Source organism: Moschus berezovskii, chromosome 3, assembly GCF_049115385.1.
Source record: "Moschus berezovskii isolate FMDL1 chromosome 3, NW_MosBer_1.0, whole genome shotgun sequence".
Lineage (NCBI taxonomy): Eukaryota > Metazoa > Chordata > Mammalia > Artiodactyla > Moschidae > Moschus > Moschus berezovskii.
The window spans coordinates 4685699-4757787 of NC_142462.1; positions in this window are offsets into that span (position 1 = coordinate 4685699).

Consider the following 72089-nt stretch of genomic DNA (forward strand, 5'->3'; position numbering starts at 1 on the left):
CTGGAGAGGGAGCCCAAGCTTCTCGCCGCATCTCAAAAAAACCACAGCATTCTGCCCTCAAGGCGAGATGAGGAACATTTCCTTTGAGATTCGCAAGTGAAATTCCACATTAACTCTTGAATCTCAACAGGTTACTTAACATACTTTATGCGACTCAAAAATTAAACTGATATACACAGTACCAATTTAAAGGAACCCCGAGTTTCCTGCCACACTGACAAACTGCCCCGTTTTCCAGTCCTCTTTTCCAGATGAGAGTCGATTCCTCTGCTTTCTGTGGAATGGAATCCGGACTATCCAGTCACAAAGTTAGAGGAAGCATGTACCACGCTGAAACTCGGGAGGATCCCCAGGTTTTCAAAACACAAATGGAAAAGGTACGGATGTCACCAGCCACTCGAGATATTGTCTGATTCTCCTGAACAGATTCACATGTGTCCTCGATTATCAACTCACAAGACGAGTGGAGACCTGACACGCCGAGCATACAATTTCCAGGTACACATTCAACTCTAACGTGGCCTAACACCCGTTTTACAACTCGAGAAAAGCGTAGTCACATGTCTGAATAAAAGACGAGGCCTGACTCCCCAGGTGAATTTTGAAATCAACCGGGAGATCCCTGTCACCTCTGTCAAGGAACACACAATTGTCCGACCTAAAGCTAGATGAGGACCTATTCCTCTGCTGCGCCTCAAGAGGAATCCCGGGGTTCCCTTTCCGACAGGATAGGAGACCTGACTTCCGTGGGGGAACACAAGCGAGTTCCTGAGTTCGCAACTCGAGAAGAACCCCAAGCTTCCCGCCACAAATCGAGAAATACCACAAAATTTCCCCTCAATGTGAGATGAAGATCTTTTCCGCTGCAGAGTGTCAAGAGAAATCCCACATTCCGCTTGAAACTCGAACGGGTACTAGACACACTTTATGAGACCCAGAAACTTCCCTGACATAGCTGTCCACATTGAAATGGAGCACACAATTTACATACACAACACTATATGCCGCCCTATTCCTCTCCGGCGCCTCATGAGGAATCCTGAGGTTCCCCTCCCAACAGTAAAGGACAGCTAACTTCCCTGGGACAACGTGAGCGAGTTACTAAGGTCCCCATCGCAACTCGAGACGAACCCCAAGCTTTCTGCCGCCTCTTGATGAAAGCGAGAAATACCCCATCAATTGGAGATGAGGAACATTTCTGCTGCAGAATCTGAAGAGAAATTACACATTCCCGCTTGAAACTCGAACGGGTACTTGACACCCTTTATGCGACTCAAAAAGTTCCCTAACATAAATGTCCCCACTGGAGAGGAGCACACAGTTTATGGATTCAAAGCGAGATGAGGTCTTATTCCCATTTAAGGGCCCAAGAGTAATCCTGAAGTTCCCCTTCCAACACAAAGGAGACCTCTCATCCCTGAAGCAACAGGAGTGAGTTCCAGACGTCCATGGCCCAACGCGAGTTGGAACCCAAGCTTCCCGCAGCAACTGAAGAAAAACCACAAGATTCTGCCCTCAAGGCGAGATGAAGAACATTTCTGTTACAGATTCGCAAGAGAAATTCCACATTCCCGCTTGAAACTCAACAGGTTACTACTTAACATCCTTTATGCGACTCAAAAATTAAACCGACATGCACAGCCCAATCGAGAGGAACACCGAGTTACCTGCCACACTGACAACTTGTCCTGTTTTTCAGTCCTCATTTCCAGATGAGAGTCGATTCCTCTGCTTTCTATGGAATGGAATTCAGATGTTCCAGTCACAGAGTACGAGGAGGCGTTTACCACGTTGAAACTGAGGAGGATCCCCAGGTTTTCAAAACAGAAATGGAAAAGTTATGTATGTCAACACCCACTCGAGATATTGTCTGATTCTGCTGCACAGATTCAATGTATCCTCGAGTATCAATTCATAGGATGAGTGGACACCTGACTCGCAGAGCATAGACGATAAAATCTCCAGGTAAAAATTCAAATCTAATGTGACCTAACACCCGTTTTACTACTCGAGAAGAAAGCGCAGTTCGATATCTTAACATGAGATGAGGCCTGATATCCCAGGTGAATTTTGAGACCAACCCCGAGATCCCTGTCGTCACAAACAAGGAACACACAGTTGACCGACTCAACACTAGATGCGGCCCTATTCCCCTGCTGTGCCTCGAGAGGAATCCCGAGGTTCCCCTTCCAACATGACAGGAGACCTGACTTACCTGGGGCAACACGAGCGAGTTCCTGAGGTCCCCGTCGCAACGTGAGAAGAACACCAAGCTTCCCACCAGAAATCGAGAAACACGAAAAATTATCCCATCAATGGGAGATGAGGAATTTTCCACTGCAGAGTCTCAAGAGAAATCCCACATTCTCGCTTGAAACTCAAACGGGAATTTCACACCCTTTAGGCGACTCAAGACATTCCCTGACACATCTCTCCCCACTTGAGAGGAGAACACAATTTATGGACTCAACTTTAGATGGGGCCCAATTCCCATTCCACGCCTCGAGAGTAATCCCGGTGACCCCTACCAAAACGAAAGGAAACGACTTCCCAGGGACTACCCGAGTGAGTTCCTGAGGTCCCTGTCGCAATTCGAGAAGGACCCCAAGCTTCCCGCCGCAATTCGAGAAAAACCACAAGATTCTGCACTCAAGGTGGGATGACGAATATTTCGCCCACAGAGTCTCAGGAGAAATCCTACATTAACGCTTGAAACTCGAATGCGTACTGAACACCCTTTATGCGACTCAAGATTTTCCCTGACATAGCTCTCCCCACTTGAGAGGAGAACACAATTTATGGACTCAACGTTAGATGAGGTCCTATTCCCATTCCATGCCTCAAGGGAACTCCCGCTGCTCCCCTAACAAAACGAAAGTAATCCTGACTTCCCAGGGACTACACGAGCGAATTCGTGATGTACCTGTCCAACTCGAGAATGACCCCAAGCTTCCCGCTGTAACTCGAGAAAAACCACAAGATTCTGCACTCAAGGTGTGATGACGAATATTTCCCCTGCAGAGTCTCAAGAGAAGTCCCAAACTGACGCATGAAACTCGAATGCATACTGAACACCCTTTATGCGACTCAAGACATTCCCTGACATAGCTCTCCCCATTGGAGAGGAGAAAACACTTTATGGACTCAATTTAAGATGAAACCCTATTCCCATTCCACGCATCGAGAGTAATCCCGATGTTGCTCTAACAAAACGAAAGGAGACCTGACTTACCAGGGAGTACACAAGCGAGTTCCTGAGGACTCTATGGCAACTCGAGAAGGACCCCAAGCTTACCGCCACAACTCGTTTAAAACCACAAGATTCTGCACTCAAGGTGAGATGAGGAAAATTTCCCCTGCAGAAACTCAAGAGAATTCCCACATTCATGCTTGAAACTCGAAAGCGTACTTGACAGCCTTTATGCAACTCAAGACATTCCCTGACATACCTGTCCCCACTTCAGTGGAGAACACAATTTATGGACTCAAATTTAGATGAGGCCTATTCCCATTCCACTTCTCAAGAATAATCCTGATGTTCCCATATTAAATCGAAAGGAGACCTGACTACACTGGGAATACAGGAGCGATTTCCTGAGGTCCCTGACGCAACTCGGGAAGGACCCCATTCTTCCCGCCGCAACTCGAGAAAAATCACAAGATTCTGCACTCAAGGTGAGATGACGAATATTTCCCCTGCAGAGTCTCAAGAGAAATCCCACATTCCCGCTTGAAACTTGAACGGGTACATCACACCCTTTATGTGACTCAAGACTTTCACTGACATAGCTCTCCCCAATTGAGAGGAGAACACAATTTATGGACTCAACTTTAGATGAGGACCTATTCCCATTCCACACCTCGAGAGTAATCCCGATGTTCCCCTACCAAAACGAAAGGAGACCTGACTTCCCAGGAACTACTTGAGCGAGTTCCTGAGGTCTCTGCAGCAACTTGAGAAGGACCCCAAGCTTTCTGCAGCAACTCGAGGAAAACCACAAGATTCTGCACTCAAGGTGAGATGAGGAAAAATTTCCCTGGATAGTCTCATGAGAATTCCAACATTCCAGCTTAAAACTCGAACGGATAATTGACACCCTTTATGCGACTCAAGACATTCCCTGACATAGCTGTCCCAACTTGAGAGGAGAACACACTTTATGGACTTAACTTTAGATGATTCCCTATTCCCATTTTACGCCTCGAGAGTAAACCTGATGTTCCACTACCAAAACGAAAGTTGACCTGACTTCCAAGGGACTACACGAGCGAGTTCCTGAGGTCCTGTCGCAACTCGAGAAAGACCCCAAGCTTCCCGCCGCAATTCGACAAAAACCACAAGATTCGTCACACAAGGTGAGATGAGGAAAATTTCCGCTGCACAGTCTCAAGAGAAATCCCACATTTCCGCTTGAAACTCGAACACATACTTTACACCCTTTATACGACACAAGACATTCCCTGACATAGCTCTCCCCACTTGAGAGGAGAAAATACTTTATGGACTCAAGATGAAACCCTATTCTCATTCCACGACTCGAGAGTAATCCCGATGTTCCATTACCAAAATGAAAGGAGACCTGACGTACCAGGGACTACACAAGCGAGTTCCTGAGGACACTGTTCCAACTAGAGAAGGATCCCAAGCTTAACGCCAAAACTCGTGAAAAACCACAAGATTCTGCACTCAAGGTGAGATGACGAATATTTACCCTGCAGAGTCTCAAGAGAAACCCCACATTCCCGCTTGAAACCCGAACGCGAACTTCACACTCTTGATGCGATTCAAGACATTCCCTCACATAGCTGTCCCCAATTGAGAGGAGAACACAATTTATGGACTCAACTTTAGATGAGGCCCTATTCACATTCCACGCCTAGAGAGTAATCCCGAAGTTCCCCTACCAAAACGAAAGGAGACCTGACTTCCCAGGGAATACATGAGTGAGTTCCTGAGGTCCCTGTCGCAACTCGAGAAGGACCCCAAGCTTCCTGCCGCAACTCGAGAAAAACCATAAAATTCTGCACTGAAGGTGAGATGAGGAAAATTTCCCCTGCGGAGTCTCAAGGGAAATCCCACATTCCCTCTTGAAACTCTAACGGGTAATTCACACCCTTTATACGACTCAAGACATTCCCTGACATAACTGTCCTGACATCAGAGGAGAACACAATTTATGGACTCAACTTTAGATGAGGCCCTATTACTGCTCATCGCCTCAACAGTAATCCTGAGGTTCCCCTACCAAAACGAAAGGAGACCTGATATCCCAATAGACTACACGTGCGAGTTCCTGAGTTCCCTGTCACAACTCGAGATGGACCCCAAACTTTCCGCCTCAACTCGAGAAAAACCACAAAATTCAGCACTCAATGTGAGATGAGGAAACTTTCCCCTGCATAGTATCAAGAGAAATCCCACATTTCCACTTGAAACGCGAACTGCTACTTGACACCCTTTATGCCAATCAAGAAATGCCCTGACATAGCTGTCCCCACTTGAGAGGAGAACACAATTAATGGACTCAACTTTAGATGAGGCCCTATTCACATTCCACGCCTAGAGAGTAAAGCCGATGTTCCCGTACCAAAAGGAAAGGAGACCTGACTTCCCTGGTACTACAAGAGTGAGTTCCTGAGGTCCCTATCGCAACTCGAGAAGGACCAGAAGTTTCGAGCTGCAACTCGAGAAAAACCACAAGTTTTGCACTGAAGGTAGATGAGGAAAATTTCTCCTGCAGAGTTTCAAGGGAAATCCCACATTCCCCCTTGAAACGCGAACGGGTACTTGACACCCTTTTGGCGATTAAGACATTCCCTGACATAGCTGTCCCCACTTGAGAGGAGAACACAATTTATGGACTCCAATTACATGAGGCCCTATTCCTACACCACGCCTCGAGAGTAATCCCGATGTTCCCCTACCAAAATGAACGGAGATCTGACTTCCCAGGGACTACACAAGAGAGTTCCTGCGGTCCCTATAGCAGCTCGAGAAGGACTCCAAGTTTACCGCCACAACTCGTGAAATAGCACAAGATTCTGCACTCAAGGTGAGATGAGGAAAATTTCCCCTGCAGAGTCTCAAGAGAAATCCCACATTCCCGCTTGAAACTCGAAAGGGTACTTGACTCCCTTTATACCACTCAAGACATTCCCTGACATAGCTGTCTCCACTTGAGAGGAGAACACAATTTATGCACACAACTTTAGATATGGCCCTATACCCATTCGATGCCTCGAGAGTAATCCCGATGTTCCCCTGATAAAAACGAAAGGAGACCTGACTTCACAGCACTAAACGAGCGAGTTCCTTAGGTCCCTGTCAGAACTCGAGGAGGACCCCAATCTTCCCGCTGCAACCCGAGAAAAACCACAGGATTCTGCACTCAAGGTGAGATGAAGAAAATTTCCCCTGCAGAGTCTCAAGAGAAATCCCGCATTCCAGCTTGAAACTCGAAAGGGTACTTGACACCGTTTATGCGACTCAAGACATTCCCTGGCATAGCTCTCCCCACTTGAGAGGAGAACAGAATTTATGGACTCAACTTTAGAGGAATCCCTATTAACATTCCTCGCCTTGAGAGTAATCCCTATGTTCCCCTACAATAAAGAAAGGAGACCTGACTTCCCAGGGACTACACTAGCGAGTTCCTGATTTCCCTGTCGCAACTCGAGAACGACCCCAAGCTTCCCGCCGCTACTCGAAAAAATCCACAAGATTGTGCACTCAAGGTGAGATGAGGAAAATTTCCTCTGTAGAGTCTCAAGAGAAACCCCACATTCCCGCTTGAAACTTGAACGGGTACAGAAACCCTTTATGAGACTCAAGACATTCCCTGACAAGCTGTCACCACTGGACAGGAGAACAGACTTTAGCTCTCAAATTTAGATGAGGCCTTATTCCCACTCCACACCTCAAGAGTAATCCTGATGTTCCCGTACCAAAATGAAAGGAGACCTGACTTCCCAGGGACTACACTAGCGATTAACTTAGGTCGCTGTTGCCACTGGAGAAGGACCCCAAGCTTCCCGCTGCAACTCAAGAGAAACCAGAAGATTCTGCACTCAAGGTGTGATGAGGAAAATATCCCCTGCAGAGACTCAAGAAAAATCGCACATTCCCGCTTGAAACTCGAACGGGTACTTCACACCCTTTTTGCGACTCAAGACATTCCCTGACATATTTGTCCCCACTTGAGAGGAGAACACAATTAATGGGGTCACCTTTAGATGAGGCCCTATTCACATTGCAGGCCTCGAGAGTTATCCCAATGTTCCCTACCAAAAAGAAATGAGACTGACTTTCAAGGGACTACATGAGCGAGTTCCTGAGGTCCCTGTAGTATCTCGAGAAGGACATCAAACTTCCCACCGCAACTCTAGAAAAAGCACAAGATTTTGCACTCAAGGTGAGATGAAGAAATTTTCAACTGCAGAGTCTCAAGGGAAATCCCACATTCCCTCTTGAAACTCGAATGGGTAATTCACACCCTTTATACGACTCAAGACATTCCCTTACATAGCTGTCCCGACTTCAGAGGAGAACACAATTTATGGACAAAATTTTAGATGAGGCCCTATTCCCATTCATGCCTCGAGAAAAATCCTGATGTTCCCATACAAAAACGAAAGGAGACCTGACTACCCAGGGAATACAGGAGCGATTTCCTCAGGTCCCTGCCCCAACTCGAGAAGGACCCCAAGCTTCCCGCCGCAACTATAAAAAAATCACAAAATTGTGCACTTAAGGTGAGATGAGGAAAATTTCCCCTGCCGAGTCTCAAGAGAAATCCCACATTCACCCTTGAAACTCGGACGGGTACTTCACACTCTTTATGCGATTCATGACATTCCCTGACATAACTCTCCCCACTTGAGAGGAGAACACACTTTATGGATTCAAATGGAGAAGAGGCCACTTCCCATTTAACGTCTCGAGAGTAATCCCAAAGCTCCCCTTCCAAAACAAAGAGGACCTGACTTCCCTGAAGTAACGAAAGCGAGTTACTGAGGTCCCCGTCGCAACTCGAGAAGTACCCCCAGCTTCCCGCCGCAACTCGAGAAACACCACAAAATAATCCCTTCAATGCGAGATGAGGAAAATTTCCGCTGCAGAATCTCAAGAGATAACCCACATTGACTCTTCAAAGGCAAAAGGGTACTTGACACCCTTTATGTGACACAGAAATTTCCCTCAAACAGCCATCCCCATTGGAGACGAGAACAAACTTTATGGACTCAATTCAAAAGGCCCTATTCCCATTTAAAAGCTCAACAGTAATTTGGAAGTTCCCCTTCCAACACAAAAGGGGACCTGACTTCCTTGAAGAAACCTGAGCGAGCTCCTGAGGTTCCCGTCGCAACTCAAGAAGTACTCTCAGCTTACCGCTGTAATACGAGACTCACCACAAAATTTTCTCGTCAATTCGAGATGAGGAATTTTGCAATGCAGAATTTCAAGAGTAATGCCACATTCCCTCTGGAAAGGCAAAAGTGTACTTGATACTCTCTATGTGACTCAGAAAGTCCCCTCAAACTGCCGTCCCCATTGGAGAGGAGAACACACTTTATGCACTCAACTCGAGAAGGGGCCCATTAAACGGCTCGAGAGTAATCCTGAAGATCCCCTTCCAACACAAAAGGGATCCTGACTTTCCTGAAGCCACCCGAGCGAGTTCCTGAGGTCTCCATGTCGACTCGAGATGTATTCCCAGCTTCCCGTCGCAACTCGAGAAACAACAAAAATTATACCTTCAATACAAGATGAGGAAAATTTCCGCTGCAGAATCTCAAGAGAAATCCCACATTCACTCTCCCAGACAAAAGGGTAGTAGACACCCTTTATGCGACTCAGAAGTTCCCTCACCCAGCCGTCCCCATTGGAGAGGAGAACACACTTTATGGACTCAAATCGAGAAGAGGCCCTATTCTTATTTAACGACTCGAGAGTAATCCCGGAGTTCCCATTCCAACACAAAAGGGGACCTGACTTCTCTGAAGCAACCCAAGCGAGTTACTGAGATCCCCGTTGTAACTCGAGAAGTACACCGAGCTTCCCGTCGCAACTCGAGAAACACCACAAAATTATCCAATCAATCCGAGATGAGGAAATTTGTGCTGCAGAATCTCAAGAGAAATCCCACATTCCCATCTGAAAGGCAAAAGGGTACTTGACATATTTATGCGACTCAGAAAGATCCCTAACAGCCGTCCCCATTGGAGAGGAGAACAAACTTTAAGGACTCAACTCGAGAAGAATCCATATTCCTATTTAACGGCTCGAGAGTGTTCCAAAAGTTCCCCTTCCAGCACAAAAGGGTACCTGACTTCGCTGAAGCAACCCGACCGAGTTCCTGAGGTCCCCGTTGCAACTTGAGAAGTGCCCCCAACTTCCTACCGCAACTCGAGAAACACCAAAAAATTATCCACTCAATGCGAGACGAGGAAATATTTGGGCTGCAGAATCTCAAGATAAAATCAACATTCTCGCTTGAAAGGCAAAAGGGTACTTGACACATTTATGCGACTCAGAAAGTTCCCTAACGGCCGTCCCCATTGAAGAGCAGACCACATTTTATGGACTCAACTCGAGAGGAGTCCCTTTTCCCATTTAAGGGCTTGAAGGTAACCCGGAAGTACCCCTTCAAACACAAAGGGGAACTGACGTCCCTGAAGCAACCTGAACGAGTTCCTGAAGTCCCTGTCGCAACTCGAGAAGTACCCCCAGCTTCCCACTGCAACTCGAGAAACACCACAAAATTATCCGCTCAATGCTAAGAAGAGGAAATTTTGCGCTGCAGAATCTCAACAGAAATCCCACATTCACTCTTGAAATGCAAAAGGGTACTTGAAACCCTTTATGCGACTCAGAATGTTCCCTCCACCTGCCGTCCCCATTGGAGAGGAGAACACAATTTATTGACTCAAATCAAGAAGAGGCCAATTCCCATTTAACGTTTCGAATTTAATTCCGAAGCTCGTCTTCCAACACAAAGAGGACCTGACTTCCCTGAAGTAACGAAAGTGAGTTACTGAGGTCCCCATCGCAACTCGAGAAGTACCCCCAGCTTCCCGCCGCAACTCGAGAAACACCACAAAATAATCCCTTCAATGCGAGATGAGGAAAATTTTCACTGCAGAATCTTAAGGGATAACCCACATTGACTCTTCAAAGGCAAAAGGGTACTTGACACCCTTTATGTGAAACAGAAATTTCCCTCAAACAGCCATCCCCATTGGAGACGAGAACACACTTTATGGACTCAATTCGAGAAGAGGCCCTATTCCCATTTAACAGCTCAAGAGTATTTCGGAAGTTCCCCTTCCAACACAAAAGGGGACCTGACTTCCTTGAAGAAACCTGAGCGAGTTCCTGAGGTTCCCGTCGCAACTCAAGAAGTACTCTAAGCTTACCGCTGTAACTCGAAACTCACCACAAAATTATCTCGTCAATTCGAGATGAAGAATTTTGTAATGCAGAATCTCAAGAGTAATCCCACATTCCCTCTGGAAAGGCAAAAGTGTACTTGACACTCTCTATGCGACTCAGAAAGTCCCCTCAAACTGCCGTCCCCATTGGAGAGGAGAACACACTTTATGCACTCAACTCGAGAAGAGGCCGATTCCCATTAAACGGCTCGAGAGTAATCCCAAAGATCCCCTTACAACACAAAAGGAATCCTGACTTCCCTGAAGCCACCCGAGCCAGTTTCTGAGGTCTCCATCGCGACTCGAAATATATCCCCAGTTTCCCGATGCAACTCAAGAAACAACACAAAATTATATCTTCAATACGAAATGAAAATTTCTGCTGCAGAATCTCAAGAGAAATCCCACATTCACTCTTCAAAGGCAAAAGGGTAGTAGACACCCTTTATGCGACTCAGAAAGTTCCCTCAAACAACCTTCCCCATTAGAGAAGAGAATACAATTTATGGACTCAACTCGAGAAGAGGCCAATTCCCATTTATCGGCTCGGGAGCAATCCCGATGTTCCCCTTCCAACACAAAAGGGGACCTAACTTCCTGAAAGCAACCTGAGCGAGTTGCAGAGGTACCAATCGCAACTCGAGAAGAACCTGCAGCTTCCCCCCGCAACTCGAGAAACACCAAAAAATTAACCTTTCAATGCCAGATGAGGAATATTTCCGCTGCAGAACCTCAAGAGATATCCCACATTCCCGCTTGAAAGGCAAAAGTGTACTTGACACCCTTTATGTGGCTCAGAAAGTTCCCTCATACTGTCGTCACCATTGGAGAGGAGTACACACTTTATGGACTCAACTCGAGAAGAGGGCCTATTCCCATTTAAGGGCTCGAAAGTAATCCGGAAGTTCCCCTTCAAACACAAAGGGGACCTGACTTCCCTGAAGAAACCCGAGCGAGTTCCCGAGGTCCCAGATGCAACTCGAGAACTACCCCCAGCTTCCAACCGCAACTCGAGAAACACCAAAAAATTATCCCCTCAATGCGAGATAAGGAAATTTTGCGCTGCAGAATCTCAAGAGAAAACCCACATTCAATCTTCAAAAGCAAAAGTGTCCTTGACACCCTTTATGCTACAGAGTAAGTTCCCTAATATCGGTCAGATTGGAGTGGAGAACACACTTTATGGACTGAACCCGAGAAGAGACCCTATTCAAATTTAAGGGCTGGAGAGTAATCCGGAAGTTCCTCTTCCAACACAAAAGTGGACCTGATTTCCCTGAAGCAACCCAAGCAAGTTACTGAGGTCCCCGTCGCAACTTGAGTAGTACCCCCAGCTTCCCGCCTCTTCTCGAGAAACAAGACAAAATTATCCCCTCAATGCAAGATGAGGAAATTTTGCTCTGCAGAGTCACAAGAGAAATCCCACATTCCTGCTTGAAAGGCAAAAGGGTACTTTATGCGACTCAGAAAGTTCCCTCACAGAGCCGTCCTCATTGGCGAGGAGAACACATTTATGGACTCAACCCGAGAAGAGACCCTATTCCCATTTAATGGCTCGAGAGTAATCAGGAAGTTCCCCTTCCAAAACAAAAGTAGACCTGACTTCCCTCAAGCAATGCGAGCAGGTTCCTGAGGTACCTTTTGCAACCCGAAAAGTACCCCCAGCTTCCTGGTGCAACTCGAGAAACAGCACAAAATTATCCCCTCAATGCGAGATGAGGAAATTTTGCACTGCAGGTTCTGAAGAGAAATCCCACATTCCTGCTTGAAAGGCAAAAGGGTACTTGAAAATCTTTATGCGACTCAGAAATTTCCCTAACATCCGTCCCCATTGGAGAGGAGAACACACTTTAAAGACTCAACAGGAGAAGAGGCCTTATTCCCATTTAAGGGGTGGAGAGTAATCCCGAAGTTCCCCTTCCTTCTCAAAAGGGGAACTTACATCCCTGAAGGAACCTGGGCGAGTTCCTGAGGTCCCCATCGCAATCCGAGAAGTACCCCCAGCTTCCCTCCAAAACTCGAGAAACACCACCAAATTAACCACTCAATGCGAGATGAGGAAATTTTGTGCTGCAGATTCTCACAAGGAATCCCACATTCACTCTTGAAAGGCAAATGTTACTTGACACCCTTTATGCGACTCAGAAAGTTCCCTCACACAGCCATCCCCATTGGAGAGGAGAACACACTTTATGGATTCAACTCAAGAAGAGGCACTATTCCCATTTAAGGGCTCCAGAGTAATCCCGAAGTTCCCCTTCTTTCACAAAAGAGGAACTTATTTCCCTTAAGTAAACCGAGCGAGTTCCTGAGGTCCCCTTCTCAACTCGAGAAATACCCCTAACTTCCCGCCTAAACTCGAGAAACACCACAAAATTATCCCCTTAATGCGAGATGAGGAAATTTTGCGCTGCAGAATCTCAAGAGAAATCCCACCTTCCCCCTTGAAAGGCAAAAGGGTACTTAACACTCTTTGTGTGACTCGGAAAGTTCTCTAATAGCCGTCCAAATTGGAGAGGAGAAGTCACTTTATGGACTCAACACGAGCAGAGGCCCTATTCCCACTTAATGGCTGAGAGTAATCAGTAAGTTCCCCTTCCAACAAAAAGGAGACATGACTTCCCTGAAGCAACCAAAGCGAGTTCCTGAGGTCTACGTCGCAAATTGAGATGAACCCCTAGCTTCCCACCACAACTCGAGAAACACCACAAAATTATCCCTTCATGCGAGATGAGGAAATTTTTCGCTGCAGAATCTCAAGAGAAATCCCACAACCGCTTGAAAGGCAAAATGGTACTTGACACCCTTTATGCGACTCAGAAAATTCCCTAACATCCTTACCCTTTGGAGAGAAGAACACACTTTATGGACTCAACTCGAGAAGAGGCCGTATTCCAATTTAACGGCTTGAGAGTAATCCGGAAGTTCCCTTTCCAACAAAAAAAGGGACCTGACTTCCCTGAAGCAACCCGAGCGAGTTCCTGAGGTCCCTGTCACAACTCAAGAAGTATCCCCAGCTTCCTGCCGCAACTAGAGAAACAACACAAAATTATCTGCTCAATGCGACATGAGGAAATTTTGGGCAGCAGAATCTCAAGAGAAATCCCACATTCCCGCTTGAAAGGAAAGAGTTACTTGACACCCTTTTTGCGACTCAGAAAGTTCCCTCACACAGCGTCCCCATTGAAGAGGAGAACACACTTTATTCACTCAACTCGAGAAGAGGCCCTATTCCCATTTAATGGCTCGAGAGTAATCCCGAAGTTCCCCTTCCAACACAAAGGGGAACTGACTTCCCTGAAACAACTCGAGCTGGTTCCTGAGGTCCCGTCACAACTCGAGAAGTACCCCTAGCTTACCGCCGAAATTCGAGAAACACCAGAAAAATATCCCTTAAATGCGAGATGAGGATATTTTGCACTGCAGAATCTTAAGAGACAGCCCACATTCCCGCTTGAAAGGCAAAAGTGTACTTGACACCTTTCATGCCACTCAGAAGGTTCCCTCACACAGCCGTCCCCATTGGAGAGGAGAACACACTTTATGGACTCAATAGAAAAGAGGCACTATTCCCATTTAACATCAGGACAGTAATCTGAAGTGCCCCTTCCAACACAAAAGGGGACCCGACTTCTCTGAAACAACCCAAGCAAATTCCTCTGGTCCTAGTCGAGTCGAGAAGTACCAACAGTGTCCTGGCGAAACTCGAGCAACACCCCAAAATCATTCCCTCAATGCGAGATGAGGATATTTTGCACTCCAGAATCTCAAGAAAAATCCCACATTCCCGCTTGAAAGACAAAAGGGTACTTGACACCCTTTATGCGACACAGAAAGTTCCCTAACAGACATCCACATTGGATAGGAGAACGCACTTTATGGCCTCAATTCGAGAAGAAGCCCTATTCCCATTTAAAGGCTCAAGAGTAATCCCGAAGTTCCCCTTACAGCACAAAAGGGGATCTGACTTTCCTGAAGCAACCCGAGGGAGTTCCTGACATCCCCGTCACAACTTGAAAAGTACAACAAGCTTCCCATCGCAACTCGAGACACACCACAAAGTTCAGTTCAGTTCAGTTCAGTCGCTCAGTCGTGTCCGACTCCCCGGAACCCCATGAATCACAGCACGCCAGGCTTCCCTGTCCATCACCAGCTCCCGGAGTACACTCAAACTCATGATCACAGAGTCTGTGATGCCATCCAGCCATCCCATTCTCTGTCGTCCCCTTCTCCTCCCGCCCCCAACCTTTCCCAGCATCAGAGTCTTTTCCAGTGAGTCAACTCGTCGCATGAGGTGGCCAACGTATTGCAGTTTCAGCTTTAGCATCAGTCCTTCCAATGAACACCCATGATTGATATCCTTTTTGTGATGCAGTATCTCAACAGAAAGCCCACATTCCCCTTTCAAAGGCAAAAGTGTACTAGACACCCTTTATGCGACTCAGAAAATTCCCTAACATCTGTCCCTATTTTAGAGGAGAACACACTTTATGGACTCAACTGGAGAAGAGGCCCTATTCCGATTTAACGGCTCGAGAGTAATCCGGAAGTTTCCCTTCCAACACAAAAGGGGACCTGACTTCACTGAAGCAACCCGAGCGAGTTCCTGAGGGCCCCGTCACTACTCGAGAAATACCCTCAGCTTCCCGCCGCAACTCGAGAAACACCACAAAATTATCCCCTCAATAGGAGATGATGAAAATTTTCACTGTAGAAATACAAGAGAAATCCCACATTCTCGGTTGAAACACAAAAGGGTACATGACACCATTTATGTGACTCAGGAAGTTCCCTAATATCCGTCCCCATTGTAGAGGAGAACATTCTTTATGGACTCAACTCGAGAAGAGGCACTATTCCAATTTAACGGATCATGAGTAGTCATGAAGTTGCCCTTCCAAAACAAAAGGGGACCTGAGTTCCCCGTTGCAACTCGAAAAGGACCCCCAGCTTCTGCCAAAACTCGAGAAACACCACAAAATTATCCCCTTATTGCCAGTTGAGGAAATTTTGCATTGCAGAATCTCAAGAGAAATCCCACATTCCCGCTTGAGTGAAAAAGGGTACTTGACACAGTTTATGCGATCCAGAAAGTTCCCTAATAGCCGTCCCAATTGGAGAGGAGAAGACACTTCATGGACTCAACACGCGCAGAGGCCCTATTCCCATTTAATGGCTGGAGAGTAATCATAAGTTCCCATTCCAACACGAAAGGGGACCTGACTTCCCTGAAGCAACCCGAGCGAGTGCCTGAGGTCTACGTCACAACTTGAGATGTAGCCCCAGTTTCCTGACGCAACTCGAGAAAAACCAAAAAATTATCCCCTCAATGCGAGATGAGGAAATTTTGCCCTGGAGATTCTCAGGAGAAATCGCACAACCCGCTTGAAAGGCAAAATTGTACTTGACTCCCTTTTTGCGACTCAGAAAGTTCCCTAACATCCGACCCATTGGAGAGAAGAACACACTTTATGGACTCACTCGAGAAGAAGACCTATTCTCATTTAACATCCCGAGACTAATCTCGAAGTACCCCTTCCAACACAAAAGGGACCTGACTTTCCTGAAGCAACTAGAGCGAGTTCCTGAGGTGACTGTCATAACACGAGAATTACCCACAGCTTCCCACGGAAACTCGAGAGACACCACAAAAATATCCCCTCAATGCGAGATGAGGAAATTTTTGCTGCAGAATCTCAAGAGAATTTCGACATTCGCTCTTGAAAGGCAAAATGGTACTTGAAACTTTATGAGACTCAGAAAGTTCCATCACACAGCTGTCCCCATTGGACAGGAGAAGAAGCTTTGTGGACTCCATTCGAGATGAGCCTGTATAATTATTTAACGACTCGAGAGTAAACCGTAAGTTCCCCTTCCCACACCATAGGGGAACTTACTTCTGTGAAGCAACCCGAGCGAGTTCTGAGGTCCCCGTCGCACCTCGAGAAGTACCCCCAGCTTCCCGCCGCAACTCGACAAACACCACAAATTATTCCACTCAAAGCGAGATGAGGAAATTTTGCGCTTCAGAATCTCAAGAGAAATTCCACATTCCCTCTTGAAAGGCAAAAGGATACTTGACACCCTTGATGCGACTCAGAAAGTTCCCTCACACAGATGTTCCCAATGGAGGAGAACCCACTTTATGGACTCAATTCGAGATGAGCCCCAATTGCCATTTAACGGCTCGAGAGTATACCAGAAGTTCCCAATCCAACAAAAAAGGGGACCTGACTTCCCTGAAGCAATCCGAGGGAGATCCTGAGGTCCCCGACGCAACTCAAAAAACAAAAAAAAATTATCCCTCAATGCGAGATGAGGAAATTTTGCGCTGCAGAATTTCAAGAGAAATACCACATTCCCTCTTAAAAGGCAAAAGGGTTCTTGACAACCTTTATGCGACTCAGAAAGTTTACTCACACAGTCGTCCCCTGGGAGGAAAACACACTTTATGGACTCAATTCGAGATGAGACTCTATTACCATTTAACGGCTAGAGACTACACCGGAAGTTCCCAATCCAACAACAAAGGGGACTTGAATTCCCTGAAGCTACCAGAGAGAGTTGCTGAGGTCCCAGTCGCAACTCGAGAAGTAGCCCCAGCTTCCCTCCGCTACTGGAGAAACACTAAAAAATTATCCCTCAATGCGAGATGAGGAAATTTTGCGCTGCAGAATTTCAAGAGAAATACCACATTCCCTCTCAAAAGTCAAAAGGGTACTTGACACCCTTTATGCGACTCAGAAAGTTCCCTCACACAGCCGTCCCCATTGGACAGGAAAACACACTTTATGGATTCAATTCGAGATGAGACCCTAGTCCTATTTAACGGTTCAAGAGTAAACCGGAAGTTCCTCTTCCAACCCAAAGAAGAACTGACTCCCCTGAAGCAACCCGAGCGAGTTCCTGAGGTTCCCGTCGCAACTCGAGAAGTACCCCCAGCTTCACGCCGCAACTCGAGAAACACCAAAAAATTATCCCCTCAATGCGAGATGAGGAAATTTTGCGATGCAGAATCTCAAGAGAAATACCACATTCCCACTTGAAAGGCAAAAGGGTACATGAAACACTTTATGCGACTCAGAAAGTTCCCTCACACAGCTGTTCCAATTGGAGAGGAGAGCACACTTTATGGACTCAATTCGAGCTGAGCCCCTATTGACATTTAATGGCTCGAGGGTAAACTGGAAGTTCTCCTTCCAACACCAAAGGGGACCTGACTTCACTTAAGCAACGCCTGCGAGTTCCTGAGGTCCCCGTCGAAACTCGAGAAGTACCCAAGGCATCCCGCCGCAACTCGAAAAACACCACAAAATTATCCCCTCAATGCGAGATGAAATTTTGCGCTGCAGAATCTCAAGAGAAATACCACATTCCCTCTTGAAAGGGAAAAGGGGTCTTGACACACTTTATGCGACTCAGAATGTTCCCTCAACCAGCCATTCCCATTGGAGAGTAGAACACACTTTATGGAATCAATTTGAGATGACCCCTAATTTCTTTTGACTCCTCGAGAGTAAACCGGAAGTTCCTCTTCCAACGAAAAGGGGACTTGACATCCCTGAAGCAACCCGAACGAGGGCCTGAATTCCCCGTCACAATTTAAGAAGTACACCCAGCTTCCCGCCGCAACTCGAGAAACACCACAAAATTATTCCCTGAATGCCTAATGAGGAAATTTTGCGCGGCAGAATCTCAAGAGAAATACCACACTCCCTCTTGAAAGGCAAAAGGGTACTTGACAGGCTTTATGCGACTCAGAAATTTCCCTCATACAGCCGTTCCCAATGGACAGGAAAACACACTTTATGGATTCAATTCGCGATGAGACCCTATTCCCGTTTAACGGCTCGAGAGTAAACAGGAAGTTCCCCTTCCAAAACCAAAGGAGACCTTACTCCCCTGAAGCAACCCGAGCGAGTTCTTGAGGTCCCAGTCGCAACTCCAGAAGTACACCCAGCTTCCCACCGCAACTCGAGAAACACCAGAAAATTATCTTCTCAATGCGAAATGAGGAAAATGTCAAGAGAAATACCACATTGCCTCTTGAAAGGCAAAAGGGTACTTGACACCCTTTATGCGACTCAGAATGTTCCCTCACACAGCCATCCCCACTGGAGAAGAGAGCACAGTTTAGCGACTCAATTCAAGATGAACCCCTATTCACATTTAACGGCTCTAGAGTAAACCGGAAGTTCCCCTTCCAACACAAATGGCGACCTGATTTCCCTGAAGCAACCCGAGGGAGTTCTTGAGTTCCCCGTCGAAACTCGAGAAGTACCCCCAGCTTCCAGCCACAACACGAGAAAAACCACAAATTTATCCCCTCAATGCGAGATGAGGAAATTTGTGGCTGCAGAATCTCAAGAGAAATATCACATTCCCTCTTGAAAGACAAAACGGTACTTGAAACCCTTTATGCGACTCAGAAATTTCACTAATATAAGTCACCATTTGTGAGGAGAACACACTTTATGGACTCAATTCAAGATGAGCACCTATTCCAATTTAACGGCTCGAGATTAAACCGGAAGTAAAAATTCCAACAACAAAGGGCAAAGCGAGCAGTACCCCGAGATTCCCGCCTCAACTCGAGAAACAGTAAAAAATTATCCCCATAATGCGAGATGAGGAAATTTTGCGCTGCAGAATCTCAAGTGAAATACCACATTTTGACTTGAAAGGCAAAGGTGTACTTCAAACCCTTTCCGTGACTCATAAAGTTCCCTCACACAGCCATTGGAGTGGAGAACACACTTTATTGACTCAATTCGAGAAGAGGCCCTATTACTATTTAATGGCTTTATTTTAAATCGGAAGTTCCTCTTCCAACACGAAAGGGTACCTGACTTCCCTGATGCAACCTGAGCGAGTTTCTGAGCTCCCCGTCGCAACGAGTGAAGTACCCCCATTTTCCCGCCGAAATTCGAGAAACACAGACAAATTATCCCCTCAATGCGAGATGAGGAAATTTTCGCTGCAGAATCTCAGAAGAAATTCCACACTCCTTCATGAAAGGCAAAAGGTTGCTTGACCCCCGTTATACGACTCAGAATGTTCCCTCACACAGCCGTCCCCATTGGAAAGGAGAACAACTTTTATGGACTCAATTCGAGATGAGCCCCTATTCCCATTTAATGGCTCCAGAGGAAACCTGAAGTTCCCCTTACAACAGAAAAGGGGACCTGACTTCCCTGAAGCAACCTTAGCGAGTTCCTGAGGTCCCCTCGCAACTCGAGAAGTGCCCCAGCTTCCCGGCGCAACTAAAGAAACACCACAAAATTATCCCCTCAATGCGAGATGAAGAAACTGTGCGCTGCAGAATCTCAAGAGAAATTCGACATTCCCTCTTGAAAGGCAAAAGGGTAATTGACACCCTTTATGTGACTCAGAATGTTCCCTCACACAGCCGTCCCTATTGGATAAGAGAGCACAATTTATGGACTCAATTCGAGATGAGCCACTATTCCCATTTAACGGCTCGAGAGTCAACCCGACGTTCTCATTCCAACACAAAAGGGAATATGATTTTCTTGAAGCAACCCGAGTGAGATCCTGAGGTCCACGTCACAACTTGAGAAGTACCCCCTGCTTCCCGCCGCAACTCAGGAAAAACCGCAACATTATCCCCTCAATGCGAGATGAGGAAATTTTGGGCTGCAGAATCTCAAGAGAAATACCACATTCCCTCTTGAAAGACAAAAGGGTATTTCACACCCTTTATGCGACTCAGAATGTTCCCTCACACAGCCATCCCCACTGGAGAAGAGAGCACAGTTTAGGGACTCAATTCAAGATGAGCCCCTATTCCCATTTAACGGCTCTAGAGTAAACCGGAAGTTCCCCTTCCAACACAAATGGGGACCTGATTTCCCTGAAGCAACCCGAGGGAGTTCTTGAGTTCCCCGTCGAAACTCGAGAAGTACCCCCAGCTTCCAGCCACAACACGAGAAAAACCACAAATTTATCCCCTCAATGCCAAATGAGGAAATGTTTGGCTGCAGAATCTCAAGAGAAATATCACATTCCCTCTTGAAAGACAAAACGGTACTTGAAACCCTTTATGCGACTCAGAAATTTCACTAATATCAGTCAACATTTGTGAGGAGAACACACTTTATGGACTCAATTCGAGATGAGCACCTATTTCATTTTAACGGCTCGAGATTAAACCGGAAGTAAAAATTCCTACACCAAAGGGGAACTGACTTCCCTGAAGCAATCTGAGCGAGTTCCTGAAGTCCCCGTCGCAACGCGAGCAGTACCCTGAGGTTCCCGCCTCAACTCGAGAAACACTAAAAAATTATCCCAATAATGCGAAATGAGGAAATTTTGCGCTTCAGAATCTCCAGAGAAATACCACGGTCCCTCTTGAAAGGCAAAAGTGTACTTGACATTCTTTATGAGACTCAGAAAATTTCCTCACACAGCCGTCCCCATTGGAGAGGAGAACACACTTTATGGACTCAATTCGAGATGACGCTATATTGCCATTTAACGGCTCGAGAGTAAAACGGAAGTTCCCCTTCCAACACAAAAGGGGACCTGACTTCCCTGAAGCAATGCGAGCGAGTTCCTGAGGTCCCCGTCGCAACTCGAGAAGTTCCCCAGCTTCCCACAGCAACTCGAGAAACACCACAAAATAATCCCCTCAATGCGAAATGAGGAAATTTTGCGCTGCAGATTCTCCAGAGAAATACCACGATCCCTCTTGAAAGGCAAAAGGGTACTTGACACCCTTTATGCGTCTCAGAGTTTTCACTAAAATCAGTCCCCATTGGAGAGGAGAGCACACGTTATGGACTCAATTCGAGATGAGGCCCTTTTCCCATTTAACGGCTCCAGAGTAAACCAGAAGTTCCCCTTCCAACACAAAACGGGAACTGACTTCCCTGAAGAAACACGAGCGAGTTCCTCAGGTGCCCGTCACAACTCGAGAAGTACCCCCAGCTTCCTGCCGCAACTCAGAAACACCAGAAAATTATCCCCTCAATGCGAGATGAGGAAATTTTGCGCTGCAGAATCTCAAGTGAAATACCACATTTTGACTTGAAAGGCAAAGGTGTACTTCAAACCCTTTCTGTGACTCATAAAGTTCCCTCACACAGCCATCCCCATTGGAGAGGAGAACACACTTTATTGACTCAATGCGAGATGAGGCCCTATTACCATTTAATGGCTATATTTTAAACCAGAAGTTCGTATTACAACACCAAAGGGGACCTGACTTCCCTGAAGCAACCCGATCGAGTTCCTGAGGTCCCAGTCGCAACTCGAGAAGAACACCCAGCTTCCCACCGCATCTCGAGAAACACCAGAAAATTATCTTCTCAATGCGAAATGAGGAAATTTTGCACTGCAAAATGTCAACAGAAATACCACATTGCCTTTTGAAAGGCAAAAGGGTACTTGACACCCTTTATGCGACTCAGAAAGTTCCCACACACAGTAGTCCCCATTGGACAGGAGAACACACATTATGGACTCAATTCGAGATGAGCCCTATTCCCAATTAACATCTCGAGAGTAAAGCGGAAGTTCCCCTTCCAACAACAAAGGGGACCTGATTTCCCTGATGCAACCCGAGTGAGTTTCTGAGCTCCCCGTCGCAACTAGTGAAGTGCCCCCATCTTCCCGCCGCAACTCGAGAAACACAGCCAAATTATCCCCTCAATGCGAGATGAGGAAATTTTCGCTGCAGAATCTCAGAAGAAATTCCACACTCCTTCATGAAAGGCAAAAGGATACTTGACCCCCTTTATACGACTCAGAATGTTCCCTCACACAGCCGTCCCCATTGGAAAGCAGAACACTTTTTATGGACTCAATTCGAGATGAGCCCCTATTCCCATTTAATGTCTCCAGAGGAAACCTGAAGTTCCCCTTACAACAGAAAAGGGGACCTGACTGCCCTGAAGCAACCCTAGCGAGTTCCTGAGGTCCCCTCGCAACTCGAGAAGTACCCCAGCTTCCCGGCGCATCTCGAGAAACACCACAAAATTATCCCCTCAATGCGAGATGAGGATATTTTGGGCTGCAGAATCTCAAGAGAAATTCGACATTCCCTCTTGAAAGGCAAAAGGGTACTTGACACCCTTTATGTGACTCAGAATGTTCCCTCACACAGCCGTCCCTATTGGATAAGAGAGCACAATTTATGGACTCAATTCGAGATGAGCCCCTATTCCCATTTAACGGCTCGAGAGTCAACCCGACGTTCTCCTTCCAACACGAAAGGGAATATGATTTTCTTGAAGCAACCCGAGTGAGTTCCTGAGGTCCACGTCGCAACTCGAGACGTACCCCCAGCTTCCCGCCGTAACTCGCGAAAAACCACAAACTTATCCGCTTAATGCGAGATGAGGAAATTTTGCACTGCAGAATCTCAAGAGAAATACCACATTCCTACTTGAAAGGCAAACGGGTCCTTGAAACCCGTTATGCGACTCAGAAATTTCACTAACTTCAGAACCCATTGGAGAGGAGAACGCAATTTGTTGACTCAATTCGAGGAGTACCTATTTCAATTGAACAGCTCGAGAGGAATCCAGAAGTTCCCTTTCCAACACAAAAGGGGACCTGAATTTCCTGAAGCAACCCGAGAGATTTCCTGAGGTCCCCGTCGCAACTCGAGAAGTACCCCCAGCTTCCCGCCCAAACTCGAGAAACACCACAAAATTATCCCCTCAATGCGAGATGAGGAAATTTTGCGCTGCAGAATCTCAAGAGAAATACCACATTCCCTCTTGAAAGGCAAAAGGGTACTTGACACCCTTTATGCGACTCAGAAATTTCACTAACTTCAGTCACCATTGGAGAGGAGATCACACTTTATGGACTCAATTCGAGATGAGCCCCTATTAAAAATTTAACAGCTCGAGAGTAAACCGGAAGTTCCCCTTCCAACACCAAAGGGGACCTGACTTCCCTGAAGCCAAACTATCAAGTTCCTGAGGTCTCTCTTGCAAATCGAGAAGAACCCTCATCTTCCCGCTGCAACGCGAGAAACACCACAAAATAATCCCCTCAATGCGAGATGAGGAAATTTTGTGCTGCATAATCTCAAGAGAAATTCCACATTCCCTCTTGAACAGCAAAAGTGAACTTGACACCCTTTTTGCAACTCAGAAAGTTCCATCACACAGCCGTCCCCATTGGAGAGGAGGACACACTTTAGGACTCAATTCGAGATGAGGCCCTACTCAAAAATGAAGGCTCGAGAGTAAACCGGAAGGTCCCCTTCCACCACCAAAGGGGACCTGACTTCCCTGAAGCAACCCGAGTGAGTTCCTGAGGTCCCCGTCACAACTCGAGAAGTACCCCCAGCTTCCTGCCGCAACTCGAAAAACACCACAAATTTATCCTCTCAATGTGAGATGAGGAAATTTCGCGCTGCAGAATCTCAAGAGAATTTCGACATTCGCTCTTCAAAGGCAAAATGGTACTTGACACTTTATGAGACTCAGAAAGTTCCATCACACAGCTGTCCCCATTGGACAGGAGAAGAAGCTTTATGGACTCGATTCGAGATGAGCCGGTATAATTATTTAACGGCTCGAGAGTAAACCGTAAGTTCCCCTTCCCACACCATAGGGGAACTTACTTCCGTGAAGCAACCCGAGCGAGTTCTTGAGGTCCCCGTCGCACCTCGAGAAGTACCCCCAACTTCCCGCCGCAACTCGACAAACACCACAAATTATTCCACTCAAAGCGAGATGAGGAAATTTTGCGCTGCAGAATCTCAAGAGAAATTCCACATTCCCTCTTGAAAGGCAAAAGGATACTTGACACCCTTGATGCGACTCAGAAAGTTCCCTCACACAGATGTTCCCAATGGAGGAGAACCCACTTTATGGACTCAATTCGAGATGAGCCCCTATTGCCATTTAACGGCTCGAGAGTATACCAGAAGTTCCCAATCCAACAAAAAAGGGGACCTGACTTCCCTGAAGCAATCCGAGGGAGATCCTGAGGTCCCCGACGCAACTCGAAAAACAACAAAAAATTATCCCTCAATACGAGATGAGGAAATTTTGCGCTGCAGAATTTCAAGAGAAATACCACATTCCCTCTTAAAAGGCAAAAGGGTTCTTGAAAACCTTTATGCGACTCAGAAAGTTTCCTCACACAGTCGTCCCCTTGGAGGAGAACACACTTTATGGACTCAATTCGAGATGAGACTCTATTACCATTTAACGGCTAGAGACTACACCGGAAGTTCCCAATCCAACACCAAAGGGGACTTGAATTCCCTGAAGCTACCAGAGAGAGTTGCTGAGGTCCCAGTCGCAACTCGAGAAGTAGCCCCAGCTTCCCTCCGCTACTGGAGTAACACTAAAAAATTATCCCTCAATGCGAGATGAGGAAATTTTGCGCTGCAGAATTTCAAGAGAAATACCACATTCCCTCTCAAAAGTCAAAAGGGTACTTGACACCCTTTATGCGACTCAGAAAGTTCCCTCACACAGCCGTCCCCATTGGACAGGAAAACACACTTTATGGATTCAATTCGAGATGAGACCCTAGTCCCATTTAACGGTTCGAGAGTAAACCGGAAGTTCCTCTTCCAACCCAAAGGAGAACTGACTCCCCTGAAGCAACCCGAGTGAGTTCCTGAGGTTCCCGTCGCAACTCGAGAAGTACACCCTGCTTCCAGCCGCAACTCGAGAAACACCACAAAATTATCTCTTCAATGCAAGATGAGGTAATTTTGCCCTGCAGAATCTCAAGAGAAATCCCACATTCCGATTGAAAAGCAAAAGGATACTTGACACTCTTTATGCAAATCATAAAGTTCCCTAACATCCGTCCCCATTGGAGAGGAGAAAACATTTTATGGACTCAACTCGAGAAGAGGCCCTATTCCCATAAAAGGGCTCAAGAGTAATCCGGAAGTTCCCCTTCCAACACCAAAGGGGACCTGACTTCCCTGAAGCAACCCGAGTGAGTTCCGGAGGTCCCCGTCGCAACTCGAGAAGTACCCCCAGCTTCCCGCCGCAACTCGAGAAACACCACATAACTATCCCCTCAATGCGAGATGAGGACATTTTGCCATGCAGAATCTCAGGAGAAACACCACTTTCCCTCTTGAAATGCAGAAAGGTACTTGACACCCTTTATTCGACTCAGAAAGTTCCCTCACACAGCCATCCCCATTGGAGAGAACACACTTTATGGACTCAATTGGAGATGAGCCCCTGTTCACATTTAAGGGCTCGAGAGGAACACCGAAGTTCCCATTCCAACACCAAAGGGGACCTGACTTCCCTGAAGCTACCCAAGCGAGTTCCTGAGGTCCCGTCGCAACTCGAGAAGGACCCGAAGCTTCCCGCTGCAACTCGAGAAACACCATAAAATCATCGCCTTTATGCGAGATGAGGAAATTTTACGATACAGAATCTCAAGAGATATACCACATTTCCTCTTGAAAGGAAAAAAGGTACTTGACACCCTTTATTCGACTCAGAGAGTTCTCTCAAACAGCCGTCCCCATTGGAGAGGAGCACACACTTTATGGACTCAATTCGAGATGAGCCCCTGTTCACATTTGAGGGCTCGAGAGGAAACACGAAGTTCCCCTTCCAACACCAAAGGGGACCTGACTTCCCTGAAGCAACCCGAGTGAGTTCCGGAGGTCCCCGTCGCAACTCGAGAAGTATCCCCAGCTTCCCGCCGCAACTCGAGAAACACCACATAACTATCCCCTCAATGCGAGATGAGGACATTTTGCGATGCAGAATCTCAAGAGAAACACCACTTTCCCTCTTGAAAGGCAGAAAGGTACTTGACACCCTGTATTCGACTCAGAAATTTCCCTCACAGAGCCGTCCCCATTGGAGAGGAGAACACACTTTATGGACTCAATTCGAGATGAGCCCCTGTTCACATTTAAGGGCTCGAGAGGAACCCGGAAGTTCCCATTCCAACACCAAAGGGGACCTGACTTCCCTGAAGCTACCCGAGCGAGTTCCTGAGGTCCCCGTCGGAACTCAAGAAGTATCCTCAGCTTCCCGCCGCAACTCGAGAAACACACCAAAATTATCCCCTCAATGCGAGATGAGGAAATTTTGCGATGCAGAATCTCAAGAGAACTACCACATTCCCTCTTGAAAGGCAAAAAGGTACTTGACACCCTTTATTCGACTCAGAAAGTTCCCTCATACAGCCGTCCCCATTGGAGAGGAGAACACACTTTATGGACTCAATTCGAGATGAGCCCCTGTTCACATTAAAGGGCTCGAGAGGAAACCGGAACTTCCCCTTTCAACACCAAAGGGGAACTGAATTCCCTGAAGCAACCCGACCGAGTTCCGGAGATCCCTGTCGCAACTAGAGAATTACCCCCACCTTCCTGCCGCAACTAGAGAAACACCACAAAATTATCCCCTCAAAGAGAGATGACGAAATTTTGCGATGCAGAATCTCAAGAGAAATACCACATTCCCTCTTGAGAGGCAAAACGGTACTTGACACCCTGTATTCGACTCAGAAATTTCCCTCACAGAGCCGTCCCCATTGGAGAGGAGAACACACTTTATGGACTCAATTCGAGATGAGCCCCTGTTCATATTTAAGGGCTCGAGAGGAAACCGGAAGTTCCCCTTCCAACAGCAAAGGGGACCTGACTTCCCTGAAGCAACCCGAGCAAGTTCTGGAGGTCCCTGTAGCAACTCGAGATATACCCCCAGCTTCCCGCCACAACTCGATTAACACCACAAAATTATCCCCTGAAGGGGAGATGAGGAAATTTTGCGATGCAGAATCTCAAGAAAAATACCACATTCCCTCTTGAAAGGCAAAAAGGTACTTGACACCCTTTATTCGACTCAGAAAGTTCCCTCACACAGCCGACCCTATTGGAGAGGAGAACACACATCATGGACTCAATTCGAGATGAGCCCCTGTTCACATTTTAGGGCTCGAGAGGAAACCGGAAGTTCCCTTTCAAAGCCCAAAAGGGAACTGACTTCCCTGAAGCAACCCGAGCGAGTTCCTGAGTTCCCATCGCAATTCGAGAGGTACCCCCATTTTCCTCTCCACAAATTGAGAAACACCACAAAATTATCCCCTCAAGGCAGATGAGGAAATTTTGCAATGCAGAATATCAAGAGAAATATCACATTCCCTCTTGAAAGGCAAAAAGTTACTTGAAACCCTTTATTCGAATCAGAAAGTTCCCTCACACAGCCGTCCCCATTGGAGAGGAGTACACACTTTATGGACTCAATTCGAGATGAGCCCCTGTTCACATTTGACGGCTCGAGAGGAAAACAGAAGTTCCCCTTCCAACAAAAAAGGAGACGTGACTACCCTGATGCAACCCAAGCAAGTTCCGGAGGTCCTCGTCGCAACTCGAGAAGTACGCTCAGCTTCCCGCCGCAACTTTAGAAACACCACAAAATTATCCCCTCAATGCGAGATGAGGAAATTTTGCGATGCAGAATCTCAGGGGAAATACCTCATTTCCTCTTGAAATGCAAAAAGGTACTTGACACCCTTTATTCGACTCAGAAAGTTCCCTCACATTGCCTTCCCCATTGGACAGGAGAACACAGTTTATCCACTCAATCAGAGATGAGTCCCTGTTCACATTTAAATGCTCGAGAGGAAACCAGAAGTTCCACTTCCATTACGAAAGGGGACCTGACTTCCCTGAAGCAACCCGAGCGAGTTCCTGAGGTCCCCGTCGCAACTCGAGAAGTACACCCAGATTCCCGTCGCAACTCGAGAAACAACACAAAATAATCCCCTCAATGCGAGATGAAGAAATTTTGTGATGCAGAATCTGAAGAGAAATACCATATTTCCTCCTGAAAGGCAAAGGGTACTTGACACCCTTTATGCAACTCAGAAAGTTCCCTCACACAGCCGACCACATTGGAGAGGAGAACACAGTATATGGAATTAATTCGAGATTAGGCTGAAGAGTAAAACGGAAGTTCCTCTTGCAACCAAAAGAGCCCTGAGTTCCCTGAATCAACCCAGGCGCGTTGATGAGGTCCCTGTGCAATTCGAGAATTACACCCAGCTTCCCGCCGCAACTCGAGAAACACTACAAAATTATCCCCTCAATGCGAGATGAGGAAATTTTGCACTGCAGAATCTCAAGAAAATACTACATTACCTCTTGAAAGGAAAAAGGGTACTTGACACCCTTTATGCGACTCAGAAAGTTCCCTCACACAGCCGTCCTCATTGGACAGGAGAACACAACTTTTGGACTCAACACGAGAAGAGGTCCTATTCCCATTAAAGGGAGCAAGAGTAATACGGAAGTTCCCGTTCCAGCACAAAAGGGGAACTAACTTCCCTGAAGCAACCAGAGCGAGTTCCTGAGGTCCCCGTCGCAACTCGAGAAGTACCCCCAGCTTCCCGCCGCAACTCGTGAAACACCACAAAATTATCCCATCAATGCCAGACGAGGAAGTTTTGCGTTGCAGAATCTCAAGTGAAATACCACATTCCCTCTTGAAATGCAAAAGGGTACTTGACACCCTTTTCGCGTTTCAGAAATTTCACTACCATCAGTCCCCATTGGAGAGGAGGACACACTTTATGGACTCAATACTACATGAGGACCTTTTCCCATTTAACGGCTCAATAGTAAATTACAAGTTCCCCTCCCAAACCAAAGGGGACCTGACTTCCCTGAAGCAACCCGAGCGAGTTCCTGAGGTCCCTGTCGCAACTCGAGAAGTACCCCCAGCTTCCCGCCGCAACTCGAGAAACACCACAAAATTATCCCCCCAAAGCGAGATGAGGAAATTTTGCGCTGAAAATCTCAAGAGAAATAACACATTCCCTCTTGAAAGCAAAAGGAAACTTGACAACCTTAATGCGACTCATAAAGTTCCCTCACATAGCCGTCCTCATTGGACAGGAGAACACACCTTATGGACTCAACACGAGAAGAGGCCCTATTCCCATTAAAGGGCGTGAGAGTAATACGGAAGTTCCCCTTCCAGCACAAAAGGGGACCTAACTTCCCTGAAGCAACCAGAGCAAGTTTCTGAGGTCCCCGTTGGAACTCGAGAAGTACCCCCAGCTTCCCGCCGCAACTCGAGAAACACTACAAAATTATCCCATCAATGCAAGATGAGGAAGATTTGCGCTGCAGAATCTCAAGTGAAATACCACATTCCCTCTTGAAAGGCAAAAGGGTACAGGACACCCTTTGTGTGACTCAGAAAGTTCCCTCACACAGCCGTCCCCTTTGGAAAGGAGAACACACTTTATGGACTCAATTCGAGATGAGGCCCTATTCCCATTTATCGGCTCGAGAGTAATATGGAAGTTCCCATTCCAACACAAAAGCGGACCTGACTTCTCTGAAGTAACTCGAGTGAGTTCCTGAGGTCCCCGTTGCAACTCGAGAAACACCACAAAATTATCCCCTCAATGGGAAATGAGGAAATTTTGCACTGCAGAATCTCAAGAGAAATCCCACATTCCCGCTTGAAAGGCAAAAGCGTACTTGACTCCATTTAGGCGACTCAGAATGGTCTCTATCATCTGTCCAGAGTGGAGAGGAGAACACATTTTATGGACTCAAATAGATAGGAGGCAATATTCCCATTTAACGGCTTGAGAATAATCCGGAAGTTCCTCTTCCAACACAAAAGGGGACCTGACTTCACTGAAGCAACCGCAGCAATTTCCTGAGGTCCCCGTCGCAACTCGGAAAGTATCCCTGATTCCTGCCGCAATATGAGAAACACCACAAAATTATCCCCTCATTGGGAGTTGAGGTAATTTTGCACTGCAGAATCTCAAGAGAAATCCCATATTCCCACTTGAAAGGGAAAAGCGTACTTGACTCCCTTTAGGAGACTCAGAATGGTCCCTACATCCGTCCAGAGTGGAGAGGAGAACACACTTTATTGACTCAAATAGAGAAGAGGCAATATTCCCATTAAAGGGCTCGAGAGTAATCCGTAATTTCCCCTTCCAGCACAAAAGCGGACCTGACTTCCCTGAAGTAAATCGAGTGAGTTCCTGAGGTCCCCATTGCAACTCGAGAAGAACCCCCAGCTTCCCGCCACAATTCGCAAAACACCACAAAATTATCCATTTATTGCGAGATGAGGAAAATTTGCTCTGCAGAATCTCAAGAGAAATCCCACTATCCTCTTGAAAGGCTAAAGGATACATGACACACTTTTTTCAGTTCAGTTCAGTTCAGTCGCTCAGTCGTATCCGACTATCCGCGACCCCATGAATCACTGTTCGCCAAGCCTCCCTGTCCATCACCAACTCCCGGAGTTCATTCAAACTCATGTCCACAGAGTCAGTGATTCTATCCAGCAATCTCATTCTCTGTTGTCCCCTTCTCCTCCCGCCCCCAACCTTTCATACCATCAGAATTTTTTCCAGTGAGTCAACTCGTCGCCTGAGGTTGCCAAAGTACTGTAATTTCAGCTTTAGCATCAGTCCTTCCAAAGAACACCCAGGACTGATCTCCCTTGGAATGGACAGGTTGGATCTTCTTGCAGTACAAGGGATTCTCAAGAGTCTTCTCCAACACCACAGTTCAAAAGCATCAATTCTTCGGCGATCAGCTTTGTTCACAGTCCAACTCTCACATCCATACATGACCACGGGAAAAACCATAGCCTTGACTAGACGGACCTTTGTTGGCAAAGTAATGTCTCTGCTTTTTAATATACTATCAAGGTTGGTCATAACTTTCCTTCCTAGGAATAAGCGCTTTTTAATTTCACGGCTGCAATCAGCATCTACAGTGATTTTGAAGCCGCGAAAAATAAAGTCTGACACTGTTTCCACTGTTTTTCCATCTATTTCCAGTGAAGTGATGGTGCCAGTTCCATGATCCTTGTTTTCTGAATGTTGAGCTTCAAGCCAACATTTTCACTCTCCTGTTTCACTTTCATCAAGAGGCTTTTCAGTTCCTCTTCACTTTCTTCCCTAAGGGTGGTGTCATCTGCATATATGAGGTATTGATATTTCTCCCAGCAATCTTGATTCCAGCTTGTTCTTCTTCCAGCCCAGCATTTCTCATGATGTACTGTTCATATAAGGTAAATAAGCAAGGTGACAATATACAGCCTTGACGTAATCCTTTTGTATTTGGAACCAGTCTGTTGTTCCATGTACAGTTCTGAGTGTTGCTTCCTGACCTGCATACAGGTTTCTCAAGAGGCAGCTCAGGTGGTCTGGGATTCCCATCCCTTTCAGAATCTTCCACAGTTTATTGTGATCCACACAGTCAAAGGCTTTTGCATAGTCAATGAAGCAGAAATAGATGTTTTTCTGGAACTCTCTTGCTTTCTCCATGATCCAGGGGATGTTGGCAATTTGATCTCTGGTGCCTCTGTCTTTTCTAAAACCTGCTTGAACATCTGGGAGTTCACGGATCACATATTGCTGAAGCCTGGCTTGGAGAATTTTGAGCATGTTTTTACTAGTGTGTGAGATGAGTGCAATTGTGCGGTAGTTTGAGCATTCTTTGGCATTGCCTTTCTTTGGGATTGGAATGAAGACTGACCTTTTCCAGTCCTGTGGCCACTGCTGAGTTTTCCAAATTTGTTGGCATACTGAGTGCAGTACTTTCACAGCATCATCTTTCAAGATTTGAAAGAGCTTAAATGGAATTCCATCACTTCCACTAGCTTTGTTCGTAGTGATGCTTTCTAAGGCCCACTTGGCTTCACATTCCAAGATGTCTGACTCTAGGTCAGTGATCATATTTTCGTGACTATCCTGTTCGTGAAGATCACTTTTGTACAGTTCTTCTGTGTATTCTTGCCACCTCTTCTTAATATCTTCTGCTTCTGTTAGGTACATACAATTTCTGTCATTTATCGAGCCCATCTTTGCATGAAATGTTCCCTTGGAATCTCTCATGTTCTTGAAGAGATCTCTTGTTTTTCCTATTCTGTTGTTTTCCTCTATTTCTTTGCATAGATCACTGAGGAAGGCTTTCTTATCTCTACTTGCTATTCTTTGGAACTCTACATTCAGATGCTTATATCTTTCCCTTTCTCCTTTGCTTTTCGCTTCTCTTCTTTTCACAGCTATTTGTAAGGCCACCTCAGACAGCCATTTTGCTTTTTTTGCATTTCTTTTCCATGGGGATGCGCTTGGTCCCTGTCTCGTGTACAATGTCACGAACCTCCGTCCAGAGTTCATCAGGAACTCTATCTATCAGATCTAGTCCCTTAAATCTATTTCTCACTTCCACTGTATAATCATAAGGGAGTTGATTTAAGTCATATCTGAACGGTCTATGGGTTTTCCCTACTTTCTTCAATTTAAGTCTGAATTTGGCAATAAAGTGTTCTTAATCTGAGCCACAGTCAGCTCCTGGTCTTGTTTTGCTAACTGTATACAGCTTCTCTGTCTTTGGCTGCAAAGAATATTATCAATCTGATTTTGGTGTTGACCATCTGGTGATGTCCACGTGTAGAGTCTTCTCTTGTGTTGTTGGAAGAGGGTGTTTGCTATGACCAGTGTGTTCTCTTGACAAAACTCTATGAGCCTTGGCCCTGCTTCATTCCGTGTTCCAAGGCCTAATTTGCCTGTTACTCCAGGTGTTTCTTGACTTCCTAATTTTGCATTCCAGTCCCCTATAATGAAAAGGACATCTTTTTTGGGTGTTAGTTCTAAAAGGTCTTGTACGTCTTCATAGAACCATACAACTTCGGCTTCCTCAGTGTTACTGGTTGGGGCATAGGCCTGGATTACTGTAATGTTGAATGGTCTGCCTTGGAAACGAACAGAAATCATTCTGTCCTTTTTAAGATTGCATCCAAGTACTGCATTTCGGACTCTTTTGTTGACCATGATGGCTACTCCATTTCTTCTAAGGGATTCCTGCCCACAGTAGTAGATATAATGGTCATCTGCGTTAAATTCACACATTCCAGTCCATTTTAATTCACTGATTCCTAGAATGTCTATGTTCACTCCTGCCATCTCCTGTTTGACCACTTCCAATTTGCCTTTATTCATGGACCTAACATTCCAGGTTCCTATGCAATCTTGCTCTTTACAGCACCGGACCTTGCTTCTATCACCAGTCACATCCACAACTGGGTACTGGTTTTTCTTTTGCTCCATCCCTTCATTCCTTCTAGAGTGATTTCTCCACTGATCTCCAGTAGCATACTGGGTACCTACCGACCTGGGGAATTTCTCATTCAGTATCCTGTCATTTTGCCCTTTGATACTGTTCATGGGGTTCTCAAGGCAAGTATCCTGAAGTGGTTTGCCATTCCCTTCTCCAGTGGACAACATTTGACTGTGGTCCATGTATTCAGATCGACTAAATTCCTGTGATTATGATTTCAGTGTGTCTGCCCTCTGATGCCCCCTCGCAATACCTACAATCTTATTTGAGTTTCTCTTACCTTTGGTGTGAGATATCTCTTCACAGCTGTTCCAAGAAAGCGCAGCTGCTGCACCTTATGTTGGATGAGGGCTATGTCCTTAAGGCTGCCCCTCCTGAGCTTGAACGTGAGTAGCTCCTCTCGACCCTCCGCCGCACAGCCACAGCCTATTGGACGTGGGGTACCTTCTCTTGGCCGCGTGCTCTGACCTCAGGCATGGCGAAACTCCTCATGGCCACGCATCTTTGCATGGTCGGTTGCGCCAGGGGCAGCGTCTCTCCTGTCTGCCCATTCGGGGCCGGCGTCTCTCACGACTGTGCAGGCGGGGCCGGAGATTCTCACGTCTGTGCGGGCGGGGCCAGTGACTTGGAGTCTGTGCAGGAGGAGCTGGGGTCTCTCGCGTATGTGAGACAGAGAAGACTTCTCTTGTGTCTGCGCGGGAGGGGACGGTATCTCTCATGTCTGAGACTCAGAAAATTCCCTCACACAGTCGTCCCCATTGGAGAGGAGAACACATTTTATGGACTGAACTCGAGAAGAGGCCTTATACCCATTTAACGACTCGAGAGTAATCCCGAAATTCCCCTTCCAGCAAAAAAAGGGAACTGACTTCCCTGAAACAACCAGAGTGAATTCCTGAGGTCCTCTTCGCTACTCGAGAAGTTCCCCCAGGTTCCCGCCACAACTCGAGAAACACAACAAAATTATCCTGTCAATGCAAAATCAAGAAATTTTACTCTGCACAATTCAAGAGAAATCCCACTTTCCGGCTGGAAAGGCAAAACTGTACTTGACACCCTTTATGCGATTCAGAAAGTTCACTAACACAGGTGTCCACATTGGAGAGGAGAACACAATTTATGGACTCAACTTGGAAAGAGGCACTATTCCCATTAAATGGGTCGAGAGTAATCCCAAAATTCCCCTTCCAGCACTAAAGGGTACCTAACTTCCCTGAAACAACCCGAGCGAGTTCCTGAGGTCCGCGTCGCAACTCGAAACGTACCCCCAGCTTCCCGCCGCAACTCGAGAAACAACAAAAAATTATCCCCTCAATGCGAGATGAGGAAAGTTTGCTCTGCAGAATCTCAAGAGAAATACCACATTCCCTCTTGAAAGGCAAAAGGTACCTGACACCCTTTATGTGACTCAAAAATTTCACTAACATCTGTCCCAATTGGAGAGGAGAAGACACTTTATGGACTCAATTCGAGATGAGTCCCTATTCCGATTTAATGGTTCAAGAGTAAATCGGAAGTTCACCTTCCAACAAAAAAGGGGACCTGACTTCCCTGAAGCAACCCGAGCGAGTTCCTGAGGTCCCCGTCACAATTCGAGGAGTACACCAAGCTTCCCGCCGCAACTCGAGAAACACCACAAAATTATCCCCTCAATGGGAGATGAGGAAAATTTGTGCTGCAGAATCTCAAGGAAATCCCACATTCCCGCTTGAAAGGCAAAAGGGTACTGGACACCATTTATGCGACTCAGAAACTTCCCTCACACAGCCATCAGCATTGGAGAGGAGAACTCAGTTTTTGGACTCAATTCGAGATGATGCCCTATTCCCATTTAACAGCTCAAGAGTAAACCGGAAGTTTCCCTGCCAACACAAATCGGACCTGACTTCCCTGAAGCAACCCGAGCGAGTTCCTGAAGTCCCCATCGTACTCGAGAAGTACCCCTAGCTTCCGGCCGCAAATAAAGAAACACCACAAAATTATCCCCTCAATACAAGATGAGGAAATATTGCGCTGAAGAATCTCAAGAGAAATACCACATTCGCTTTTGAAAGGCAAAAGGGTACTTGACACCCTTTATGCAACTCAGAAATTTTATTAAAAACAGTCACAATTGGAGAGGAGAACACACTTTATGGACTCAGATCGAGATGAGGCCATATTTCCATTTAATGGCTCGAGAGTAAACCGGAAATTTCCCTTCCAACACAAAAGGGGACCTGACTTCCCTGAAGAAAGCTGAGCGAGTTCCTGAGATCCCTGTCACAACACGAGATGTACCCCAACCTTCCCGCCGCAACTCATGAAACACCACAAAATTATCCCCTCAGTTCGAGATGAGGAAATTTTGCGCTGCGGTATCTCAAGTGAAATACCACATTCCCTCTTGAAAGGCAAAGGGTACTTGACACCCTTTATATGACTCAGAAAGTTCCTTCACACAGCCGTCCTCATTGGAGAGGTGAACACACTTTATGGACTCAATTCGAGATGAGGCCATATTCCCATTTAACGGTTCGAGAGTAAACCGGAAGTTCCCTTTCCAACACAAAAGGGGACCTGACTTCCCTGAAGCAACACTAGCGAGTTCCGTAGGTCCTCGTCGCAACTCGAGAAGTACCCCCAACTTCCCGGTGCAACAAGAGAAACACCACAGAATTATCCTCTCAAAGCGAGATGAGGAAATTTTATACTGCAAAATCTCAAGAGAAATACCACATTCCCTCTTGAAAGGCAAAAGAGTAATTGACACCCTTTATGCGACTCAGAAAGTTCCATCACCCAGCCGTCTACATTGGCCAGGAGAACACACTTTATGTTCTCATTTCGAGTTGAGGACCTATTCCCATTTAATGGCTAGAGAGTAAACCGGAAGTTCCCCTTCCAAAACAAAAGGGGATCTGACTTCCCTGAAGCAACGCGAGCGAGTTCCTGAGGTCTCTGTCGCATCTCCCTAAGTATCACAATCTTCCCACCGCAACTCGAGAAACACCACAAAATTATCCCCTGAATGCGAGATGAGGAAATTTTGCACTGCAGAATCTGCAGGGAAATACCACATTCCCACTTGAAAGGCAAAAGGGTACTTGACACCCTTTATGCGACTCAGAAATTTCACTAATATCAGTCCCCATTGGAAAGGAGAACACACTTTATGGACTCAACTCAAGAAAGGCCATATTTACATTAAAGGGCTCGAGAGTAATCCAGAAGTTCCCCTTCCAGCACAAAATGGGACCTGACTTCCCTGAAGTAACTCGAGTGAGTTCCTGAGGTTCCCGTCGAAACTAAGAAGTAACCACTGCTGCCAGCCGCAATTCGAGAAACACCACAAAATTATCCCCTCAATGCGAGAAGAGGTCATTTTGTGCTGCAGCATCTCAAGAAAATCCCTCATTCCAGCTTGAAAAGTAAAAGGATACTTGTCACAGTTTATGCCACTCAGAGGGTTCCCTATATCCGTACTCAGTGGAGAGTAGAACACACTTTATGAACTCAAATCGAGAAGAGGCAATATTCACATTTAATGGCTCAAGAGTAATCCGGAAGTTCCCCTTCTAACACAAAAGGGGACTTGACTTCCCTGAAGAAACCCGAGCTAGTTTCTGAGGTTCCTGTCGCAACTCGAGAAGTACCCACTGCTTCCGGCCACAAATCGAGAAACACCACACAATCATTCCCTCAATGCGAGATGAGGAAATTTTGAGCTGAAGAATCACAAGAAACATATCACATTCCCTCTTGAAAGGTAAAAGGGTACTTGACACCCTTTATGTGACTCAGAAATATCACAAACATCAGTCCCCATTGGAGAGGAGAACATACTTTATGGACTCAATTCGAGTTGAGGCCCTATTCCCATTTAACGGCTCAAAAGTAAACTGGAAGTTCCCCTGCCAACACAAAGCGGGACCTGAAGTCCCTGAAGAAACCCGAGCGAGTTCCTGAGGTCCCTGCCACAACTCGATAAACACCACAAAATTATCCCCTCAATGTGAGATAAGTAAATTTTGCCCTGCAGAATCTCAAGAGAATTAACACATTCCTTCTTGAAAGGCAAAAGGGTACTTGACACCCTTTATGCGATTCAGAAAGTGCCCTCACACAGCTGACCGCATTGGAGAGGAGAACTCAGTTTATGGACCCAATTCGAGATGATGCCCTTTTCCCATTTAACTACTCGTGAGTAAACAGGAAGTTCCCCTGCCAACACAAAGCGGGACCTGACGTCCCTAAAGGAACCCGAGCGAGTTCCTGAGGTCCCCGTCGCAACTCGAGAAATACCCCCATCTTCCGACCGCAACTCGAGAAACACCACAAAATTATCTCCTCAATGCGAGATGAGGAAATTTTGCGCTGCAGAATCTCTAGAGATATACCACATTCCGTCTTGACATGCAAAATTTACTTGACACCCTTTATGCGACTCAGAAAGTGCCCTCACACAGCTGACCGCATTGGAGAGGAGAACTCAGTTTATGGACTCAATTCGAGATGATGCCCTATTCACATTTAAGAGGTTGAGTGTAAACCGGAAGTTCCCCCTCCAAGACCAAAGGGGATCTGCCTTCCCTGAAGAAACCTGAGTGAGTTCCTGATATCCCCGTCGCAACTCGAGAAGTACCCCAGCTTCCCCCCGCAACTGGAAAATCACAACAAAATTATACCCTGAATGCGAGATGAAGAAAATTTGCGCTGCAGAATCTCAAGAGAAATACCACGTTCCCTCTTGAAAGTCAAAAGGGTACTTGATATCCTTTATGCGACTCAGAAAGTTCCCTCACACAGCCATCCCCATTGGACAGGAGAACACACTTTATGGACTCAAATCGAGAAGAGGCCATATTCCAATAAAAGGGCTCGAGAGTAATCCGGAAGTTCCCCGTCAGCACAAAATGGGACCTGACTTCCCTGAAGTAACTCGAGTGAGTTACTGAGGTCCCCGTTGCAACTTAAGAAGTACCCCCAGCTTCTCGCCGCAACTCGAGAAACACCACAAAATTATCCCCTCAATGTGAGATGAGGAAATTTTGGGCTGAAGAATCTCAAGAGAAATCCCACATTCCCTCTTGAAGGGCAAAAGGGTGTTTGACACTCTTTATGCGAATCAGAAATTTTATTAAAAACAGTCACAATTGTAGAGGAGAACACACATTATGGATTCAGTTCGAGATGAGGCCATATTCCCATTTAACGGCTCGAGAGTAAATCGGAAGTTCCCGTTTCAACAAAACAGGGGACCTGACTTCCCTGAAGCACTCCGAGCGAGTTCTTGAGGTCCCCGTCGCAACTCAGGAAGTACTCCCTACTTCCCGCTGCAACTCGAGAAACACCAGAGAATTATGCCCTCAATGCGAGATAAGGAAATTTTATGCTGCAGAATCTCAACAGAAATACGACATTCCCTCATGAACGGCGAAAGAGTACTTGACACCCTTTATGCGACTCAGAAAGTTCCATCACACAGCCGACCCCATTGGACAGGAGAACACAATTTATGGACTCAATTCGAGTTGAGGACCTATTCCCATTTAACGGCTCAAGAGTAAACCGGAAGTTCCCCTTCCAAAAAAAAAGGGGACCTGCATTCCCTGAAGCAACCCGAGCGAGTTCCTGAGATCCCTGTCGCAAATCTCGAAGTATCCCTAGCTTCCCGCCGTAACTGAAATAACACCACAAAATTTTCCCCTCAATGCGAGATGAGGTAATTTTGCGCCACAGAATCTCAAGAGAAATCCCACATTCCCGCCTGAAAGGCAAAAGTGCACTTGACACACTTTATGCCATTCAAAGTTCCCTAATATCTGTCCTTATTGGAGAGGAAAACACACTTTAATGACTCGGCAGGAGAGTAATCCGGAAGTACCCCTTCCAGCACAAAGGAGGACCTGACTTCCCTGAAGTAACTCGAGTGAATTCCCGAGGTCCCCATTGCAACTCGAGGAGTTCCCCCCGTTTCACACTGCAATTCGAGAAACACCACAAAATTATACCCTAAATATGAGATGAGGAAATTTTGGACTGCAGAATCTCAAGAGAAATCCCACATTCCCGTTGAAAGGCCAAAGGATACTTGCCTCCCTTCAGGCGACTCAGAATGGTCCCTATCATCCATCCTCAGTGGAGAGGAGAGCACACTTTATGGACTCAAATCGAGAAGAGGCAATATTCCCATTTAACGGCTCGAGAGTAATCCGGAAGTTCCCCTTCCAACACAAAAGGGGACTTGACTTCCCTGAAGCAACCCGAGCGAGTAACTGAGGTCCCCGTTGCACCTCGAGAAATACCCTCTACATCCAGCAGCAACTCGAGAAACACCACAAAATTATCTCCTCAGTGCGAGATGAGGAAATTTTGCACTGCAGAATCTCAAGAAAAAATCCACATTCTCGCTTGAAAGGCAAAAGTGTACTTGACACCCTTTATGCGACTCAGAAAGTTCCCTCAAACTGCCGTCCCCGTTGGAGAGGAGAACACACTTTAAGGACTCAACTCGAGAAGAGGCCCTATTCCCATTTAAGGGCTCAAGATTAAATAGGACGTTCCCCTTCTGACACTAAAGGGGACCGGACTTCCCTGAAGCGACCCCAGCGTGTTCCTGTGGTTCCAGTCGCAACTCCAGAAGTACCCCCATTTTCCCGCCGCATCTCGAGAAACAGCACAAGATTATACCTTCAATGTGAGATGAGGAAAATTTCCGCTGCAGAATCTCAAGAGAAATCCCACATTCACACTTCAAAGGCAAAAGGGTCCTTTACACACTTTATGCGACTCAGAAAATTCACTCACAAAACCGTACACATTGCAGAAGAGAACACACTATATGGACTCAATTCGAAAAGAGGCCCTATATGCATTTAACGTCTCGAGCATAATCCGGATATTTCCCTTCCATCACAATAGGGGACCTGACTTCCCTGAAGCAACTGTAGCGAGTTCCTTAGGTCCACGTCCCAACTCGAGATGTAGCCCCAGCTCCCTGCAGAAACTCGAGAAACACCACAAAATTATCACCTCAATGCAGATGAGGTAATTTTGCGCTGCAGAATCTCAAGAGAAAACCCAAATTCCCGCTTGAAAGGCAAAAGTGTACTTGACACCCTTTATGTGACTCAGATATTTCCCTTAAACAACCGTCCCCATTGGAGAGGAGGACACACTTTATGGACTCAACTCGAGAAGAGGCCCTATTCCCACTTAAGGGCACGAGGGTCATCCGGAAGTTCCCAGTCCAACACAAAAGGGGACCTGACCTCCCTGAAGCAACCCGAGGGATTTACTGAGATCCCCTTCGCAACTCGAGAAGTACACCCAGCTTCCCGCCGCAACTCGAGAAACACCACAAAATTATCCCCTCAATGCGAAATGAGGAAAATTTTGAGCTGCAGATCTCAAGAGAAATCCCTCATTCCCGCTTGAAAGGCAAAAGGATACCTGACACCCTTTATACGACTCAGAAAGTTCCCTCACACAGCCGTCCCAATTGGAGAGGAAAACACATTTTTTGGACTCAAAATTAGAAGAGGTCCTATTCCCATTTAACGGCTCGAGACTAATCCAGAAATTCCCCTTCCACACAAAAGGTGACCTGACTTCCCTGAAGCAACACGAGCGAGTTCCTGACGTCCCCGTCTCAACTCGAGAAATAGCCCCAGCTTCACTCCGCAACTCGGGAAATACCATAAAAGTATCCCCTCAATCCAAGATGAGGAAATTTTGCGCTGCAAAATCTCAAGACAAATTCCACATTCCCGCTTGAAATGCGAAAGGCTACTTGACACACTTTATGCGACTTACACAGATCCCTAACATCTGTCTCCATTGGAGTGGGGAACCCTCTTTATGGACTCAAATCGAGAAGGAGCTCTATTCCCATTTAAGGGCTCGAGAGTTAACCGGAATTTCCCTTCCATCACAAAAGGGGACCTGACTTCCCTGAAGCATTCCAAGCGAGTTCCTGAGGTCCCAGTCGCAACTCGAGAAGTACCCCCAACTTCCCGCCGCAACTCGAGAAACACCAGAGAATTATGCCCTCAAGGTGAGATGAGGAAATTTTATGCTGCAGAATCTCAAGAGAAATACCACATTCCCTCTGGAAAGGCAAAAGAGTACTTGACACCCTTTATGCGACTCAGAAAGTTCCATCACACAGCCGTCCCCATTGGACAGAAGAACACACTTCATGGACTCAATTCGAGTTGAGGACCTATTCCCATTTAACGGCTCGAGAGTAAACCGGAAGTTCCCCTTCGAAAAAAAAGGGGACCTGCCTTCCCTGAAGCAACCTGAGCGAGTTCCTGAGGTCCCTGTAGCAATTCCCAAAGTACCCCTAGCTTCCCGCCTCAACTCGTGAAACACCACAAAATTATCCCCTCATTGCGAGATGAGGAAAATTTGAGCTGCATAATCTCAAGAGTAATCCAACATTCCCTCTTGATAGGCAAAAGGGTACTTGACACCCTTGATGCGACTCTGAATGATCCCTTACACAGTCCTCCCCATTGGACAGGAGAACACAATTAATGCACTCAATAAGAGATGAAGCCCTATTACCATTTAACTGTTCGGGAGTAAACCGGAAGTTCCCCTTCCAACACATAAGGGGACCTGAATTCACTAAAGCAACCAAAGCGAGTTCCTGAAGTCCCCGTCGCAACTCAAAAGGTACCTCCAGCTTTCCACCGCAACTCGAGAAACACCACAAAATTATCACCTAAATGCGAAATGAGGAAATTTTCGATGCATAATCTCAAGAGTAATCCCACATTCCCTCTTGAAAGGCAAAAAGGTACTTGACACCCTTTATGCGACTCAGAAAGTTCCCTCACACAGCTGTACCCATTGGAGAGGAGAAAACACGTTATGGACTCAATTCGAGATGAGGCCCTATTGGCATTTAACTGCTTGAGAGTAACAGGAAGTTCCCCTCCCAACACAAAAGGGGATCTGACTACCCTAAAGCGACCCGAACGAGTTCCTGAGGTGCCCGACGTAACTCGAGAAGTACCCCCAGCTTCCCGCCGCAACTCGAGAAATACCGCTAAATTATCCCTCAATGCGACATGAGGAAATTTTTGCTGCATAATCTCAAGAGTAATGCAACATTCCCTCTTGAAAGGCAAAAGGGTTCTGGATACCCTTTTTGCGACTCAGTTAGTTCCCTCACACAGCTTTCCCAATTAGACAGGAGAACACACTTCATGGACTCAATTCGAGATGAAGCCCTATTCACATTTAATGGCTAGAGAGTAAACCGGAAGATCCCCTTCCAACAAAAAAGGGGACCTGACTTCCCTGAAGCAACCAGAGCGAGTTCTTGAGGTTCTCGTCGCAACTCGAGGAGTACGCCCAGCTTCCCGCAGCAACTCGAGAAACACCACAAAATTAACCCCTAATGCGAGATGAGGAAATTCTGTGTTGCGAATCTCAAGAGAATTACCACAATAACTCTTGTAAGACAATAGGGAACTTGACACCCTTTATGCCACTCAGAAATTTCACTAACATGAGTCCACATTGGAGAGGAGAACACACTATATGGACTCTATTCGAGATGAGGCCCTATTCCCATTTAACGGCTCCAGAGTAAACCGGAAGTTCCCCATCCAACACAAAAGGGGAACTCACTTCCCTGAAGGAATCTGAGCGAATTCCTGAGGTCGCCGTCACAACTAAAGAAGTACCCCCAGCTTCCTGCCGCAACTCGAGAAACACCACAAAATTATCCCCTCAATGTGAGATGACGTAATTTTGCGCTGCAGAATCTCAAGAGAAATCCCACATTCCCGCTTGAAAGGCAAAAGTGTACTTGACACACTTTATGCCACTCAGAAAGTTCCCTAACATCCGTCCCATTAGAGAGGAGAACACACACTATGTATTCAACTCAAGAATAGGCCCTATTCCCATTAAAGGGCAAGAGAGTAATCCGGAAGTTCCCCTTCCAGCACAAAAGGGGACCTGACTTCCGTGAAGTAACTCGAGTGTGTTCCTGAGGTCCCCGTTGCAAGTTTAGGAATACACCCAGGTTCCTGCCGCAATTCGAGAAACACCACAAAATTATCCCCTCAATGCGAAATGAGATAATATTGCGCTGCAGAATCTCAGAGAAATTTCACATTCCCGCTTGAAAGGCAAAAGGCTATTTGACTCCCTTGAGGCGACTAAGAATGGTCCCTAACATCCGTCCTCAGTGGAGAGGAGAACATACTTTATGGACTCAAATCGAGAAAAGGCAATATTCCCATTTAACGGCTCGAGAGTAGTCCGGAAGTTCCCCTTCCAGCAAAAAGGGGACCTGACTTCCCTGAAGTAAATCGAGTGAGATCCTGAGGTCCCCATCGCATCTCGAGGAGTACCCCCAGATTCCCGCCGTAATTCATGAAACACCACAAAATTTCCCCTCAATGCGAGATGAGAAAATTTTGCGCTGCAGAATCTCAAGAGAAATCCCACATTCCCTCTTGAAAGGGAAACGGATACTTAACTCCCTTGAGGCGAATCAGAATGGTCCCTAACATCCATCCTCAGTGGAGAGGAGAACACACATTATGGACTCAAATTGAGAACACACAATATTCCCATTTAACGGCTCGAGAGTAATCCGGAAGTTCCCCTTCCAAAACGAAAGGGGACTTGACTTCCCTGAAGCAACACGAGCGAGGTCCTGAGGTCCCCGTCGCAACCCGAGAAGTACCCCTACTTCCCGTCGCAACTCGAGAAACACCACAAAATTAAACCTTAAATGAGAGATGAGGTAATTTTGCCCTGCAGAATCTCAAGAGATTTCCCACATTCTCGCTTGAAAGGCAAAAGGGTACTTGACACACTTTATGCCACTCAGAAAGTTCCCTAACATCCGTCCCCATTGGAGAGGAGAACACACTTTACGGACTCTACTCCAGAAGAGGCCCTATTCCCATTAAAGGCCAAGAGAGTTATCCAGAAGTTCCCCTTCCAGCACAAAAGGGGACCTGAATTCCGTGAAGTAACTCGAGTGAGTTCCTGAGGTCCCCGTTGCAACTTTAGGAATACACCCAGCTTCGCGCCGCAATTCGAGAAACACCACAAAATTATCCCCTCAATGCGAGGTGAGGAAATTTTGCACTGCAGAATCTCAGAGAAATTTCACATTCCCGCTTGAAAGGCAAAAGGGTACTTGACTCCCTTGAGGCGACTCAGAATGGTCCCTAACATCCTTTCACAGTGGAGAGGAGAACATAATTTATGGACTTAAATTGAGAAGAGGCAATATTCCCATTTAACGGCAAGAGAGTAATCCAGAAGATCCCCTTCCAACACGAAATTGGACTTGACTTCACAGAAGCAACCCAAGCGAGTCCCTGAGGTCCCGGTCGCAACTCGAGAAGTACACCCTGCTTCCCGCAGCAACTCGAGAAACACCACAGAATTATCCCCTCAATGCGAGATGAGGTAATTTTGCCCTGCTGAATCTCAAGAGATATTCCACATTTCCGCTTGAAAGGCAAAATGGTACTTGACTTCCTATATGCGACTCAGAAAGTTCCTTAAAATCCGTCCCCATTGGAGAGGAGAACACACTTTATGGACTCAGTTCGAAATGAGGCACAATTCCGATTTAACGGCTCGAGGGTATGCCGGAAGTTTCCCTTCCAACACAAAAGGGGACCTGACTTCCCTGAAGCAACCCGAGCAAGTTCCTGAGGTCCCAGTCGCAACTCAAGAAGTACCCCCAGCTTCCCGCAGCAACTCGAAAATCACCACAAAATTATCCCCTCAATGCAACATGAGGAAATTTTGCGCTGCAGAATCTCAAGAGAAATACCATATTCCGTCTTAAAAGGAAAAAGGGTACTTGACACCTTTTATGCGACTCAGAGAGTTCCCTCACACAGCCGTCCACATTGGAGACGGGAACACTTTTATTGACTCAACTCGAGATGAGCCCCTATTCCAATTTAATGGCTTGAAAGTCATCCAGAATATCCCCTTCCAAAACAAAAGGGGACCTGACTTCCCTGAAGCAACCCGAGAGAGGACCTGACTTCCCCGTAGCAACTCACGTAGTACCCCCAGCTTCCCGCCACAACTCGAGAAACACCACAAAATTTTCCCCGCAATTCAGGATGAGGATATCTGGCGCTGCAATATCTGAAGAGAAATACCTCATTCCCTCTTGAAAGGCAAAAGGGTACTTGACACCCTTTATGCAACTCAGAAATTTCACTAACATCAGTACCCATTGGAGAGGAGAACACACTTCATGGACTCAATTCGAGATGAGGCACTATTCACATTTAACGGCTCAAGAGTAAACCGGGAGTTTCCCTTCCAACAAAAAAGGGGACCTGACTTCCCTGAAGGAACCCGAGCGAGTCCTTGAGGTCCCCGTCACAACTCGAGAAGTACCGCCAGCTTCCCGCCGCAACTCCAGTAACACCACAAAATTATCCCCTGAATGCGAGATGAGGAAATATTGCGCTGTTGAATCTCAAGAGAAATACCACATTCCCTCTTGAAAGGCAAAATATTACTTGACACCCTATGTGACTCAGAAATTTCCCGGCCTGTGGATCCCCTGTTACCTTTCTGTTCCTTCGGGCAAAGGGCCAGAGGACTCTTGGAGGGGCCCTGGGCCAGCGTCGACGGCCTTCCCACACTCTCTGCCTGTGAGCTCGCCTGAGGACCCGGCCTCTGGGCAGGGGCAAACAGCAGAACATCTTGACAGCAAGCAATCTGGCTGGGGGCTCCTCTCCGCTGGGGAGGCCTAGATACACGGGTTGTGGCTTCTGTTGTGTTCTGTTGCCAGGAAATGACATCATTTCCTGGTTCGTGGCCTAGGTCCCTTCCACAAAGTTCCCCAAGGGAACCTCTGTGTTTCTGGCTGTTCTCCCATGCCCTTATGCCACGTGCAGGCACAGTGACACACATTCAGCACATCCCACAGCCTTTGGGAGACCTGGGTGAAGCCAGGACCTGAGCTCTGAGAACACAGCTGCTTTCAGCCCAGGTTCCCTCTTCTCAGAAGTGATGTGGTCCTGGGCAAGACTTGTGCCCCCCTTGGTTTCCCCAGTCTCTCCATCTGCAGAGTGGGGGTCACTCTTCCATCTCCTCCCTAGGTCTGTCATCCTACAAACAGCTCCAGTGCCTGTTCAGACTTTCGGCTGCTTTCACATGGAACTTAGACACTGAGACTTCCCAAAGGACGGATTCAACACAGGGCTGACCTAGCACAGAATGGGCAGAATCAGGCCTGGATGGGCTCTGGGACCTGGGAAAAGTCAGTCCCCTTTCTGCCTATTTCTTGACCCCTGCATTGAGAGGACCGGAAAATCATATTCACACATCGCGACTTCTGATATCAACCTTCCTCGTCCTATTCAAGTGTCCCAATAATCCTCGAGGCCTGGGGGATGCTGCCCCAACAGTGGTTCCCCGAATCCTTGTCTTTGAGACTCATCAACTTGGGTTATTTTCCCCCTTGCAGGGGGAATAGGCACTGTCATTATTTCCATCCTCAAGAGAGATTCATGCAAGTTCTGTGAAATTGACTCATTTCCTCTCTCTATTGTTCAGTCTCTCTCCCTCGTTCCGTCTCTTTCTTGATCTTTCCAAATTCATTCTGTATCTTCCTTTCTGTGTCTCTCCTGTGGATGCTCGCATGTCTGTGAATGCATGTAAACATGTATAGTGTTGACCTAGGGTGAGGCTCTATGGTTTCGTGTCGAGTGAGATAATGGTATCGGGTTAGAGTTGGTGTTAGGGGAAGGGATAGGTCTGGGTTTTTTTCTGGGGGACTTAGTTGTGTGAGTTCTCAGTCTCTTTTACGTAGGAACCCCTTCTCCGATATTCTGTTTGCAAATATCCTTTTGTGTTCAGTTTGTTACCATTTTGATTTGTGAATGCTTAGGTTTTCTGTTGCAAAGCTGTTCAAGTGGACGGAAACTCGTGGGTGTCCTTTCGTTTCCTGTTTCCTTGACTTGAAGGGACCCTACTTTGCTTTTCCACCCACATATGTTGAGAAGTCCCTGACATTAAAAGCCTATGTCCTGTGCTTTTTTCCGGGAGTTTCTCCACTTCAGGCTTTGCTTTGATGTGTTTCACTGAATCTGACGTGTTCTGAGACCAAAAGCCAACGTGATTGTTCAGGTGGAACCATCTGCAATTCCCACGGTCTTTCGTTGCACAGACTCTTGTTCCCATTCTTACCGCCTCCCCTCCTTTGGCGTCGAGGAATTGACCGTAGAAGCTTGGGTTTATGTCTGGACCCTCAATTCCATTCCATGGATCTGGTTCTGCATGTTTGATTTCTTCCCAGTACCATGCTGTCCTGATGATCCTAGTGTGATAATCTAATTGGCTATCAGCAGCCTGCTATATACATTTCAGGTTTTTGCGGCCGATTGCATTGACTCTTTTGACACCGTAGTGTTTCCTTAGACAGTTAGGAATTCTTTGGTTTTTATGACCTGAGAGCAGCCGTTTTAATTTTGAGAGGAATAGCGTGGAACCTCTGGACTGCCCCACGGTGTGGGTCCGGGGGAGGGGGAAGTAACATCATCTTATCATGAGTAATTCTTCTGATCCATGAGCACAGCTTATTTTCCATTGGATTGGTGGGCTTCACTTTCTTTCATCCATCTCTTGCCATTCTCTGAGAAGAGGGGCACCCCTCCTGGGTTAGATGGATTCTTAGCTATTGCCTTTCAGGGAATTTACTGTCGGTGGGGTTGATACTTGCCTTCTCCTTCTAAGCGTTTGCTGTGAGTGTTAGAAATGCCGAGGATTTCTCTTCCCCTTCCTCACTGTCCATCTCTCTGAGCCTCCAGGTGGAAGAGGCCTAGTCCAGGGTCCCACGGGGCTCGGGGAGTGCAGCTAGACCGTGTTTCTCAGGACCTCAGTGCTGGGCATCATTCGGTATACTCTCTGTGTCCCTTCCTTCGCCTGGTGTCCCTTCAGACTTCTCCTTCAGGCTAGTTTGTGTTCATGTCGTTTGCATATTAGGTTCCAAATCTTGCCTAAACTCTGTGTATGCAAAGAGTTGTCTCCCAGCGTGGGAGTTGTTTTATGCGTTTTTCAGACGGTCTTTCCCAGAGTCCTAATCTTTGATTTGACTAAGTTCACTGTGTTCTCTGGTTACTCTTTGTGTAGTGCCTTTCTGTATTGTGTGTAAAGACTCAGAGTTCATGTCTAATGTATGCTCCATTTACTTCTGGATTTATGAACCGTTTTGCATGGTACATATGTCTAGGAATCATTTGAAGTGCATTTGTTGAGAGGTGTCAATTTTCATGGATATGCATGTCATCCCCTCTGGTTTCCAAATGCGTTGCTCGTAAACCCTTTTAGAGACCTTGTCGGAAAGATGGGTGTTTTTCAGCATGAATTTCCACAGTTGAATGGATTCAGCAGCTCTAGCATCAGGGACGCTGTGTCCAGTGAAAGGGGAGTCGGGTGCGTCCTCCCTTTCAACACTGGTCCCCAGTTCAGGTTGACAGGGCTTTGATCTTCCATCTGTGAGCCAGAGGCCACAGGCATCCTTGTGTGTCCTTGTCTGTGTGAGCAGCTGAAGTGAGGTTCTACTCCACAGGTGCCTAGCAGGTCTGCAGCTTTGGATCGCTACAGGTGAACATCTAAGAGGACAGGAGCAACCGTGCCAAAAGTAAGTGGAATTCACCTTGAGGGTTGGCATTGATCATTAAGTGATGCTACTGTGGGGCTTTGATTGGTCCGGCAATCTCTTCTGCCAGAGAGCGAGAGAGATGTCTGTGGGCTCTGCTAGGCCCTCCGCTCCCTCTTTGGATCCCGAAGGCTGGTTGTCATCATCCTGTACACCTAGCTGTGAGATGATGACCACCGCCACCTTCACTGTGTTTCCCTTTTCCATGTGACCATGCGAAGAGTTAGGACATCTCTGAGCTACACTAGCCATGTGCATTGCCTCTCATTGGACCTGCACATGTTTCTTCTTTTTAATTCCTGATCACTGATTTTCTCAAGCATGTGGGGGCCACAAGGATGGTGGGTCTTTCTCTGGCCTTGTGTTCTGAGGAACACTTGTTCCTTTGTTGGTGTGGGTATATCTTTCCATTTCTCCTGCCTGGTTTATTCTTGTGAGTTTTTTTGTGCCGGCGGAAGAACTCAGACTTTCCCTTGTGCCTGAGGTGTCCCACTTACAACAGCACTGCCTACTTGGAGATTCTGAGCATATTAGCCGAGAGGGCTTCATTTGGAAGATAACATTATAAAATGACCTACAAGTCCTTTCAGATCCCCAAAGGCTACTTCACACTTTGGTCTTCCAATATGTGGGAAGTCAGAACAATCCTCTGGAGAAGGGAAAAGCTACCCACCCAAGATTCTGGCCTAGAGAATTCCATGGACTGTAGAATTCATAGGGATGCCAAGACTCTAACGATACTTAGAAACTATAACTTTCGCCTTCAATAAGAGCAAAATCCTGTTTCCTATCATTTCAGTGAATAGCGTTGATTGGGAACCCCGAAAGGATGGGAAGAAATCCAGAGAGAAGTGGACTCAATGTTGAGAGGCGGGGGAGAGAGGAACGGGGAATGCTTGCCATGAATCCAGGCTTTACTGCGAAGTGGGGGGGATAGAATGAGGGTGTCTGAATGTAGAGAGAGGTGACGGTTACACAGCATTGTAAAGGCCTCCATATTCCCAAGGAAGGAAAATTTACTGACACACACTTGCGAGCAAAATATACAGAAAGCCATAAAAGACATAAAAGATGGGAAGAAAGATGCCTAGGAACCTGATGAAAATGAGCTCTGGGGAAGGAAAGTCAATCTCCCCTGGGTGTGCAGGGAGTAGACGGCGTCCACGGGGGACACACAGGGTTGGAGGCTGCAGAGCCAACTGCGCCCCTGGATGATGTGGTTGCCAAAGGGTTCTGGGCTTCTATCCAGAGCAGGGTCCTGTTCTCCTTTCAAGTGTTGGATAGTCATGGTGGGAGTCTGAGTCCTTGGTAGGAGGCAGGGCAGGCTGCCACTCCAAAGTTGGTCACTCAGACCCTGACTCGGGTTCTGCCGCCAAAGCCTTAGAAGGTGAAAGTGCACATGGAGGTGGAGTTTCTCGAAGGCGGGATGGGACATCTTGGCCTGGCGCTGGGTGTTGTGCAGGCACAGAGATCTGATGTGCTGAAGGTGGTGGCCAATACCCGGCTGACCCCGTGTCATTGGGAGGGGACGTCTCAGGTCTCGATCTCCCCTCAGTGGATCCGTGAATCCTGCACCAGGAGCTCCCACCTCCGTAGGGACAGGTCTTAGACATGGAGGCTGGCTGAGTTTGACGGCCAGAGCTAGAGCTGTGGGAGAAGAAAAGTTTGCCACAGGCCAGCCTTGCCATGTGCCTAAGTGGGCACGAAAGCTTCCTAGAGATTTGCTAAGAAGGCCCAGCATTGGAGTCTTCTCTGCAGTCTCCAAGATGGGTGGTGTGAGGCTAGCCTTCGTTCCAGGCCCAGCCCCAGCTCTCGGGGACACCTCCCTGTGTGGCTTAGCACCGCCTCCCCACACTCACAGGCAGTAGCCACAGCCAACTCAACTCTGTGCTCTTCCATGCTGGGCTCCAGGTCTTCCTGCTGCCTCCGAGGCAGGGCTTCTCGGAGTTCTGCATCAGAGCCAGCAGTGCTGAGCTCCGTGGCAGCCTGAGACTGGGTCCCAGGGTGTGTGCTGGGTGGAGTCTGGACAGCAGACCTTGCCCACTTCCTCTTCATCGCAAGTTGGGCTAAGCCCTCCGTGGCCACCCTCACCTGGAGCCTGCACTGGGCCTCCCGAGCAGGGGGCTGGTGCTCTGAACCCTCCCTTTGGGAGGTGGATGGGGTGTGCCCCTCAGAGGCCACCTCGGGTGGGACGGTCTGCAATGTCAGTGACCATCAGCCAGCCCTGCTTCGATATTTCTGAGGTTAGCTGGGCAAGGATGGCTGCTGCTTCTGCCTGCCTGCCCTTCTGCTCCAAGAAAGACCAGAGACACGAGTGTCTGCTCAGATACCCACCCGGGAGGATGGAGAATTCCCTGAGGGCATGAGGTCAGCCTGGGCATCTGGCTCTGCCCGGACACTCCCCATGCCACACAGCCTGCTCTCCCCTGGGATTTGGACACAAGAAGCACATGGGCTCCTGGCTGAAATGCGGCTGGGCTTGCTTGAGGCAGACACACCCCAAGAAACCCCCATCCACACACAGGGAAAGGCCTCAGGCTTCCCCGTGTGGGACAGGAGAGGTGGCCGTACCCAGTCTGGGGCTCCCCTGTTACCTTTCTTTTCCTTCAGCAAAGGGCCAGAGGCCTCTTGGCGGGGGCCCTGAGCCAATGTCGACCGCATTCCCAGGCATTCTTCCTGTTAGCTAGCCTGAGACCCCGTCCTCTGGGCAGGGGCAAACAGCAGAATATCTTCACAGCTAGCGATCTGGCCAAGGTCTCCTCTCTGCTGGCCAGGCCTGGATACACAGTTTGCGGGTTCTGTTGGGTTCTGTTGCCAGGAAGTGACATCATTTCCTGGTTCGTGGCTGAGGTCCCTTCCACAAAGATCCCACACGGAACGTCTGGTTTTCTGGCTGTTTCCCCATGCCCTTAGGCCACGTGCAGGCACAGTGACACCCACAGAGCCCATCTCACAGCCTTGGGGAGATCTGGGTGCAGCCAGGCCTTAGTTCTGAGGACACAGCTCCTTTCAGAACAGGCTCCTTCTTCTCAGAAGTGTTGTGGCCCTGGGCAAGCCATGTGCCCCACAGGGTTTCCCGTCTCTCCATCTGCAGAGTGGGTCACAATCTCCCATCTCCTGACTAGGTCTGTCAGCCTACGAGGAGATCCAGTGCCTGTTCAAAATTTGGGCCACTTTCACTTGGAACTTGGAGACAGACTTCCCAAAGGATGGATTCCACACAGGTCTGACCTAGCACACAATGGGCAGAATCAGGCCTGGATTTGCTCTGGGACCTGGGAAAAGGCAGTCCCCTTCCTGCCTATTTATGGCCCCCGATTTGGGAGGACCGGAAGGTCATATTCACACATCCCCCACTCTGATATCAACCTTCCCTGTCCTACTCAAATGTCCCACTCAGCCTCGAGGGTTGGGGGAGTCTGCCCCAACAGTGGCTCCCCGCAATCTTGTCTTTGAGTCTCATCATCGTGGGTCATTTTCCCCCTGGCAGGGGAATATTCACTGTCACTGTTTCCAAACTCAAGAGAGATTCATGCAAATTCTGTGAAATCGACTCATTTCCTCTCTGCATTGTTCAGTCTCTTTCCCTCGTTTCCTCTCTTTCTTGACCTTTCCAAGTTCAGTCTGTCTCTTCCACTCTGTGTCTCTCCTGTGGATGCTCGCATGCCTGTGAAGGCATGTACGCATGTATATTTTTGGCCTAGGCTGAGGCTTTAGGGTTTCATTTTGAGTGAGGTAAAGGTTTGGGGTTGGAGTTGGTGTTAGGGGAAGGGTTAGGTCTGGGGTTTGTTCTGGGAGACTTAGTGGTGTGAGTTCTCATTCTCTTCCATAATAACCCCTTCTCCGATATTCTGCTTACAAATATGCTTGTGTGTTCACTTTGTTACCATTTTGATTTGTGAATGCTTAGCTTTTCTGTTGCAAAGCTGTTCAAGTGGATGGAAGCTGATGGGTGTCCCTTGGTTTCCTGCTTCCTTGAATTGAAGAGACCCAATTTTGCTTCCCCCCCCACACACACATGTTTAGAAATCCCTGACAAGGAGGACCCTATGGCCCCTGCTTATTTCCAGGAGTTTCATCACTTCAGGCTTTGCATTGTGATGTGTTTCACTGAATCTGACGTGTTCTGAGACCAAAAGCCAATGTGATTGTTTAGATGGAACCATCTCCATTTCCCACGTCCTTTCGTTGCAGAGGCTCTTGTTCCCATTCTTATCGCCTCCCCTCCTTTGGCGTCAATGAATTGACCATAGAAGCTTGGGTTTAGTTCTGGACCCTCAATTCCATTCCATGGATCTGGTTCTGCGTGTTTCATTTCTTCCCAGTACCATGCTGTCCTGTTATCCTGGTGTGATAATCAAATTGGCTATCAGGCAGCATGTTATGTCCATTTCAGGGCTTTGCGGCAGATTGCATTAACCCTTTTGTCTCCTTTGTGTTTCCATAGACATTTTTGATTTCTTTGGTTATAATGTCCTGAGAGCAGCAGTTGGTATTTTGAGAGGAATAGCGTGGAACCTGTGTATTGACCCACGGTGGGGATAAGGGGGATGGGGAACTGACATCATCTTACCAGGAGGAATTCTTCTGCTCCTTGAGCACAGCTTATTTTCCATTGAATTTGTGGGCTTCACCTTCTTTCATCCATCTCTTGCAGTTCTCTGAGATGAGGGACTTCCTTCCTGGGTTAGATGGACTCCTAGCTATTGTCTTTCTGGGTATGTCACTGTCGGTGGGGTTGTTCCTTGACTTCTCCTTCAAAGCATTTGCTCTGAGTGTTAGAAATGCCAAAGATTTCTCTTCCCCTTCCTCACTGTCCATCTCTCTGAGCCTCCAGGTAGAAGAGGCCTAGTTCAGGGACCCATGGGGCTCGGGGAGTGCAGCTAGACCGTGTTTCTAAGGCCCTCAGTGTTGGGCATCATTCAGTGTACTCTCCGTGTCCCTACCTTTGCTTGGTGTCCGTTCAGACCTCTCCTTCAGGCTCGTTTCTGTTCATGTCGTTTGTGTATTAGGAGCCAAATCCTGCCAAAGCTCTGTGTCTGTAAACTGTTGTCTCCCAGCTTGGGATGTGTCATTTCCGTTTTTCGGAAGGTCTTTCCCAGAGTCCAAATCTTGGATTTTATTTTTTTTTAATTTATTTTATTGAAGGCAAATTACCTTACACTAATATATTGGTTGGTTTCACCATATATTGAGACGAATCTGCTCCGGGTGTACATGTGTTCCCTTTCTTGAAAGCCCCTCCCACTTCCCTCTTCCCCATATCCTCCCTCCAGGTCATCCCCATGCACCAGCCCCAAGCATCCTGTATCATGTGTCGAACCTGGACTGGTGATTCATTTCACATATGTTAATATATGTGCTGCAATGTCGTTCTCTCCAATCATCCCACCTCACCCTCTCCCATAGAGTCCCAAAGACTGTTTTATATACCTGTGTCGCTTTTCCAGTGTCGTATAGAGGGTTAATGTTACATCTTTCTAAATTCCATATATATGTGTTAGTATACTGTATTGGTGTTTTTCTTTCTGGCTTACTTCACTCTGTATAATAGGCTCCAATTTCATCCACCTCATTAAAACTGATTCAAATGCATTCTTTTGGATGGCTGAAAAATATTCCATTGTGTATATGTACCAAAGCTTTCTTATCCATTCATCTGCAGATGGACATCTAGGTTGCTTCCATGTCCTGGCTATTATAAAGAGTGCAGCTATGAAAATTGGAGTACATGTGTTTTTTTCAATTCTGGTTTCCTCCATGTGTATGCCCAGGAGTGCAATTGCTGGATCATATGGTAGTTCTATTTCCAGGTTTTGAGGAATATCCACACTGTTCTCCATAGTGGCTGTACTAGTTTGCATTCCTACCAACAGTGTTAGAGGGTTCCCTTTTCTCCACACCCTCACCAGCATTTATTGCATGTAGACTTTTGGAAAGCAGCCATTCTGACTGGTGTGAAATGGTATCTCATTGTGGTTTTGATTTGCATTTCTCTGATTATGAGGGATGTTGAGTATTTTTTCATGTGTTTGTTAGCCATCTTTATGTCTTTGAAAAAATATTAAAAGCAGCAAGGGAAAAAAAACAAATAACACACAAGTTGATCCGCATAAGGATAACCGCTGATCTCTCAGCAGAAACCCTTCAGGCCAGGAGGGAATGGCAAGACATTCTTAAAGTGATGAAAGAAAGTAACTTACAGCCCAGATTACTATACCCAGCAAGGATCTCATTCAAATATGAAGAAGAAATCAAAAGCTTTACAGACAAGCAAAAGCTGAGAGAATTCAGCATCACCAAACCAGCTCTCCAACAAATACTAAAGGATCTTCTCTAGACAGGAAACAAAGAAAGGGTATACGAACTAGAATCCAAAACAATAAAGAAAATGGCAATGGGATCATACTTATCAATAATCACCTTAAACATAAATGGCTTGAATGACCCAACCAAAAGACAAAGGTTGGCTGAATGGATATAAAAACAAGACCCCCATATATGTTGTCTACAAGAAGACCGACCTCAAAACGAGGGACCCATACAGACTGAAAGTGCAGGGCTGGAGGAAGATATTCCACACAAATAGAGGCCAAAAGAAAGCAGGAGTTGCAATACTCACATCAGATAAAATAGATTTTAAAACAAAGACTGTGAAAAGAGACAAAGAAGGAAACTACATAATGATCAAGGGATCAATCCAAGAAGAAGATATAACAATTATAAATATTTATGCACCCAACATAGGAGCACCACAATATGTAAGACAATTACTAACAAGTATGAAAGGGGAAATTAACAATAACACAATAATAGTGGGAGACTTTAATACCCCACTTACATCTATGGATAGATCAACTAAACAGAAAATTAACAAGGAAACACAAACTTTAAATGATACAATAGAACAGTTAGACATAGTAGGTCTCTATAGGACATTTCACCCCAAAACAATGAATTTCATGTTTTTCTCAAGCACACACGGAACCTTTTCCAGGATAGATCACATCCTGGACCATAAATCTAGCCTTGGTAAATTCAAAAAATTTAAAATCTTTCCAAGCATCTTTTCTGACCACAATGTAGTAAGATTAGATCTCAATTACGGGAGAAAAACTATTAAAAATGCCAACATATGGAGGCTGAACAACACGCTGCTGAATAATGAACAAATAATAGAAGAAATCAAAAGAGAAATCAAAATATACATAGAAATGAATGAAAATGAAAACACAACAACTCCAAACCTCTGGGACACTGCAAAAGCAGTGCTAACGCGGAAGTTCACAGTAATAGAGGCACACGTCAAGAAACAAGAAAAAAGTCAACTAAATAACTTAACTCTACATCTAAAGCAACTAGAAAAGGAAGAAATGAAGAAACCCAGGGTTAGTACAAGAAAAGAAATCGTAAAAATTAAGGCAGAGGTAAATGCAAAAGAAACAAAAGAGACCATAGCAAAAATCAACAAAGCCAAAAGCTGGTTCTTTGAGAAGGTAAATAAAATCGACAAACCACTAGACAGACTCATCAAGAAACAAAGGAGGAAGAACCAAATCAATAAAATTAGAAATGAAAATGAAGAGACCATAACCGACAACACAGTAATACAAAGGATTATTAGAGAATACTATTAGTAATTATATGGCAATAAAATGAATAACCTGTAAGTAACGGACAAATTCCTAGAAAAGTACACCTTGCCAAAAGTGAACCAGGAAGAAATAGCAAATCTGAACAGACCCATCACAAGCATGGATCTAGAGGAAGTAATCGGAAATCTTCCAGCAAACAAAAGCCCAGGTCCAGACGGCTTCAGAGCTGAATTCTACCAAAAATTTAGAGAAGAGCTAACACCTATTCTACTCAAAATCTTCCAGAAAATTGCTGAGGAAGGGAAACTTCCAAACTCATTCTATGCGGCCAGCATCACCCTAATCCCAAAACCTGCTAAAGATCCCACAAAAAAAAGCAAACAACAGGCCAATATCACTGACGAACATAGATGCAAAAATCTTTAACAAAATTCTAACAATCAGAATCCAACAACACATTAAGAAGATCATACATCATGACCAAGTGGGATTTATCCCAGGAATGCAAGGATTCTTCAATATCCGCAAATCAATCAAAGTAATACACCACATTAGCAAACTGAAAAAAATAATCATATGATTATCTCAATAGATGCAGAGAAAGCCTTTGACAAAATACAACATCCATTTATGATAAAAACACTCCAGAAAGTGGGAATAGAATGGACATATCTCAGCATAATAAAAGCTATGTATGACAAATGTACAGCAAACATTATCTTCCACGGTGAAAAACTGAAAACATTTCCCCTAAAGTCAGGAACAAGACAAGGGTGCCCACTCTCACAACTACTATTCAACATAGTTCTGGAAGTTTTGGCTGCAGCAATTAGAGCAGAAAAAGACATAAAAGGAATACAAATTGGAAAAGAAGAAGAAAAACTTTCACTGTTCGCTGATGACATGATCCTCTACACAGAAAACCCTAAAGACTCTACCAGAAAACTACTAGAGCTAATCAATGAATACAGTAACGTTGCAGGATATAAAATCAACACACAGAAATCCATTGCATTCCTATACACTAATAATGAGAAAATAGAAAGAGAAATTAAGGAAACTATTCCATTCACTGTTGCAACGAAAAGAATTAAATACTTAGGTATATATCTACCTAAGGATACAAAAGACTTGTACATAGAAAACTATAAAACACTAGTGAAAATAACCAAAGAGGACACTAATAGATGGAGAAATATACCATGTTCGTGGATTGGAAGAATAAATATTGTGAAAATAAGTATAATATCCAAAGTAATTTATACTTTCAATGCAATCCCTATCAAGCTACCAATGATATTTTTCACAGAACTAGAACAAATAATCTCACAATTTGTATGGAAATACAAAAAACCTCGAATAGCCAAAGCAATCTTGAAGAAGAAGAATGGAACTGGAGGAATTAGCCTGCTGGACTTCAGGCTCTACTATAAAGCCACAGTCATAAAGACAGTATGGTACTGGCATAAAGACAGAAACATTGATCAATTGAATAAAATAGAAATCCCAGAGATAAATCCACGCACCTATGGACACCTTATCTTTGACAAAGGAGGCAAGAATATAAAATGGAGAAAAGACAGTCTCTTTAACAAGTGGTGCTGGGAAAACAGGTCAGCCACTTGTAAAAGAATTAAACTAAAACACTTCCTAACACCACACAAGAAAAAAAAAATCAAAATAGATTAGAGAGCTAAATGTAAGACCAGATTCTAAAAAAATGTTAGAGGAGAACATAGGCAAAACACTCTCCGACATAAATCACAGCAGGATCCTCCATGACCCACCTCCCAGAATACTGGAAATAAAAGCAAAAATAAACAAATGGGACTTAAATAAAATGAAAAGTTTCTGTACAGCAAAGGAAACTATAAGCAAGGTGAAAAGACAGCCTTCAAAATGGGAGAAAATAATAGCAAATGAAGCAACTGATAAAGGATTAATCTCCAAAAAATACAAGCATCTACTGCAGCTCAATTCCAGAAAAATAAGTGACCCAATCAAAAAATGGGCAAAATCTTGGATTTTAAAAATTTCACTGTGTTCCCCGGTTACTCTTTGTGTAGTGCCTTTCTGTATTGTGTGTGAAAACTAAGAGCTCATGTCTAATGTCTGCTCCATTTCCTTCTGGATTTGTGAACCGTTTGGAATGGAACATATGTCTAGCAATCATTTGAAGTGCAATTATTGAGAGGTGTCAAGTTGTCATGGACATGCATGTCATCCCCTCTGGTTTCCAAATGCATTGTTCCTAAACTCTTTTGGAGACCTCCTCGGAAAGATGGGTGTTTTTCAGCTTGCATTTCCACAGATGATTGGATTCAGCAGCTCTAGCAGCAGGAACGCTGTGTCCAGTGAAAGGGGAGTCTGGTGCGGCCTCCCTTTCAGCACCGATCCCCATTTCCGGTTGACAGGGCACTGATCTTCCATCCGTGAGCCAGAGGCCACAGGCATCCTTGTGTGCCCTTGTCTGTGTGAGCAGCTGAAGGGAGTTTCGTCTCCACAGGCGCCCAGCTTGCCTGCAGCTTCGGAAAGACAGAGGTGAGCATCTCAAAGGAGAGGAACAACCGTGCCAGAAGTGGAGTGGGATCCACCCTGAGGTTGGGCACTGATCATCAAGAGATGCTTCTGTGGGACTTTGATGGGTCTGGCACACTCTTCAGCTAGAGAGTGAGAGAGATGTCTGTGGGCTCTGCTAGGCCCTCCGCTCCCTCTTTGGGTTCTAAAGGCTGGTTATCACCATCCTGAGCACCTAGCTCTGAGATGATGACCACCGCCACCTGCACTGTGTTTCCCTTTCCCCGCGTATACATGCGAAGCGTCAGGCTGTCTCTGAGCTACACTAGCCATGTGCATTGCCTCTCACTGGACTTGTGCATGTTTCTTCTGTTTCCTTCCCAATCACTGATTTTCTTGAGCATGTGGGGGCCACAAGGATGGTGGGTCTTTCTCTGGCCTTGTGTTCTGAGGAACACTTGTCCCTTTGTTGGTGTGGGTTTATCTTTCCATTTCTCCTTCCTGGTTTATTGCGGTGAGTTTGTTTGTGTCGGCGGAAGAACTCAGCCTTTCTCTTGTGCCTGAGGTGTCCCACTTACAACAGCAATGCCTACCTGGAGATTCTGAACACATTTGCTGAGAGGGCTTCGTTTGGCCGATGACATTTTGAAAGGTCCTACACGGTCCTTTCAGATACCCAAAGTATCCTTCAAATGACAGAGAAACCAGAATTCTCCTGTTTGGTCTTCCAATATGTGGGGAGTCAGCACAATCCCCTGGAGGAGGGAAAAGCTACCAACTCACGGATTCTGGCCTAGAGAATTCCATGGATGGTAAAATTCATGGGGATGCCAAGACTAACAATACTGAGAGACTATAACGTTCACCTTCAGTCAGAGCAAAATCCAGTTTCCTCTCATTTTAGTGATTGACATTGATTGTTGAACCCCCCAAAATGGGAAGAAATGCAGAGAGAAGAAGACTCAATGTTGTCAGGAGGGGGAGAGTGGAACGGGGACTGCTTGCAATTAATACAGGCATTGCTGGAAGTTGGGGGGGGATAGAAGGAGGGTGTCCAAATGTAGAAAGTGTTGATGCTTACACAGCATTATGAAGGCATTCATATTCCCAACTGGCATCAAGGAAGAAAATTTTATTTACACACACTTACAAGCAAAATATACAGAAAGCTATCAGTCAGTTCAGTTCAGTTCAGTCGCACAGTCCTGTCCGACTCAACGCGACTTCATGAATCATAGCACGCCAGGCCTCCCTATCCATCAGCAACTCCTGGAGTACACTCAAACTCAAGTCCACAGAATCGGTGATGCCATCCAGCCATCTCATTCTCGGTCGTCCCCTTCTCCTCCCGCCCCCAAACTTTCCCAGCATCAGAGTCTTTTCCAGTGAGTCAACTCGTCGCATGAGGTGGCCAAAGTATTGCAGTTTCAGCTTTAGCATCAGTCCTTCCAATGAACACCCAGGATCGATCTCCCTTAGAATGGACTGGTTGGATCTCCGTGCGGTACAAGGGACTCTCAAGAGTCTTCACAAACACCACAGTTCAAAAGCATCAATTCTTGGGCGATCAGCTTTCTTCACAGTCCAACTCTCACATCCATACATGACCACGGGGAAAACCATAGCCTTGACTAGACGGACCTTGCTTGGCAAAGTAGTGTCTCTGCTTTTCAATATACTATCACGATTGGTCATAACTTTCCTTCAAAATAGTAAGCGTCTTTTAATTTCGTGGCTGCAATCAGCATCCGCAGTGAATTTGGAGCCCAAAAAAATAAAGTCTGACACTGTTTCCACTGTTTTTCCATCTATTTCCCATGAAGTGATGGGACCAGATGCCATGATCTTTGTTTTCTGAATGTTGAGCTTCAAGCCAACATTTTCACTCTTCTCTTTCAATTTCATCAAGATGCTTTTGAGTTCCTCCTCACTTTCGGCCATAAGGGTAGTGTCATCTGCATATCTGAGATTACTGATATTTCTCCCAGCAATCTTGATTCCAGCTTGTGCTTCTTCCAGCCCAATGTTCCTCATGATGTACTCTGCATATAAGTTAAATAAACAAGGTGACAATATACAGCCTTGACGTATTCCTTTTCCTATTTGGAACCAGTCTGTTGTTCCATGTACAGTTCTGACTGTTGCTTCCTGTCCTGCATACAGGTTTCTCAAGAGGCGGGTCAGTTGTTCTGGTATTCCCATCACTTTTAGAATTTTCCACAGTTTATTATGATCCACACAGTCAAAGGCTTTGGCATAGTCAATGAAGCATAAATAGATGTTTTTCTGGAACTCTCTTGCTTTCTCCATAATCCAGCGGATGTTGGCAATTTGATCTCTGGTGCCTCTGCCTTTTCTAAAACCCACTTGAACATCTGGGAGGTCACAGTTCACATATTGCTGAAGCCTGGCTTGGAGATTTTTGAGCATGACTTTAGTAGCGAGTGAGATGAATGCAATTGTGCGGTAGTTTGAGAATTCTTTGGCATTGCCTTTCTTTGGGATTGGAATGAAGACTGACCTCTTCCAGTCCTGTGGCCACTGCTGAGTTTTCCAAATCTGCTGGCATATTGAGTGCAGAACTTTCATAGCATCATCTTTCAAGATTTGGAATAGCTCAACTGGAATTCCATCACCACCACTAGCTTTGTTCGTAGTGATGCTTTCTAAGGCCCACTTGACTTCACATTCCAAGATGTCTGACTCTAGGTCAGTGATCACGTTATCGTGACTATCTTGCTCGTGAAGATCTTTTTTGTACAGTTCTTCTGTGTATTCTTGCCACCTCTTCTTAATATCTTCTGCTTCTGCTAGGTCCCTAACATTTCTGTCATTTATCGAGCCCATCTTTGCATGAAATGTTCCCTTGGAATCTCTAATTTTCTTGAAGAGATCTCTTGTTTTTCCTATTCTGTTGTTTTCCTCTATTTCTTTGCATTGATCACTGAAGAAGGCTTTCTTATCTCTCCTTGCTATTCTTTGGATCTCTGCATTCAGATGCTTATATTTTTCCTTTTCTCCTTTGCTTTTGTTTCTCTTCTTTTCACAGCTATTTGTAAGGCCTCCTCAGACAGCAATTTGGCTTTTTTGCATTTCTTTTCCATGGGGATGCTCTTGGTCCCTGTCTCCTGTACAATGTCACGAACCTCCGTCCAGAGTTCTTCAGGCACTCTATCTATCAGATCTACTCCCTTAAATCTATTTTTCACTTCCACTGTATAATCATAAGGGATTTGATTTAAGTCATATCTGAATGGTCTAGTGGTTTTCCCTACTTTCTTCAATTTAAGTCTGAATTTTGCAATAAGGAGTTCATGATCTGAGCCACAGTCAGCTCCTGGTCTTGTTTTTGCTAACTGTATACAGCTTCTCCATCTTTGGCTGCAAAGAATATAATCAATCTGATTTTGGTGTTGACCATCTGGTGATGTCCACGTGTAGAGTCTTCTCTTGTGTTGGAAGAGGGTGTTTGCTATGACCAGTGCGTTCTCTTGACAAAACTCTATTAGCCTTTGCCCTGCTTCATTCCATGCTCCAAGGCCAAATTTGCCTGTTACTCCAGGTGTTTCTTGACTTCCTACTTTTGCATTCCAGTCCCCTGTAATGAAAAGGACATCTTTTATGGGTGTTAGTTCTAAAAGGTCTTGTAGGTCTTCATAGAACCGTTCAACTTCGGCTTGTTCAGAGTTACTGGTTGGGGCATAGGCCTGGATTACTGTAATATTGAATGGTTTGCCTTGGAAATGAACAGAAATCATTCCGTCTTTTTTAAGATTGCATCCAAGTACTGCATTTAGGACGAGGAGAAAAATGCCTAGGACCCTGATGAAAATCAGCTCAGGGTAAGGAATGTAAATCTCCCCTGGGTGGGGAGGGAGTGGACGGCATCCATGGGGAACACACAGGGATGGAGCCTGCAGAGCCAACCGCACCCCTGGATGATGTTGTTGCCAAAGGGCTCTGGGCTTCCGTCCAGAGCAGGGTCCTGTTCTCCCTGCAAAGTTGGGACAGTCATGGTGGGCGTCTCAGTCCTTGGTAGGAGGCAGGTCAGGCTGCCGCTGCGAAAGTAGTCACTCAGGCCCTGACTCGGGTTCTGCCACCAAAGCCCGAGCAGATGCAAGTGCACATGGAGGTGGAGTTTCTGGAAGGTGGGGTGGGACATCGGTACCTGGGGTTGCTGGTCATGCAGGCACAGATTTCGGATGTGCTGAGGGTGCTGGCCAGTACCCGACTGGCCCCATGACAATGGAAGGGGACGTCTCAGGTCTCGATCTCCCCTCAGTGGATCCCTGGGTCCTGCTCCTTGAGCTCCCACCTCCTTAGGGACAGGTCTTGGACGTGGAGGCTGGCTGAGTTTGATGTCCAGAGCTAGAGCTGTGGGAGAAGAAAAATTTGCCACAGGCCAACCTTGCCATGTGCCTAAGTGGGCACGAAAGCTTCCTAGAGATTCACTAAGAAGTCACAGCATCGGAGTCTTCTCTGAAGTCTCCAAGATGGGTGGTGTGAGACCAACCTTTGATCCAGGCCCAGCCCCAGCTCTGTGGGACTCCTTCCTGTGTGGCTCAGCACTGCGTCCCCATGCTCACAGGCATTAGCCCCAGCTAACTCACCTCCGTGCTCTGCCGTACTGAGTTCCAGGTCTTCCTGCTGCATCCGAGGCAGGGCATCTCGGAGCTCTGGGTCACAGCCGGCTGTGCTGAGCTCCATGGCAGCCTGAGACTGGGCCCCGGGGTGTGTGCTGGGTGGCGTCTGGGCAGCAAGTCTTGCCCGCCTCCTCCTAATTGCCAGGTGGGCTGAGCCCTCCATGACCACGCTCACCTGGAGCCTGCACTGGGCCTCCCAGGCAGGGGGCTGGTGCTCTGAGCCCTCCCTCTGGGAGGTGGATGTGGTGTGCCCCTCGGACGATCTGCAATTACAGTAACCATCAACCAGCCCCGCTTCAATATTTCTGAGCTGAGCCTGGCCAGGATGGCTGCTGCTTTTGCCCTCCTGCCCTTCTACTCCCAGAAAGACCAGAGAGACGTGTGTCTCAGATACCCACCCGGGAAGTCGGAGACCCCCATGAGGGCGTGAGGTCAGCCTGGGCAGCCAGCTCTGCCCGGACTCTGCCCATGCCACCCAGCCTGCTCTCCCCTGAGGTGTGGACACAAGCATCCCACTGGCTCCTGACCCACATGCGGCTGGGCGTGCTTGAGGCAGACACACCCCAAGAAACCCCCATCCACACACAGGGAAAGGCCTCAGGCTTCCCCGGGTGGGATGGGAGAGGTGTCCGGACCCGGCCTGGGTCTCCCCTGTTACCTTTCTGTCCCTTCGGGCAAAGGGCCAGAGGCCTCTCAGGGGACCCCAGAGCCAGCGTCAACTGCATTCCCACACACTCGGCCTATGAGCTCGCCTGAGGACCCGGCCTCTGGGCAGGGGCAAACAGTAAAACATCTTGACAGCAAGCGATCTGGCCAGGGGCTCCTCTCCGCTGGCCAGGCCTGGATACACGGGTTGCGGGTTCTGTTGTGTTCTGTTGCCAGGAAATGACATCATTTCCTGGTTCGTGGCTGAGGTCCCTTCCACAAAGCTCCCCAAGGGAACCTCTGTGTTTCTGGCTGTTCCCCCACTTCCTTAGGCCACGTGCAGGCACAGTGACACCCACACAGCCCACCCCACAGCCTTGGGGAGACCTGGGTTCAGCCAGGGCCTGAGCTCTGAGGACACAGCTGCTTTCAGCCCAGGCTTCTTCTTCTTAGAAGTGATGTGGCCCTGGGCAAGCCATGTGCCCTGCAGGGTTTCATGTCTCTCCATGTGCAGAGAGGGGCTCACTTTCCCATTTCCTGCCTAGGTCTGTCAACCTACGAACAGCTCCAGTGACTGTTCAAACTTTGGGCTGCTCTCACATGGAGCTTGGACACTGAGACTTCCCAAAGGATGGATTAAACACAGGGCTGACCTAACACAGAAAAGGGCAGAATCAGGCCTGGATGGGCAATGTTACCTGGGAAAAGGCAGTTCCCTTCCTGCCTATTTCTTGACCCCCGGATTGGGAGGACCAGAAAGTCATATTCAGACATCACCCCCTCTGATATCAACCTTCCTCGTCCTACTCAAGTGTCCCATTCAGCCTCGAGGGGAGGGGAGGCCTCCCCAGCAGTGGCACCCCGCATCCTTCTCTTTGATTCACATCATCGTGGGTCATTTTACCACTTGGAAGAGAATAGACACAGTCATTTTTTCCAAATTCAAGAGAGATTCATGCAAATTCTGTGAAATCGACTCATTTCCTCTCTGCATTGTTCAGTCTCTCTCCCTCATTTCCTCTCTTTCTTGACCTTTCCAAATTCAGTCTGTCTGTTCCACTCTGTGTCACTCCTGTGGATGCTCGCATGCCTGTGAAGGCATGTACGCATGTATATTTTTGGCCTAGGCTGAGGCTTTAGGGTTTCATTTTGAGTGAGGTAAAGGTTTGGGGTTGGAGTTGGTGTTAGGGGAAGGGTTAGGTCTGGGGTTTGTTCTGGGAGACTTAGTGGTGTGAGTTCTCATTCTCTTCCATAATAACCCCTTCTCCGATATTCTGCTTGCAAATATGCTTGTGTGTTCACTTTGTTACCATTTTGATTTGTGAATGCTTAGCTTTTCTGCTGCAAAGCTGTTCAAGTGGATGGAAGCTGGTGGGTGTCCCTTGGTTTCCTGCTTCCTTGAATTGAAGAGACCCAATTTTGCTTTCCCCCACACACACACATATTGAGAAATCCCTGACAAGGAGGACCCTATGGCCCCTGCTTATTTCCAGGAGTTTCATCACTTCAGGCTTTGCGTTGATGTGTTTCACTGAATCTGACGTGTTCTGAGACCAAAAGCCAATGTGATTGTTTAGATGGAACCATCTCCATTTCCCACGTCCTTTCGTTGCAGAGGCTCTTGTTCCCATTCTTATCGCCTCCCCTCCTTTGGCGTCAATGAATTGACCATAGAAGCTTGGGTTTAGTTCTGGACCCTCAATTCCATTCCATGGATCTGGTTCTGCGTGTTTCGTTTCTTCCCAGTACCATGCTGTCCTGTTATCCTGGTGTGATAATCAAATTGGCTATCAGGCAGCCTGCTATGTCCATTTCAGGGCTTTACGGCAGATCGCATTGACCATTTTGTCTCCTTTGTGTTTCCATAGACATTTTGGAATTCTTTGGTTATAATGCCCTGAGAGCAGCAGTTGGTATTTGAGAGGAATAACGTGGAACCTCTGTAATGCCCCACTGTGGGGATTGGGGGGATGGGGAACTGACATCATCTTACCAGGAGGAATTCTTCTGCTCCGTGAGCACAGCTTATTTTCCATTGGATTTGTGGGCTTCAAATTCTTTCATCCATCTCTTGCAGTTCTCTGAGAAGAGGGACTTCCCTCCTGGGTTAGATGGACTCCTAGCTATTGCCTTTCAGGGAATGTCACTGTCGGTGGGGTTGATCCTTGCCTTGTCCTTCTAAGAGTTTGCAGTGAGTGTTAGAAATGCCAAGGATTTCTCTTCCCCATCCTCACTGTCCATCTCTCTGAGATTCTTTGTAGAACAGGCCAAGTCCAGGGTCCCACGAGTCTCGGGGAGTGCAGCTAGACCGTGTTTCTCAGGCCCTCAATGCTGGGCATCACTCAGTGTACTCTCTGTGTCCTTTCCTTCGCCTGGTGTCCCTTCACAGTCCTCCCCTTCAGGCTCGTTTGTGTTCATGTCATTTGTGTATTAGGAGCCAAATCCTGCCTAAGTTCTGTGTCTGTAAACAGTTGTCTCCCAGCTTGGGAGGTGTCCTTTGTGTTTTACAGGCCCTATTTCCCAGAGTCCAAATCTTGGTTAGACAACGTTCACTGTGTTCCCTGGTTACTCTTTCTGTAGTAACTTACTGTATTGTGTGTGGAGACTAAGAGCTCATGTCTAATGTCTGCTCCATTTCCTTCTGGATTTGTGGACCGTTTTGCATGGAACGTATGTCTAGGAATCATTTGAAGTGCATTTGTTGAGAGGTGTCAAGTTTCCATGGACATACATGTCATCCCCTCTGGTTTCTAAATGCGTTGCTCATAAACTCTTTTTTAGACCTTCTTGGAAAGATGGGGTTTTTTCAGCTTGCATTTCCGCAGATGAATGGATTCAGCAGCTCTAGCAGCAGGGACACTGTGTCCAGTGAAAAGGGAGTCCGGTGCGGCCTCCCCTTCAGCACCGATCCCCAGGTCGGGTTGACAGGGTGCTGATCTTCCGTCTTTGAGCCAGAGGCCACAAGCATCCTTGAGTGTCCTTGGCTGTGTGAGTAGTTGAAGTGAGTTTCGACTCCACAGGCGCCCAGCAGGCCTGCGGTTTCAGACCGCCAGAGGTGAGCATTTCAGAGGAGAGGAACAACCGTGCCAGAAGTGGAGTGGGATCCACACTGAGGGTGGGCATTTATCCTCAAGAGATGCTCCTGTGGGACTTTGATGGGTCTGTCACACTCTTCTGCCAGAGAGCAAGAGAAATGTCTATGGGCTCTTCTAGGCCCTCCAATACCTCTCGTGGTCCTGAAGCTTGGTTGTCACCATCCTGAGCACCTAGCTCTGAGATGATGACCAGCACCACTTGCACTGTGTTTCCCTTTGCCCTCATGTCCATGCGAAGCGTCAGGCTGTCTCTGAGCTACACTAGCCATGTGCATTGCCTCTCATTGGACCTGCACATGTTTCTTCTGTTTCCTTCCCGATCATTGATTTTCTCCAGCGTGTGGGGGCCACAAGAATGCTGGGTCTTTCTCTGGCCTTGTGTTCTGAGGAATATTTGTCCCTTTGTTGGTGTGGGTTTATCTTTCCATTTCTCCTGCCTGGTTTAATGCTGTGAGTTTGTTTGTGCCGGTGGAAGAACTCAGCCTTTCTCTTGTGCCTGAGGTGTCCCACTTGCAATAGCAATGCTACCTGGAGATTCTGAACACATTTGCCGAGAGGGCTTCTTTTGGCAGATGACATCTTGAAAAGATCAACCTGGTCCTATCAGATTCCCAAAGGATCCTTCAAATGACATAGAAACCAGAATTCTCCAGTTTGGTCTTCCAATATGTGGGGAATCAGCACAAACCCCTGGAGAAAGGAAAAGCTACCTACTCCAGGATTCTGACCTAGAGAATTCCATGGACTGTAGAATTCACGGGAATGCCAAGACTAACAATACTGAGAGACTATAACATTCACCTTTAGTCAGAGCAAAATCCAGTTTCCTCTCATTTTAGTGATTGGCTTTGACTGGGGACCCCGAAAGGATGGGAAGAAATGCAGAGAGAATACGACTCAATGTTGTCAGGCGGAGGAGAGTTGGATGGGGGCTGCTTGCCATGAATCGAGGCTTTTTTTTTTTTGAAGTGAGGATGGATAGAATGAGGGCGTCCCAATGTAGACAGTGGTGATGCTTACACAGCATTGTGAAGGCCTCCATATTCCCAACTGGCATCAACGAAGGAAGCTTTATTGACACACACTTAGGAGCAAAATATACAGAAAGCTATAAAAGAAAATAAAGAGGAGGAGAAAAATGCCTAGGACCCTGATGAAAATCAGCTCAGGTTAAGGAAATTCAGTCTCCCCTGGGTGGGGAGGGAGTGGATAGCATCCATGGAGAACATACAGGGATGGAGGCTGCAGTGCCAACCGCGCCCCTGGATGGTTTGGTTGCCGAAGGGCTCTGGGTCTCTGTCCAGAGCAGGGGCCTCTTCACCCTGTGGGGTGGGACAGTCATGGTGGGCGTCTGAGTCCTTTGCAGGAGCCAGGGCAGGAAGCCTCTGCACATGTGGTCACTCAGGCCTTGACTGGGGTTCTGCTGCCAAAGCCTCAGTAGGAGCAAGTGCACGTGGAGGTGGAGTTTCTGGAAGGCCGTGTGGGACATTGGGGCCTGGGGCTGGGGGTCATCCTGGCAGAGAAATCCTATGTGCTGAGGGTGCTGGCGAGTACCCGGCTGGCCCCGTGTCATTGGGAGGGGACGTCTCAGGTCTCGGTCTCCCTTCACTGGATCCCTGGCTCCTGCATTGGACCTCTCTCCTCCTCCTTAGTGACAGGTCTTGGACTTGGAGGCTGGCTGAGTTTGACGGCCAGAGCTAGAGCTGGGAGAGAAGACGAGTTTGCCACAGGCCAGCCTTGGCCATGTGCCTAAGTGGGCCAGAAAGCTTCCTAGAGATTCGCTAAGAAGGCCCACCATCGGAGTCTTCTCTGCAGTCTCCAAGATGGGTGGTGTGAGGCCAGCCTTTGGTCCAGGCCCAGCCCCAGCTCTGGGAGACTCCTCTCTCTGTGGCTCAGCACCGCCTCCCCACACTCACATGGAGCAGCCCCAGCCACCTCACCTCTGTGCTCTGCCCTGCTGGGCTCCAGGTCCTCCAGCTGCTTCCGAGGCAGGGCTTCTCAGAGCTCTGGGTCAGAGCCAGCTGTGCTGAGTTCGTGGCAGCCTGAGACTGGGTCCCGGTGTGTGTGCTGGGTGGTGTCTGAGCAGCAGGCCTTGCCCTCTTCCTCTTCAACGCCATTTGGGCTGAGCCCTCCGAGGCCACTCTGTACTTAGCCTCCAGGGCAGGGGGCTGGTGCGCTGAGCCCTCCCTCTGGGAGGTGGATAGGGTGTGCCCCTCAGGGGCACCTCAGTTGGGACGATCTGCAATGATAGTGACCATCAGCCAGCCCTGCTTCGATATTTCTGAGCTGTGCCTGGCCAGGATGGCTGCTGCTTCTGCCTGCCTGCCCGCCCTTCTGCTCCAAGAAAGACCAGAGACACAAGTGTCTGCTCAGATACCAACCCGGAAGTATGGAGAACCTCATGAAGGTATGCGGCCAGCATGGGCAGCTGGCACTGCCCGGACTCTCCTCATGCCACCCAACCTACTCTCCCCTGGGGTGTGGCCACAAGCAGCCCATGGACTCCTGACCCTCATGTGGCTGGGCTTGCTTGAGTTCGACACACCCGGAGTAACCCCCATCCACACACAGCGAAAGGCCTCATTCTTCCACGCGTGGGACGGGAGATGTGGCTGGACCCGGTCTGGGGCTCCCCTGGTACCTTTCTGTTCCTTCGGGCAAAGGGCCAGAGGCCTCTCGAGGAGGGGGGTGCCTGAGCCAGCGTCGACCGCATTCCCACACACTCTGCCTGTGAGCTCTCCTGAGGCCCCGGCCTCTTAGCAGGGGCAAGCAGCAGAACATCTTGACAGCAAGTGATCTGGCTTAGGGCTCCTTTCCGCTGGGGAGGCCTGGATACATGGGTTGCGGGTTCTGTTGGATTCTGTTGCCAAGAAGTGACATCATTTCCTGGGTTCATGGCTGAGGTCCCTTCCACAAGCTCCCACAGGGAACCTCTGGTTTCTGGCTGTTCCCCAACGCCCTTAGTCCACGTGCAGGCAAAGTGACACCTACACACCCCATCCAACAGCCTTGGGGAGAACTTGGTGCAGCCAGAGCCTGAGCTCTTAGGACAGAGCTGCTTTCAACCCAGGCTCCTTCTTCTCAGGACTGATGTGGCCCTGGGCAAGACATGTGCCCCGCAGGGTTTCCCCAGTCTCTCCGTGTGCAGAGTGGGGGTCCCTCTCCCATCTCCTGCCTAGGTCTGTCAGCTTACGAAGAGCTCCAGTGCCTGTTCAAACTTTGGGCCTCCATCAAAAGGAGCTTGGACACAGACTTCCCAAAGGAAGGATTCCACACAGGGCTGACCTAGCACAGAATGGGGCAGAATCAGGCCTGGATGGGCTCTGGGACCTGGGCGAACGCAGTCCCCTTCCTGCCTAATTCTTGATCCCCGCATTGGGAGGATCGGAAGGTCATATTCAGACATCGCCCCTTCTGATATCAACCTTCCTCGTCCTACTCAAGTGTCCCACTCAGCCTCGAGGGGTGGGGGAGGCTGTTCCAACAGTGGCTCCCCACATCCTTGTCTGTGAGTCTAATCATCGAGGGGGAATAGGCACTGTCATTGTTTCCATCCTCAGGGGAGATTCATGCAAATTCTGTGAAATTGACTCATTTCCTCTCTCCATTGTTCAGTCTCTGTCCCTCGTTCCGTCTCTTTTATGACCTGTCCAAATTCAGTCTGTCTCTTCTTCTCTGTGTCTCTCCTGTGGATGCTCACAAAGTGTGAATGCATGTACACATGTACAATATTGACCTAGGGTGAGGCTATAATTTTTCCTTTCGAGTGAGGTAATCATTTGGGACTGGAGTTTGTGTGAGGGGAAGGGATTCGTCTGTGATCAATTCTGGGAGACTTAGTGGTGGGATTTCTCACTCTCTTTTACGAAGGAACCCCTTCGCCGATATTCTGCTTGCAAATATTCTTTTGTGTTCAGTTTGTTACCATTTTGATTTGTGAATGCTTAGCTTTTCTGTTGCATAGCTGTTCAAATGGATGCAAGCCCATTGGTGTCCTTTGGTTTCCTGTTTCCTTGACTTGAAGACACCCAATTTTGCTTCACCCCCCACACATGTTGAGAAATCCCTGACATTAAGGAGCCAATGTCCCTTGTTTATTTCCAGGACTTTCATCTCTTCAGTTTTGCGTTGATGTGTTTCACTGAATCTGAGGTGTTATGAGACCAAAAGCCAATGTGATTTTTCAGATGGAACAATCTCCAATTCCCATTGTCTTTCGTTGTAGAGGCTCTTGTTCCCATTCGTATTGTGTACTCTCCTTTGGCATCGAGGAATTGACCATAGAAGCTTGGGTTTATTTCTGGACCCTCAATTCCATTCCATGGATCTGGTTCTGCATGTTTCATTTCTTCGCAGTATCATGCTGTCCTGATGATCCTAGTATGATAGTATAACTGGCTATCAGGCAGCCTG